This window comes from Drosophila yakuba, unplaced genomic scaffold (assembly GCF_016746365.2).
Source record: "Drosophila yakuba strain Tai18E2 unplaced genomic scaffold, Prin_Dyak_Tai18E2_2.1 Segkk4_quiver_pilon_scaf, whole genome shotgun sequence".
Lineage (NCBI taxonomy): Eukaryota > Metazoa > Arthropoda > Insecta > Diptera > Drosophilidae > Drosophila > Drosophila yakuba.
The window spans coordinates 333,062-405,150 of record NW_025048816.1 but is presented as its reverse complement, the minus strand read 5'-3'; the positions used below and the strand labels follow the sequence as shown (position 1 = coordinate 405,150).

The window sequence follows — 72,089 nt, the reverse complement described above, 5'->3', positions numbered from 1 at the left end:
TAAGCTAGCCGAGGAAGTGAAGGAAATTGAGCAAACGGAAGCACAAATCGGGCAAGCAGGACCACAGGCACTAAGGCTAGAAATATGCATGAGATGCGGAGGAACCGGTCATACGGCCCGCACATGCGGCAACCCACCAAGGCTGTTCTGCTGGGTGTGCGGAAGAAACGAAGTCAGGACAACGGAGTGTTGCCGAGCTAAGGCGGGAAACGGAGGAGGCCTGGGCCAGTAAAGCTGGCAGCTCAGGCAAGAAGAATAGGTCCAGCAACAGGCGATTTGAGATGTGACGGCTACCAAATAGTAGCACAATTCAGGATAGGGTGTAGGAGTGCCAAGGGCATAATAGACACCGGAGCGACGAGAAGCGCGATAAGTAGGAACATGTTCCAGGATCTAAGAGAAGAGGGACAGTGGATCAGGATAAACGCGGAAATATCGCTGGCGGACGGATCACGGCAGAAGGCGATCGGGGGGTTTGCAACGAGAGTGGAGTTCGGGGGTCGGAGATTTGAAATAACATTCATGATCCTACCGAACGTCGAAGGCGGAATCCTACTAGGGATGGACTTTCTGGCAGGAGCAGAAAGTACACTGAGATGTAGCGGACTAGAATTGGAGAGACGAGGGATCAGAGACGAGAGGAGGAAGCAGAGGCGAAACAAGGGAGAGGCGACGACGCTACGGGATACCGTCCAAGGAGGCCGAAGCGGCACAACCGATCATCCCAGGACCGAGGGACCACCAGCCCGGAGGGGGGCGAGTCATCCCGCAAGGGCACCGACGCAGACGGAGATCGTCCAACCGGGCCTGAGCGGGGTGACCAACCACCCAACGGAAACCACTGGCGGAGCCGGCCCGAGGGAGGCGAGCCAGGAAGGAAGGGCCCAGTCGATGACGGAGCACGTCCGAATGGGCCAGACCAGAGTGGCGCACCTCCCGAGGGCTGGAGGGGAACACCCGAGGAGAAGCCGAGAGCCAGGCGAACGGCGGGCGCTGAACCAATCAGCACAGGCCCGTACGACACCGACAACAGGCACGATCAGGGTAGCAGCGGGCACTCCGCCAACCCGGAAGGACAACGAGATGAGAGCCTTGGAATCTGCGTCGCCGGACAGGGATATACTAGAGCTCCACACCGAGACCACCAACAAGTTGGGGTGGACGGTGCCAACCGGAGCCAGGATATCGGACGAAGTGATGGCAAAGATAAGGGCAAACCTGGCGCACAAACAGAAAAGGACCCAACGGCGATGGCTAGAAAAAGACGGAGAAAGGTGGTGGCGCATCATATCAAACCGTGGCAATTATGTGACGGTGAAGCGTCACTTCCCAAAGGAGGGGGGAGTGTGACGCGGGCGCGCACAAGAATAAATAATAAATAATTCATAATAAATATATGATCCTATATGATCATTGTAACCGAGAAAGGGAATGAATAAACTCTGTGTATATATTTAAGCCTAGTTAAGGTTAACCCTACGCGTTATCACTGGGACTCGGGTCGGGGATTCCTCTCTAGCACCACTGTCCTGAAATAAAGAAATTTCCTGGACGACCCTGGCCAGCCCTGACTACCCGAGGCACAGCTGAACGTCACACATTTGCGAGAAAAATTTATCGAAGCAATTCACTACTTCACAGTTCCTAAAATAATTGTCTCCGATAATGAGACAGGTTTCTTTGTTCAACCGCTCCTAATTATCTTCGACCCTTGCAAATACAACTACACAGAAATGCGAGGAGAACGGTCAGATAGACTACCAGGGTTTATCTGATTTCAAACATCAAGTTATGGAAGACGTAAGGGGACAAACACAATAAAGGTAGAAAAGAGTTTGTTGGGTCATGCAGCCGCCAAAACTGTGCAGTAGACTAATCTCATACTCGTAATATTGTAAGCCGAAGTAGTCAGTGGTAGAAGTTGCGATGCCCATAGTGCAAACCGCTGTTCTCCCACGCATTTATCTGTACGGCTCTCATTCCTTGTTCTCTTTGTTATCTACCTACGTTTTTTGGCAAAGACTCAACTTGTGCATTCGATATAGCTCTTTGTCGGCCCTAGCTGCCGTAAACAATTCGCAAAATAAACAGTATCGGAAAATAAACAAACTTTCTTCGGCTATTTATTATTCGCAACAGCCATTGAAAAAGCTCAATAGCTAAACATTGGTGACCCCGACGTGATCGTGTTAATTTGCATGCATTAATTAATGCACTTATCCCGTTTATAAATAAATATAAATACATTAAATCGCAATCGGTTGGACAAGTGAGTGGTGATTTCGGTAATAGTGGCTGTGTTTTAGCGAGCTAGCATTACGTATATACATACATACATTGCTACATATATCGTTACGTGCATTGACTCCGCTTGCATTTTCGGCATTTATTTTGTGCTCACCTACCCGCTGAACAGAATTAAAAGCGATTTGTTGCTATGCCCGCTGAAAGTGATAAAAACAGGGTGACCTTTTTAAAGCGCAAGCCAATGCGCTGTTCAGCAGGTTGCAGAGGCTACAAACGTCGCTGTCTAATGAGACGCTAAGCGGTTACGACGAACCCACTCTTACAATGAGGCTGGAGCAGATTGATGAGCTGCAAAGTGCCTTTAATGTTCTGCATACAGAACTGGAGTAATTGGATTTCGACGAAATTGGCAGTGAAATGAGCGGTAGTTTCGATGAATTCATCGTTGAATTCAAGGCTAGTGTGCGCGCGGAAATAGCCAAACGCAATGTGCATTTCGCGCCCCACTCAACGCTTGCGGAAGATGTTGTGCCCCACCAGTGTAGTGGTCATCAAACGCAACCGCGGCCGAGGCCGATGCCGTTGCCTCCTGTGCAGCTGCCAACGTTTGGCGGAGGCTACGCAAACTGGGCGGATTTTTACTCCGTGTTCACGAGCATAATCGACAGCCATCCGGACCTCTCCAACATTGAGAAATTTCAACATCTGCGGTCATGTTTGAGGGATTCAGCGCTGGAAACTATCCGATCATTGGAGATCTCAAACAGCAATTACTAAGCGGCTTTAGAGTTGCTTCAAAAAAGGTTTGATAATCGGCGTCTCATTTTTCAAGCGCACATCACCGAGATTCTGGGTTTAAAGGTTGTACGGAATGGTTCAGTGGCATCGCTTCGGGAATTGTCGGACAAGTTTAACGCTCACATTCGTGCGTTACGGGGTTTGGGCACCACTGAGCAAATCGCTGGCTGCATCATAGTGCAAGTGCTGCTGCAAAAGCTGGATGCGGCGAGCCAAGCTAAGTGGGAGGAGCGCTTGGAGGATCCGGTCTTTGCCAACCTTATTCCGTCGTGGGAATCGATGGCTGCATTCCTGGAGCAGCGATGTAGGACTTTGGAAGACGTGGATTGCGCCATGGAAACCTATACGCCAGGCGTTCAGGTGGGCAGAAATCTTTCGACGCTAGCTGCTACCACCCAAAATTCTCTTGGTTGCATGCTTTGCCATAGTGCAGAGCATGCCATATATTATTGCCCGCAATTTAGAGACTTAGCGCCAGTAGATCGTCTGCGCGAGGCAAAGAGACTAGCACTTTGCCTAAATTGCCTAAAGGCAGGTCATCAGCTACGGCAATGCAGGTCGAGCCGCTGCCGCACCTGTGGAATCAGGCATCATACGCTGCTCCATCTAGATGGTCCGCCTTCCGCGCAGCCACATGTTCCGGTGTCTTCAAGCTCCCACACTGAGCCTTCTGCCCCGCTTTCGACTTCTTCTACTCTAATTGCCCAGGATCTCGGTAGTGACTTTGTGCTGCTAGCCACTGCAACCGATTCTGGGTCGGGACTGTTCGTTCCCTGCAGGGCCTTGTTAGATTCTGGCTCTCAACTGCACTTGGTCACCTCTCGGTTTGCAAATCAACTGCAACTTAAGAGGTCAAGGTCGTCCGGCTCCGTCACTGGAATCCGGAATTCCAATTTCGCGACTGATGGATTCTCGGTAGGAATTGCGATGCGGTCTGTCACTTCTGTTTTTTTTTTTTTGTTTTTAGAACTTATTGCGTTATTTATTGGATCTGCTCTTATTATGAGACTAACAATAATTATTCAAATCTTATTATATAAATTTTTTTTAAGTACAATATTAAATAGTTGTATTAGTTAGAGACAGCCCTAGGATTTCTTTGCTGGGGTGGAGAATCTTTGCGCTTTAGTCTGCTGTGACTACATACACGCGTGAGCGACTTCGCGAGAGGATTTTCGTGTGCGGCGAGCTTTGCTTGATGTTTACTCTTTCTCATCTGGATTTCCTCGTTGACGAGGCTTATGTTGAGGTCTCTTTGATGCTTTCGCTGCGTAGGTACCATGGTGCCCCAGTGATAGTTCGCAGAATCGCTGACTGAGCTCGCTGTATAATTTCAATGTTGGTTTTGGACGCGTTTCCCCATAATTCACAGCCGTATGTCCAAATAGGTTTCACCACGGTATTGTAGAGAAGTACTTTGTATTCCAGACTAAGCGGAGAGTTGCAATTAATAAGCCAGTGGAGATTGCCTGCTTTAAGCTTCATATGAGTCCTTTTAGATTCTATATGTCGCCGCCAGGTGAGGCGTCTATCTAGGTGAACCCCGAGATATGTTACTACGTGTGATTGTGGGATGAGTGTATTGTTTAGGGTACATGGTGGGCAGGTTTGTCTATTCAGTGTGAATGTTACACGTCTGCTATTGGTCTCGTTTATTTTAATGCGCCAGTCCGCAAACCATCTTTCCACTGTTTTAAGATGACAGTCAAGTTTTTCTGTTGCCTTTGATGGGCATTTGGATCGGCTGAGTATTGCGGTATCATCAGCAAACGTAGAGGTTGTGAGCTGATAGTTTGTAGGCATGTCTGCTGTATATAAAGTGTAAAGAACGGGGCCCAGCACACTTCCTTGGGGAACTCCAGCATTGACGACGCGGTCGTGTGAAGTCGAACTGTTACACCTGATTGAGAACACTCTTTTAAAGAGATAAGATTCGAACACTTTGTGGGTATTCTGCGGAAGCAGTTTTGTTATCTTGTACATTAGTCCTTCCAGCCTTTTTCCACCTTTGGGGATAGTATCCAAGTTTCGTAATAGCGTTAAAGAGATTGCATAAGGTCAAAACCGCACACGGTGGGAGTTCTATGATCATTTTTGGTGTCACCAAGTCGTGTCCAGGTGATTTGGGCTCAAGATCTTTTATTATAGATGCTATCTCACGTTGACTAAATGTTATTGGATTTATTGGTGGCTGGATTTTAATTGCTACAGGTAGGACAAATGAGTTGCTAGCAGTATTTGGTTGGAATACGCTTTGAAGGCGATCGGCGAATGCACTTGCTCTATCTTGTTCGCTGCATGTCCAGCTTCCTGAGGGGCATCGCAGTGGAACGACTGTTTCTGCTGGTGGCTGAATATTTTTGTGTGCTTTCCACAAAGGGTTCTTCTTGCTGGTGGGCGATAGTTGTTCAATATATAGATGCTGGGCGTTTGCTTCCTCAAGCTTAAGTGCCCTGGTGTTGCTATTTTTGGCTGTTCCTTAGCCTCTGGGGATCTGTGATTCTGCCATTCTCTTCTTAGTCTTCGTTTTTCAAGTACTAGCTGTTCGATTTCGCGAGTTGTCTTGGTATGATTTGTCATTTTGTGTCTGTCTGGAGGGGTAGGGGCCTTGGCTGCAGCAACAAGATTTTCCTCCATCGATTTGGTCAGGCGGTCAATATCCTCATGGGTAGACACTGTTTGAGTTGGTACCATGTGACTACAAACATATTTCGTGTACCTTGCCCAGTTGGTCCTGTTGCCTGTCAGCCTGTAGGTGTGCTCAGTTGTATGTGGTCGATGCCTGAGAGCAAGTAAAACTGGTGAGTGATCTGATAATAGTTCTGCAAGTGACTCAGCCGTAATATTATTTCCAGGGATCTTTCTTATTATTGCGAAGTCAATGAGATCCGGGAGCTTATTTGGATCTGCTGGCCAGTATGTAGGCCTACCCGGATTGACATAATCGAGCTTATTTCGAGGCTTAATGAGCTCGTTGTAAAGTTGTTTACCCTTTGGGTTTAAAAGGCGTGAACCCCAGTGCGTGTGCTTGGCATTGTAGTCACCAGCCGCTATAAATCGCTCACCGAGTGAGTTGAAAAATTCCAAGAATTGGTCCTCAGAAACTGCAAAACGAGGTGGGCAGTAGACTGCGGCCAGAGTGACGGGGCCGAAGCTAGATTGCATGCTTATGGAAGTGGATTGTAGGTAGTCCGTTTCAGTTCTATTATGAAGGTGGTGTTTGATGCGACCTCTGATAAGTATGCCAGTGCCGCCATGGGCTTTTCCGTCCGGATGGTTAGTGGCGTAGAATAGGTATCCTGGAACATGGAAGTTGTGCTTGTCTGTTAGGTGTGTCTCGGAGAGGAGAATGACGTCAATATTTTTTTCGGATAGGAACTGGGCAAGTTCGAGTTTATGCCGTGAAACGCCATTCGCGTTCCACATAGATATTTGAAGTGGAGACATTATGTTGATTTTGATGACACGAGAAGCTGTATCAGCATATTTTGGTTTCGCATAAGCTCTTGCATTGTGTTTGCATGAAGGTCATAAATTCTTTTAGGGTTTGCTGGAGTGACATCATCATCGTTTCAATGCCAGTTGATATATGCTGCGTTTGATCGTTCGAAGTAGTTATTTCCAGTTCTTCCCGCGTAGTAGTTGACTTTTGTGTTATTTAATTCGCGATCTTAAGGCAGTAGCGAAGGAAACGCTAGGGGTGCCGTGTAAGAGGGGCCCGATTGTGGCGGAGTGTGACTGATGTGTGTGGCCTGAGCTCGTGTTGATTCTTCGTGTTTGTTAAGACGGTTCTTTAGTTCCTTATATACTACACAGCCACGCCAATTCGCTGTGTGACTTCCACCGCAGTTGCTGCACATTTTAACAGAGCTGTCTTCCTTGTTCTTATGACAGTTCGCTGTTCTGTGGGATTCACTACAGACTACGCAGATAGAGTTCAGTGTACAGTAAGCCTTAGTGTGGCCATATTCTTGGCAGTTAGTGCACTGCACTGAACGGTTGCGCTTGTGTGGCTCTTCTACTGTGATACGCCGATGCAATAGGAGCTGTAACTTGTAGATTGGGTGAACTTCATTTTTTGTTGTACCTGGCTCTCTGGCTCCAACTCGTTTTTCAACATTGGTTGTGATTCCTTATTTTTGTTAAGTATGTTCATGACCATTTTTGCATTAAACTTCTTTTCCTTGAGCGCTTCTACGATTTCAGTGGTCGAAACAGCGCCCTTGCGGTAGCGCCTTAATAGCTTCACGCGTTCCTTCTTCAGCCAGCAAGGAAAACGTCATTGATGTTGAACTTGATTCACTTCTGCAGCGCTTTTGGGAGGTAGAAAATTGTCCCGGCCCAATAGTTCAAGCCACTAAGGAGGAGCTAGACTGCGAGGCCCACTTTGTTAAAAATTACACCCGATTGCCAGCTGCCGATTACTCGGTACGGTTGCCGTTAAAACTCCATTTGGACTCTATAGGAGATTCCTATCCTCAGGCTTTGCGGAGATTCTTGTCGCTGGAAAGGAAGCTTACAAAGAACCATGGTTTGAGGGTTAAATATGCGGCGTTCATGAAGGAATATCGTGATCTGGGACATATGTCGCCTGTGCCTGCCTCCGAGGTCAGCTCGTGCCGATATTTTTTACCACATCACTGCGTCATGAAGGAGGATAGCACTACCACCAAGCTTCGCGTTGTCTTTGACGGATCAGCTGCCACTTCCACTGGTTACTCGCTTAACGATGTGTTAATGGCTGGCCCGGTTATCCAGCCCAAGCTATTTCACATCCTAATTCGATTTTGCTCACACCCAATTGCCGTTACAGGAGACATATGTAAAATGTACCGATGTGTAAGGGTCTCGCAAGAAGATAGCTATTTGCAGTGCATTGTATGGAGGGACTCCCCAATCGATGACCTTCAAGTATACAAACTCGACACAGTTACCAAACCAGCCTCCTTCTTATCCGTAAGGGCTATGCAGCAGTTGTCAATCGATGAGCAGGCATCGTTTCCCATTGGATCAGAAATCCTTCGGCGCGTTTTTTACGTGGATGATCTTATCTCCGGCTCCGGCACGGTAAAGGATGCTATCAGCATAATGCTGCAGACGGCTGGCATTCTTGCAAAGGGCAAGCTCAAGCTGAGGAAATGGTGCTCTAACATTCCGCTTGTGCTGGAGGGTGTGCCCGCCGAGGACAAGGAGTCATTCATGAAGTTTGAAGATGGTAGCGATTTCACCAAAACTTTAGGTCTCGCTTGGGATCCCGCCTCCGACCTGTTGCTTTCGTTCTCTGCCTTTCAGTCGCCATTGAGACCCTGCAGGCGCTCTGTTTTGTCTGCGATTGCTAATTTTACGATCCTCTCGGCCTGGTCGGTCCGGTAATCACAAATCTTTTTGCAGCAGCTCTGCAAGGAAAAGCTGTGCTGGGATGAAAGCCTCCCGGAAACTCATAACACGAAATGGCTTGATATATGTCGCAGTTTTCAAAACTAAGTTGAAACTAAGTCATGTTAGTTTCCCTCGGTTCGTGTTTAGCGCCGAGTCTGGTCTTGAGGTGCATGGTTTTTGTGATGCAAGCATTGATGCCTATGAAGCCTGCGTTTATGTGGTTTCAAAGGGAATCAAAGTTTTAGCCATTTGCTTTGTTCGAAGTCGCGCATAGCTCCGTTGAAGACCATAACAGTACCAAAGCTGGAGCTTTGTGGTGCGGATCTTCTGGCTAAAATCATGAGGGAAATAGTGGGCTTGAAAGTATTTAAAGGACGCTACTATTGTTGGTGCGACTCGACGGTGGCACTCTCCTGGATCCGAGATGAGCCCGCCAGCTTCAACATATTTGTGGCAAATAGGGTTGCTGCCATTCAGGAGCTACATCTGTCAGCTTGGCGTTATGTTCCAACAGCGTTAAGTCCGGCTGACATCTTATCCAGAGGATCCCTACCGTCTGAGCTTAACAAATCGTCACTCTGGGCGCATGGACCCGCCTATCTTACGGAGCCTGAAAGAGATTGGCCAACAGCTGTTTGTCCTGACAAACCGGTGCTTGAGCTTCGTCGAAGTGTGTTCATCGTAAAGTCGCCGTACGTGGATGTAATTGCTAGCTCCAAATTTGCAAATTCTTACCCCTCACTACAACGAGTGTTTGCATACATTTACAAATTTTGTAATGGAATTCGTCATCCTGGGCTCACCGTCGCACACATTCAAGAGGGTACTCAGATGATGCTGCGTTTGGTGCAGCGCGCGCAATTATGGGAGGACGTGCAGTCCCTAAAAACGCTGGGAAGAGTTTCCTCGTCTAGTCCCATATCCTCGCTTTCGCCGTTCCTGGATCAATTTGGACTTCTTAGAGTAGGCGGTCGCCTCCGGAATTCGTCATTGGACTTTGATGGCCGCCACCCAAAAATCCTTCCAAGGTCCCATTCGGTGACTCTGGCAATTATTTCGCATTACCATGAAAGCAATCTTCATGCCGGACCTCGAGCTCTTCTGGGTGCAATTCGATCCCAATATTGGCCTATTGGGGGAGGAAGACGGTTACCAAGGCCGTGAACAGATGCATCAGATGTTTTCGGGTTAAGCCGCGGCTGATAGAGCACATAATGACGGACCTTTCCAAGGAGCGCTTGGAAGGATCTCACGCATTTGAGGTTGCTGGTATAGACTTCTGTGGACCCTGCTTTCACAAGTCGGATACTCGCAACAAGCCCGCAGTTAAATTTATATGCTTTGCAACCAAGGCAGTGCACCTGGAGCTGATCAAGGATCTCTCGACAGTTGCGTTTCTGTACGGACTCAAGAGGTTCATATGCACCCGGCGGAAGCCGAAGCAAATTTGGTCAGACAACGCCACCAACTTTGTCGGCGCCAAAATTGAACTTCTGGAACTTCGAAGGTTATTTCTCAGCAGCTAGCATCAAGGCTCCGTTCAGAATTTTTGCCTTTCGGAGACGATTGACTGGCGGTTCATCCCTCCACGGTCGCTCCATTTCGGTGGACTTTGGGAAGCAGCGGTGAAAACGGCCAAACATCATTTCTACCGCGCTGTGGGTACGGCGGTTCTGACCTTCGACGAGCTGAGGACGCTGGTGTGCCACATCTCTGCATTTATTAACTCCAGACCTTTAGTTCCCATTTCAGAGAACCCTGCCGATCTGGACGTCCTCACTCCTGCGCATTTTCTCAATGGTGGTCTGCCATCGTCGTTTGACCAGCCAGATATAACGGGCCTAAACTATAATCGACTTGACTCTTGGCAGCGCATCTCCTTTCTTCAGCAAATATTTTGGTCGCGATGGAAGGAAGAGTACTTGACGTTGCTCCAGCACCGCTCCAAGTGGCGCACCCCAAAGCCTGGCGTAGCCGTGGACAACGTCGTTCTTGTTAAGGACGAGAATCTACCCCCAATGTCATGCAGTTGATTCCTGGCAGAGACGGCGTCGCTCGAGTTGCAGAATTGAGGACCGCGTCTGGAGTACTAAGGCGGGCAGTGAACAAGCTGTGTCTGCTTCCCCTTGAGGACTCTGTTGGAAGCCAAGCTTCCAACGGGGGGAGGATGTTGGGTCATGCAGCCGCCAAAACTGTGCAGTAGACTAATCTCATACTCGTAATATTGTAAGCCGAAGTAGTCAGTGGTAGCAGTTGCGATGCCCATAGTGCAAACCGCTGTTCTCGCACGCATTTATCTGTACGGCGCTCATTCCTTGTTCTCTTTGTTATCTACCTACGTTAAGCTTGGGCGCTGCATTTCGGCTGTCTGTCCCGCTGTCACTTCTTCTATTTTCGGCAAAGACTCAACTTGTGCATTTGATATAGCTCTTTGTCGGCCCTAGCTGCCGTAAACAATTCGCAAAACAAACAGTATCGGAAAATAAACAAACTTTCTTCGGCTATTTATTATTCGCAACAGCTATTGAAAAAGCTCAATAGCTAAACAGACTTAATTAACCAGTTAATTACAATCGAAACGATAAAATCTTCATAGCCAACAAACAGATTAAAACAAAGGATTAAACAGATTAAAACAGATTAATTAAAAGCTGAAGAGGTACTGTAAACATAAATGTTACTGTTAAAACTATGTCCGGTAAAATGTTTCATAAGTCGGATATAAGAAAATAAAAAAAAAAATACAGAACTAATAAAACAAAAAACAGCCATGCGTTTCACTCACCAAGCTAGTTTAATAAAATTTTTCACAATAAAACAAACAAACACTTTAACAAAAAAACGTACAAAAAAAAACATTAAAACGAAAAACATACAAGAAACACTTAAAAAAATAAATATATAGTATAATAAAACATAACGTAAGAGTAACGGGTATAAAAAACACTAAAACACGAAACAAAAAAACATATAAAACATAAAAAAAACTGAAAAGCAATATACCAAAACAGTATAAGAAATGTTTCCCAACTAATTAAGTAGCTAAGCCCGTTTCTCAACATCCGTTGTGCCACTAAGTATGACAGAACACTGTGTTTTCTCTATATCTATATATATGCAGCAAATTTTATTTTCACACGACTAGCAAATTTATGTATATTTTTTGAATAATGGTAACTGAAGGGAGTCAGGTATAAGCAAGAGAGAACGCTATAGTCAAGTTCCCCGACTATCTGATACGCGTTACTCAGCTTGTGAATGTGCGAAGGAGGCTCTTCTTTGGCGGTTTGCGGTCGTTGGAGTGGGCGTGGCAAAAATTTTTTTCTGCAGATCGATAGGAATGTACAGGATTATTAAAAAGGAATGAAAAATGTCAAAACATTTTACACATACAGACCCAGATACATAGACGCAGCGCAAGTTTGTCGATTCATGTTGCCACTCTAACGCCCACAAACCGCCCAAAACTGCCACGCCCACACTTTTGAAAAATGTTTTGATATTTTTTCATTTTTGTATTGGTCTTGTAAATTTCTATCGATTTGCCAAAAAACTTTTTGCCACGCTCACTCTAACGCCCACAAACCGCCCAATGCTGCCACGCCCACACTTATGAAAATGTTTCGATATTTTTTCATTTTTGTATTAGTCTTGTAAATTTCTATCTATTTGCCAAAACACTTTTGGCCACGCCCACTCTAACACCCACAAACCGCCAAAAACTTTCAGTGTTGATAGTCGGGGAACTCGACTATAGCGTTCTCTCTGGTTTTTGTATTACACATGGCACTAGACAACAACATATTATTCAATAAAGTTATACTATTAATTTAACATAATAGTAATAGTAATAAGGAGTCCGCTAAACGATTCACTCTATTTATTATATATGCACAGTCGCCTTGTGCCTATAAAATGACATTCTGTTTGCATCAGCGGTAATGCTTTCAGAATTTTTAGCACAATCCGGCAGAGCAGGCAGCTGTTTGTTACTTAGCTATGTACTTTAGCGTAATATTGCGTAGTTAACAGGAATTACTTTTAATTTTCACGGCAGTTAACCTATTTTGAATGTTACAAATAAATGTTTATTGCTCAGCCAACGCACTCTAAATCAGCAGGTATTTAATCAAATTTAATGCTATAAACAGCTTTGTATGATTTCCACATATTGTATATACAAAAATCACCTGTTGTTAGCTAATAAGCCTTTTTTTTTAGCTATTTCTATCATTTTTGAGTGAATGTATTTATTTTAGTCGGTAATTGGAATCGATGCGCGTATGGATAGGTTATAAAAGCGAATGAATTGAAAGCATTAATGTGTCTCCAAGTTTGGTATGTTTTAAGAACTTGCGATACCCGACAACCTCTTTTACAAAAAAAAACTTTTTTTTAATTGCTCAAAGTGTTTGATAGAATAGTAAGACTAACCTTTTAAAAGGAAGTAGACTTTAAAAATTAATTTAAAAAAAAAAAATTATAGTTATTAAAATTATAATATTAGACTTTAAGCCGTGTTAAAAAAAATCCACTTTCTCGCTCAAAAACGGAAAATATCAGTTTTGTAGATTACCTTTATATTCCTTAAAATTAAAGAAAATCATATTAAGGATAGTAGCTGTAAAAAGTTGATGCGAAGCCGGCATGAGAATATTTCATATCCCCTAATAGGGGAGAAAGGAAAAGGCAGCACATATCAATCAAAAAAAATTTTAATTAAATTAAGACTTAAAATAATTCTAGCATCCGAAGACGTAGATCAAGCGTACCCCGATTTGAACAATCTTTATTTATCTAACCATGCTTCCGCTTATGGCTTAGGGCTTAGTTGTCACAATAAAATCGTAAAATAACTTTTATCTCCAGAACAAAACGAGACAACGAAATTTATTTAGCCGCAAATGAGCGGAATCTCCTAGCCTTTGTATTAAGAATTCGTGAAATTATTGTACAGGGTAAACAACTTAAATATTTATACTTACCATCAGTCCTTGACACACACAGTATCCAATAAAAACACGAATTATATAAATAAATATAATTAATACATTTCCAAGTAAATGCAAAACACGGTAGAAATTCTGATATATAATCGTAATAATTATCCAAAACTCAATATTGTTCCCAAATACATCTTAGATAATGCTGAGATACAAAAAATCAAAATGTCATTAACAGATCAACGTTAAGATAAAGGCAGACTACGAAGTTTACAACCTACTATCACTCGAAACTAGCACAGAAAAGAAAACAATTGTTTTTGAAATTAAAATACCAATTTTGTCTCCAAATAATTACACACTGTACCAAATTGTAACCATACCGTTCAACGGGACGGAAATTGTAAACCTACCAAATGTGTGTAGAGAAGATCTAAGTTAATATTGATTCTAGTCAAAACAAGAGAGAACGCTATAGTCGAGTTCCCCGACTATCTGATACCCGTTACTCAGCTGGTGTAAGTGCGAAGGACAGTTTTTCGCGGTTTGTGGGCGTTAGAGTGGGCGTGGCCAAAAGTTTAGATAGAATAGAATAGAATAGAAAAGAATAGATAGAAATTTACAAGACTAATACAAAAATGAAAAAATATCAAAACATTTTTCAAAAGTGTGGGCGTGGCAGCTTTGGGCGGTTTGTGGGCGTTAGAGTGGGCGTGGCAAAAAGATTTTTTGCAAATCGATAGAAATTTTCAAGACCAATACAAAAATGAAAAAATATTAAAACATTTTTCAAAAGTGTGGGCGTGGCAGTTTTGGGCGGTTTGTGGGCGTGGCAAAAAGTTTTTTTGCAAATCGATAGAAATTTACAAGACCAATATAAAAATGAAAAAATATTAAAACATTTTTCAAAAGTGTGGGCGTCGCAGTTTTAGGCGGTTTGTGGGCGTTAGAGTGGGCGTGGCAACATGAATCGGCAAACTGCGCTGCGTCTATGTCTCTGGAGTTTGTGTGCTTAGTCTCAACTTTCTAGCTTTTGTAGTTCCTGAGATCTCGACGTTCATACGGACAGACGGACAGACGGACGGACAGACGGACATGGCCAAATCGACTCGGCTATTGATCCTGATCAAGAATATATATACTTTATATGGTCGGAAACGCTTCCTTCTGCCTGTTACATACTTTTCAAGGAATCTAATATACCCTTTTACTCTACGAGTAACGGGTATAAATATATTGAATTCTGCATTTTGGAGTCCTGTATCTATTTCCTTAGATATCCTATTCTGATTAAAATTGATGAAATTATTTATGACCTCCTGCTCTTTGTTTATGTGGTCTGTGATTTCCATGAACCTTATTAATGTTTCGTTCTGAAATTGCGCGGTATTTTCCGCGTTCCTCCCCAATTGTTTTAATTCGGAATTAATTTTTTCCTCGTCAGTGGCATCCATGTTGCCGCTGATCGTTTTGATTATTGTCCCTAGTCCGTGAATGAGCTATCTCCTAGGTCTGCTATTACTTTCGCTAGGTAGTAGTGAAGTTAATTTCTGTTCTATCTGATTAGGTTTCCTAAGTAATAGTGTTCTTATTTCGACGATGTTCGGCAGGTCCGGCAGGTTCGTAATTAATTCGTGTAATTTGTCGGTAGTAACTTCGTATTCTTCCAGGTGGATCAGGTGTTTGATTGTCATAAATGATGTTATTGTCCGGGCCGTTCCTATGTTGAGCTTAATGAGGGTTTGCTCCTCACCTAGTCTATTTATTTCTAGTCGCTAGCTGTTGACTAACGTCAGCCTGTAAAGAGGAGAATTCCGAGGTGGTCAGTTTTTAATTTTATGGGTTTGTAGGTAACGAGATTTTCCTAATTTTCTGTTTATGTATTTTCTGCTTTTTAAGTGTTCGCACGGTGACCCTATTATCTCGAGAAATTATATGTTTGCTAAACCTGGGAGTACTTTTGTTCCTTCTGTTTTCCTTCATTTAGTTTGTTTATCCGTTTACCGGCTGTTTCTTCTAGGTGTGTTTTGACGACTGGATAGAGCTTACTCTGATACTCATGAAGCCTGCTTAAAAGTCATGTTCGTTGTTGAACTTGACTGTTTTTTCGAACACATGGGTGCGGCCACTAAAGAGTTCGAACGGTGTTCGGTTCGTGCTCGAGTGTATAGCGTTATTGTATGTTATTATTGCCTCCGACATAATTTCCTCGTGATCTAGATCTAGGTTCATTTCCCTCCTCTTCGTGAGGATGATTCGATAGATTTTTGTTAAGGTCGAATGGAGCCTTTCAACTATCGAGTTACTACTAGACTGTTGGAAGGAAGTCACATGCACTTCAATGTCATATTGTCCCAGGAAGTCGGTAAAAACGGTACCCGCAAATTCGGCTCCTTGGTCAAAGATTACCTTTTTAGGTACGCCGAATTGGCAGAAGAAATTTTTGAATGCCTTGGTGACAATTATGGAGTTCCTATTAGGTAATGGAAACGCCTGTGCGAATCTGGAAAATTTGTCTATGATTGCCAGGTTGTAGGTCTTGTTGATAGTATAGATGTCTGTATGTAGGATGTCTAGTGGACTGCTTGGGATTTCGGGCAATTGGTAAGGAGGTTTCTGCGGGTGCCTATCATATTTGAGGGTGAGGCAGATCTCGCAATTCCGAATTGCTTGTGTGATGAGGCTTTTCAGATGGGGCGCGTAAATTTCCCTTTTTAGGTTGGTGTACATCTCGTCCACCCCCCGATGGTTATTATTTGTGTGGCCTGTCTTGATAATCGATTCTATTTCGTTGCTTGAGGGTTCCTTAAGAAACGTTAAGCACCTGAGGATTTTATAAAGGTTGGTTCCCGCGAAATATTTGGAATAAGATTCTTGTATTACTCCGAAAATTTCGTCGGTTGCGAACACGGCTACGGTTTTATTGGGTTTTAGCAAAGTTTTTAAGATATCCGTAACAATCTCTAAGTTAAAGAGAGGTTCGGATATCTGTCTCCTAATTTTGTTTCTGCATGGGGCACAGGTTGTGCGTGATGGGTCTGGTGAGATTGTAAAGGTGGCCTGTAATCTAAAGACGTTAAGTGGACTCGGGGATATCGGGATTGCTCCCGGGTTGTTTGGTACCGAGACATTCACATGGGTATTCGGTTCTACCCTGCTCAGTGCATCTGCGACGACGTTTTGGAAACCCTTTTCGTGTTCCAATTCGTAATCGTATTCGCTTAAGCCATCCCTCCAGCGAATGAGTTTTGCTTTCTGGCCATTAAAATTTTTGAGGTTTGTTTGTATTTTTCATTGGGGTATTCGTCTTCATTATACGGTGTAACTTCTATTGGTTGGTCTAAGTAGAGTGTCCGTTCGTCGTGAGAGTTGTTAGTTACCTCAAAGTAACTGTGTCCGTCGATAGCTGTGTAGAGGCCCCCCGTGATGGTAAGGTTGTTACTAATACCCACTGCATTGACGGAAAAATGTCCCTTGTTAATGTCTACAGGCAGTCTGACGCGAGATCTGCTGTGGGGTGGAATGTCCAATTCCTGTGTACCCCTGTTAGTTCGTGTTATTATTGGAATTGAGGCAGATTGTGTCTTGAGGGTTAAATTCTCAATATCAATCTTTGCCTTATTTTGAGTTAGGAAGTCTATACCGAGGAGCCCGTTGAAAAAGGGGTGCAATTTGAAGAGCAGGAGGTTCATGACTCCTTGCTCCTCGAACTCCCTCGGTATAGGTAGTGTCGTTGCTTTTCTTAGTGTATAACTGTCCAAGACAGTGGTTATTTTTACGTCCTGGTCAAGTGTCCGCGTCAATTCTTGGGGAATAATGTCCGGGTCGATAAATGAGTAAGATGACCCGGTGTCAATAAGGAATTTTAGAAGTTTGGGGGGGTCAAAAAGAGTTAGTGTTACATAGGGGAGGGCAGAGCCTGGAGTTTTGTTACTTAAGTAACCTACTTGTCGGTCAAGGCTCCTTGTTGAAAATTTACGCTGTCATCAATGTTATTGAAGTTGGCGGGGGCCCTTTGGGGGGATCTGTTACGCCGACCCGAGTTATTTGTTTGCGGGTCGCGTGATCCATCCCTGGAGTTGTTACGCCCCCTATTACTGTAGTTCCGGGACTCCTCTTGTCGGAAAGGGTTATTACTCCTATAGTCCTGCCTATATTTGTTCGAGGGGTAATTGCGGTTACGCTCAAAGCGTCCGCCTGATCTATTTTGATAAGACCTGTTACGGTCGAAGCTGTTACTATAGTTGTTATCCCTATTTTGTCTTTGGTACATGAAACTTTGTTTCACCTGGCACCATTCGTGGGCTTGCTCAATGGTCGACGGCCCTTTAGCCCGAATGACTGTCCTGAGCGGGTCGCGGAGCCCGACTAAAAAGGCATTTAGGCAAATGCCATCATAGAGGGCTCTTTTTGATTCCGCACTGACCCCCTGTTCTGAATTAGTTGGCAGTGTAAGTAGTTCGCTCCTGAGCCTGGTAATTTCGTAAAAAAGCTTCCCGAAGGAGAGACTGTTTGGTTGGTTCTGTATTTCAGATATTAGTATGGGTTCCGTCTTTTTGCATGCGTACATGCGTTTTAGGTTGTCGCGAATACTATCCCATTCCAGCTTAGTATCCAGCATATTCAAAGTTTCGTCCGCTTTCCCTATTATCTTGTTCCTCAACGTACGCAGCAATAGCTGCCCGTAAGGTGTTTGGTCAGTTCCTCTAATTAACATAATGACCTCCTCCACGCTTACAATGAACTTCTGTAGGGTCCCCGGGGTCCCATCGAAAGTCAGTAGTTGTTTAACAAATGCTAAAATATCTTTCGGATTAAATGTAGTGGTCAGAGTAGTATTAATTGAAGTATTTAGGACAGTGCTCATATTCCCTATACTATTCGAACCGCCGGGGATCGGGCTGGTGGTTCTAGAACCCCCGGTGGCGTGTCCCGAATCCATGGCTATTAATTCTTCCTCCCTAATCTCTTATAGGCTACCGCTACTCCTGAGACCTAGCCTGGACCTCGTTTTGTCCACTATTGTCCTCTTTGACATTTAGGTTACGGAACCCCTTTTATTCGCAAGTGAAAATTCGCGTAAGTATAACGTTAAGATATTCGGCCTATTTCTTTTTTTTATTTTCCCTTTTTCATTTTTCCTATCTATATTTGACGATATTTGGTTATCTGTATATTGATATATTATATTATTAGAGTATAAAAAATGTGTATGTGTAATAGTATGAGAAAAAATATATATATATGTATTTGTGTGCTAATGTAAGATTTTATATATTACGATGTTTTATTTAAGTTTTTCTTTGTTAGTTTGTACTTATCATTCGTAAAAAATTGTTTATTGTGTAGTGTATAGGTTGATCCGTTGGGATCTGCAAGTGGATGTCATTAATAATTGTTTACTCAATCGATAAAAAGTAATCTAATAAAACCGCCGAGCCAAGTGCTTCAAATACAATGTTTTCAAGTGCTTTTTGTTTAGTTTTCATCTCCTTTTGACTTTGAGATTTGATTGTTTGCTTAATTTTTGTGTGGTCCGATGCGCAAAAGAATTCAACTTCAGCATAATTCAAGGGGTCGGCCGTCAATTGTGGTTGTTAAGGCCCAGGAGGGGAATGGGGGGTGCCTCCATCAGTCGCCGTCGGTTTCCGCACTCGGGTTTCAGATTTCTCGGGAGTCAAGAACCGCGGCTGGCTTGAGCGGCACCACTTCCCCCCTCCTTGGCTGGCACAAAACGGAATGATCGGCCGTGATTATAAACACACATACACATTAATTCGGTGGCGGGGCATTTGCATTTGCCTATCCGCAGTATGACAATTTAGATATTTTGTGCACGATGCACCAGCGGTCATCAGCGATTGATGCCCGCTTAAATATGTTTTGCCTGGTATATATTCGTTTCAATTGTAATATTTGGGGTTTATTTCCCTTACTTTTTGTTACACTGTATATAACCTTACGTACATATTTAAATGCGCGATGCATCTAAGCGGCAATCAGCGATTGAAGCCGTTTAATATGTGTCGTTTGGTGATGCACAATTTTAGTTGTAATATTTGCGGTTTATTTCCCTTAATTTCCTGCACCGTATGTGACGTTTACATATTTAAATGCGCGATGCATTCGAGCGGCAATCAGCGATTGAAGCCGTTTAATATGTTTCGCCTGGTGGTGCACACTTTTAGTTGTAATATATGGGTTTATTCCCCTAATTTTTTTGCACTGTATGTGACGTTTACATATTTAAATGCACGATGCATTTAAGCGGCAATCAGCGATTGAAGCCGTTTTAATATGTTTCGTTTGGTGGTGCACAATTTTAGTTGTAGTATATTGGTTTATTCCCCTAATTTTTTGCACTGTATGTGACGTTTACATATTAAAATGCGCGATGCATTTAAGCGGCAATCACCGATTGAAGCCGTTTTAATATGTTTCGTTTGGTGGTGCACAATTTTGGTTGCCATATTTCCCCTAATTTTTGCACTGTGTGTAACGTTTACATATCTAAATGCGCGATGCATTTAAGTGGCAATCAGCGATTGAAGCCGTTTGATATGTGTCATTTTTCATTTTTTTTTTTTTTTTTTTTTTTATGCCTTGGTGTCGGGTTTTCTTATGCGCATGGAATTGTTAATTTTGATAGTTGCACTGTTACATCTCATTTTAGATTTCTTTAAATATTTCGCACTCATTTATTCGGGTCACTTGGCCACGGTCGCTTACCTGCATTACACTAATATGGTTAGTATTCCTATGATCTCCATTCCTTGTTTCCTTGTTTTCCGCTATGCTTCCTTGTGGTTCTTCTTTTTGATGTAAAGAATAATAACAACCTTCTGGTTCTGCTTCTCGATCAAGAGTGATTTTGTATTTCATTTCAGTTTTATATGTTGGCTACAATTCGAGTGCTGTTTTGTTTACGCTGCATTCTTGGGCGGATGCCCCGACTCCAGTCCGCGGGTTCGGCGGAATCCTCTGTTGGCGATCTGCTGCTGCCCCGGTGCTGACGCTGCTGGTTCTGTTCCGGGTTGAGTGCCTTTAGTTTAGGCTTTTACCCGTGGGGGTTTCGGGGGAGGTGAGGGCAAGCTTATGCCGTCACCGATAACTCGCGCGAGAAGCTATGAGCAAAGCGAGAAGATAACAGAGAGCGAGGCGAGAAGCGAGCTACAATGCTCTCTTTTAGTTATAAATGTGAACGCGATGGATTCGGACGAAGAATTTTTCGCATTAAGCGGCAACTATAAACTTTCTAATAAAAAAAAAAAACCGTCGTCCACCCCCTTAACACCAACAGAAATGAAAAAGCGTATGTCTATTATGTCTAATTAGTAGTCGTTTGATGAAGAATTGGCCAAATTTTGTTATACACCCTATACTGCCTTGTCAAAAATTAATAATAACATTGAGGTAAGTTTTTAATATATTTATTGTGTATTATAGTTTGCCGGTATCGGAAATACAGTCAAAAGAAAAATTAAAAATTGTTTTTTGAATTTCCATTCGGCATAATAATTTTTTTTTCGGATCCATTTTCCGCATGTAGTAGGCTGTCAAAAAATGCCTCGTCGTCGTCTTTATCTTTTTTGTCATTTGTTTTTTTTTTTCGAGCAACAGCAACAACAATCGTACGCTCTGAGCGAGTTGAAGCGATAAAGCAGGTTGCAAACTGCTCTCTCGCTTTGCTCTCGCTTTATCACTTGAGCTCGCAACTCGCCTCGCTCTCACTCTGACATCTTTCGAGCGATTTCACTTAAAAATGTTTGCAGAGCTTTATCGCTCGTTCTCGCCCAATATTATCGCATCGCTTTGCTTCTCGCGCGCACTCTGCCGTCAGCCTAACCCGCTATACCGCACCAAGCCAAGAAGTCCGATCTTGTGTGGATAGGATATGTGGATGCATTTTTTTCTATAAAAACTACAATATGTACCCTGCAGTTCTACAATTCATAGCTACTAAAAAACAACTCAAAACCATCGGCTTCGCCACCAGAGCCAACTGCTTCGACTTAACCTCACATACTAATTAAATTCTACATATCGCAGTCTTGCCGCCAAGATTCTCTGACCACTCCACAGTGGTTGCACTTGTAGGGGACCGCGGCCATAAATAGTTCCCGTTGAGATATCGTTATGAAAATTTTCCCAAAAATCTAAAAAAAATATTTGAACATGTATTAAAAAAATTAGCCAAATCGGACGACGTTATCTTATAGCTCCCATAGTATTGCTAATATGCCGATGGTGTGCAAAAACACTTCCAGTAGAGTTGCAGGTCCCGTAAATATAAACAAATTAAAAATCTCCAGTTCTTTCAGTTAATAATAAAAGTAAAATTGAAACGAATTTTAATTTGAATTCAAAAACTTAACAAATACCATCTAACAAATCAAATGTCGACGAAAAGAATTGAGATTTATCTTTTTTTGGTAGTTTTCTTTGACCTGTTATAAAGGGGTCAGAACGCAAAAGAAGGTTGTTCATCAAATCGGTATTTGTTAATATGCGAGACATTTTTCGAGTATGCTGAAGCCGGTACTTCTTTATTTCCTTATTGTTGGACTCCGCAGCTTCTTCTGAAAGCTCTCCAATCGACAGCAACGCATGATCTATCACCTTCGCACCGTGAATTAAAATTTTATGTACTGTTCAGCAGTATTCAAAGCATAGCTTTCGAATTTTTGAATATTAATAGAATATCCTGATGCTAAAGCTTGCAATATTGTTGCGCATCGGGTTATGACTTCTTCATCAATGCCTGTAATCTTAGATGCCAAGCTGGGGTTTCCAAAAAATTTTCTAGCTGTATTTCCATCGTTGGAAGATCCTTTGCCTCCGTCTCTTGGTTTATCAACAATGATTCCCATTTTGTCACGAAATTCCTTTTTGAGGACTCAGCAAAGTCAATTTTGGGACGTCCACGTTCCGCACTTGAAACCTTTGCTTGAAGAGGCTCAATTAACATGGTTTCACAAGTGTTCAGCCATTCGTATTGAAATTTAACAATTAAACCTTTATTGCGTTTGTATTTAGCCCAATAAGCAATAATTTTTTTGCAAATGTAATTCAAACAGTTTTCAAGAATCGTTAACTCAACTACATAGCCCTTGTTTTTAATGGTTTCTGATACCAAACGTATCACACTACGTGTTCTTTCCGCATTCGCACCCTGTTCTGCGCACCAAAGCTCTAGGATGTGCATACGCAAAAAAGTGCAATTACAAGAATCGTCTGTAGAAAACGGTAAGAAAAATATGGGGAAAAAAATAATAAGCAAAATTGTTCACACAAACATAATTGACAAACACAAATGATGATTACAAAAGAAACATCAAAAAAGCATAGGACAAGCAGCAAAATACGGCGAAAACTTGACCTTGAAGACTGCAAGACAGCTTCAGTTTATTATTGTTTACTCGTATGTTTGCAAATATTTGCAGCTAGACTTTTTATTTTTATTTTCTTAAAACATTGACAAATCCAGTGATAGCACTCATTAAGGGGGGATCGGGGGGCAATATATCTAAAAGTTTACCTAAACTAGGAAAATGACGTTCACATAATACACAAAAAAGGTATAATCCATCAAAAATTCACCAAAAATGATAAATTAATTCAATGAATTTTACAATTAGAATTTATTAAAGTAAATACCTGAAACTTTAAAATTCATTTTAAATAATTAAAATTGGACCTATCATTCGCACGTTTGACCACTTTGAAATTCACTTTTGTTGTGACGAAAAGCAATCAAAACTCCTCTGGGCTGCAAAAATGAACAGCTGTTCTCTCTTTACACTATATTTTTAGAATGTCTCGTTAGAGTTAAGACAAAAAGGTTTTACCATACACATATTTGGACATTTTAGAGACAATCTGGTTACTTTTCGTAAATATTTGGAAAATTTTTTTTTTTGATTTTTGGCCTATGAGCGCAACCACTGTGCACTCCCATCGAAATAACTTCAGAGCAGGCGGTAAACATACAATATTTATCGATACAAATCAATATCAAAGCAAAAATATGCTTCTATTAACTTATACTTAATATACTAAGATTAATTTATTAGTGAAAAATAGTTTTATATTTATTTTTAAAAAAGTATATAGTAGGTTTCTAATAAAATCACATAGATCTGAAACTTTTGATAAAACTACGTGATACTACGTTTTTTTCAACTAGTATATAACAAAATTATTCGCCTTCTTTTACTGATTAAGTATAACGTAATGGTTTTTGTACTCATTTTTTATTTGAAAACCTGCAATAAACTAAGAAGTCGGAGGTAAAATACTGATCCACGGGAAATGGTTATTAATTATTATTAATTAGTACCTTAATTAGTACAGAACAGCTATCAGCCAACAGAAGTAACCACCAAACATTTAAAGAATATACCTTATTAAAAATTTGTAATAACAATTTATTAAAATCACTCTCATTCAATATACTTTAAACCAATTAATATATATACTTGAAATTCATACGAAATAAATATTGAATATTGACCTGCGCAACATCATATACTATATACTCGTTATATAACAACGAAGACTTCAAATGTTCGTTGGTAATGGTTTCTCCATACGGAATTTCAACCCCATCACTTCTTATATAGCTCTTAGTAGGATCTGGCATTGTGCGACCACGACCAAAACAACTATGTTTATTATTTGATAGTTTATTAATATATTTAGCTGAGGTGCATTCCATCATATCTCCCAAAGCAACTTCAGATAGAAGCATTAATCCAGTAGAGTTTTGTTGACTTGTGCAACAATAATTTGCCGATTTTGAAACCATATCAGCAAAATAGAGGCCTTTTCCGAACATATAACCTGTTGGTGGCGCTTCTGGGGGAGCAATTTTTAAGCCATGCGATAATATACCAACAAAATTAGTTAAACGGGATCCGTGCCATAATAATTTTCTGTTATGTAGCTTTTTGAATGGTTTAAAACGCCTTGCTTCTCCTTGGCGAGATACTTTGAATACATCAATAATTTCTAGATCATATGATTTGTGGGTAGATGCGTGAGTGTTTTTTACGTACTGGCTTAGAATCGAAAATTCCTCACTATCTTTGTCTAGTGGCACCAACTGAGTCTTTATCTGTGCGTAATGTTTATCTAAATGATGACAAGAATCTGATCCATCTTCGCTTTTGATTAAACTGTACGCAACCTCTATCTCACTTAATGAATCAAGCATTTGCCGTAAATCTTCAATTTGTTGAAAAGTTTCAATTAATTTGGGCGATTGTACCCCAAAATTATGAGGAATTAACGTATAAAACCTATTTGTTGCATCAATAAGTCTAGCCGTATTGGAACCGGATTCTAGTATTTTAAAAATTTCGGTCACTACTCTGTAAGCAGATTGAATTTGATGTGCACTAAGCTTCCCCAGCGGCATTTTATCCATGTCAATATGGAATTCTACCAATGTTTTTTTCATTGAGTCAACATCAAAAATTAGCTTAATTAAATTTTGAACAGAAATCTCTAATTTGGAGGTAATAAAATTACTATTATGATATACAAACTTTTGGTCATCCCCATACTGAATTTCTATTGGGTACATTCGACCAGTTATTTTAACAAAGTTGTCTCGTTGCTCGTATTCATTTCCAGTTTTATCTGTATATACTTCTTTGAATTTCTTTTTCGCAGATTGGCATGTGTCGAATTCTTCAAGTTTTGAGCTTCCAATATTTGTTCCGATACGACCCCATGAACGAAATATCCAATATCTGTAATAAAAAGCATGTTCAAATTTATGATATATACTAAAAATGTATTAGTGAAAATTTTACAAAAAATACTTAGTTTATTTCAAATAGTAAAGAACCAAACAAAGTTCCTCGCTTTCTTTTCCCTATGTTTTGTTTGTTGTTTTATTTCCTTATTTTTTATTTTAAAACCTCTATTGCACTAATAAGCCAAATCGGGATCGGATCCTTGGTACACTTGTGGTTAGAAAAACTACACCGATTGATGCTAAATGGTTTTGTGGTCTGTAATCTGTAGAGCAAATGAGCATTTTTATGATGACATGCCGTCGCGCATAATTGTGTTTTTAAAGTTGGCATGTTTATATTAAATAAATTGAAGATCTGCTGCAAAACCCGACACAAGCCAACAGAATTTTAGTGCAAGTTTAAAGGGATTTCAATATTTCACAATCAAATTTTCTGTTTCGCTTACAATACCATCGAATATGTGTAAAAATGTTTACTTCGAAGTTAAATAGACAACGTGGACAGGTTTTCCAATTAACATAAATAATTTGACCTTATCCAAAGGTGCAGAAACTTGCTATTCTTATACGGTTTTATGAAATATTGAACTTTTTCTTCGCTAATTGTTGTGCCATACACTTCTGAATCAGCCCCTTCTTAAAATCTGCCTTCGGAACTCGTAGGCTTTTCTACCTGAAAACACCACTTATAATACTTAACTGCACGTTTCATATTATTAATACATTGCATTTAACGTTATAAATTGTTTATTATTCCCCTACATTAAAAGAGAAGTAGATTTGATATAAGTAACTATAGAAATATAGCCAAGCTCAGTGCAACTAAAGAGTTTATCTTTTAATTACCTGTCAGTTATAGCATTGCATCTGCACAGCATGGAATTATGAAACGGTCAACATCGTAAAGGAATTCATCTTTGTAATCCAAAATGGATTTTGGAAGTCACATTATAGCAAGACAATATTTTCAGTAAATGATGATTTTCTTCTTAAAAAAAATGCTCCTATTGGGATTCCCAACCGAGCTGATTATGTGGATTATTAAAAAAATCATAGTTAAGAGGTATTATTTAAAAATAAAACTTCTAATCCAGTTCAGGTCACTTCCGTTTCCCAAGGTAGACATCTTGGTCAATCTTTCGTAAGAGACGTAAGAATATTATTTACTCACAAACCAAACATTTACCAGGAAATATACCTGACATTTAAACTAATAATATTTAACGCCTAACGGGACGCTTTTGCGAACAACTGTAGGCCACACGACCAAGAAGCCAAAAGATAAAATCTGACATATATATATGGTAACACTGTGAATTGGTAAATTACAACATCCAGCAAGCGGGAAACCTTTGATCAAGGACGTATTTATAACCTTGCATGCGCATAGCCGACATTCAACTTAAAGTAATAAATGTACACTTGACAAATCTCGAACCATAAAAATCCCAGAGCGAAGCTGCAAAGCCAGCCCCTTCAACAACTTTCTTTTCTTATTCAACCCAATGTGAATACTTCTACACCTAGTACCTATATTTATTGCTTGTAAGATTTGATTTAACAATAAGCCTTGAGGCCTGCGGACTTTCATTGTTCGTCCTTACATTTAATGCCATTGATAATCCAAACTAAAACAACGTTTCAATAGGATTTGATAAATATGGACAACATGTACATTAAATTAATCTAACAATAAGCCTTGAGGCCTGCGGACTTTTATTGTTCGTCCTTACATTTAATGCCATTGATAATCCAAACTGAAACAACGTTTCAATATATCGAACCTGAATTGTCATTAACTGTTAACGGTTAATTTTTGAAATCCTCGTCGTTTTTGTAAATTTTATTTGAAATATTTTTTTGCTGTTACGTCGAAGATATAATGAAGTTCGCATATCCTTAAATTTTAGTTTATTTAAGTTTAACGTCCTGGAAGAGGCTTATAATGAAGTAAATCCAATAATGGGCACATAAGCTAAGCTGGTTCAATGTAAATGTGGGTAAGGGCAACGAATATATATTGTCTTTACAAGTAAAAGGGGGCAAGCCGAAGAGAAATAAAACCTTAATTCTTTAAGGAAGATTAATAAGAGTTCAGCAAGTTGCACAGATTTATGGTTGCAGTCGGGAACGAACAGTACCGACCGATTCTGCACTAGAACGGTTGCAGTGGCTACCAGCACAAGGTACCTACCGAGATCCTGGGCAATTAGAGTAGAAGAAGTCGAAAGCGGGCGTAGGGTTCAGTGTGGGAACTTGGAGACACCGGAACATATAGCTGCGGGGAAGGCGGACCATCTAGATGGAGCAGCGTATGATGCCTAATTCCACAGGTTCGGCAGCGGCTCGAGCTGCATTGCCGTAGCTGATGACCTGCCTTTAGGCAAAGTGCTAGTCTCTTTGCCTCGCGCAGAGGCGCTAAGTCTCTAGATTGCGGGCAATAATATATGGCATGCTCTGCACTATGGCAAAGCATGCAACCAAGAGAATTTTGGGTGGTAGCAGCTAGCGTCGAACGATTTCTGCCCACCTGAACGCCTGGCGCATAGGTTTCCATGGCGCAATCCACGGCTTCCAAAGTCCTACATCGCTGCTCCAGGAATGCAGCCATCGATTCCCACGACGGAATAAGGTTGGCAAAGACCGGATCCTCCAAGCGCTCCTCCCACATAGCTTGGCTCGCCGCATCCAGCTTTTGCAAACCAAACCCTTTACCGCACGGATGTGAGCGTTAAACTTGTCCGACAATTCCCGAAGCGATGCCAATGAACCACTCCGTACTACTTTTAGTCCCAGAATCTCGGTGATGTGGGCCTGAAAAACGAGGCGCCGATTATCTTTTTTGAAGCAAATCTAAAGCCGCTTCGTAGTCGCCGTTTGAGATCTCCAATGATCGGATAGTTTCCAACGCCGAAACCCTTAAACATGACCGCAGGTGCTGAAATTTCTCAGTGTTGGAGAGGTCCGGATGGCTGTGGATAATGCTCGTTTGCGTAGCCTCCGCCAAACGTTGGCAGCTCCACAGGAGGCAACGGTATCGGCCTCGGCCGCGGCTGCGTCTGATGACCACTACACGGGTGGCGCACAATACCTTCCGCAAACGTCGGGATATATGTAACAATGTATGTACGTATGTATGTAATATGTAAATGTATGTACATGCAAGCGCTCGAACAGTTACAATGCTAGCTCGCTTAAACACAGACACTATCGCCACTCGCTTGTCCAACCGATTGCTTTTTAATATATTTATGTAAACGGGATATGTGCATTAATTAATGCATGCAAATTTACACTATCACGTCGGGGTCACCATATGTTTAGCTATTGAGCTTTTTCAATAGCTGTTGCGAGTAATATATAGCCGAAGAAAGTTTTGTCTTTTTTCCAATACTGTTTATTTTGTTAATTATACTGGCAGCTTGGGTCGACCAAGAGCTATAACGAATTCACAAGTTAAGTCTTTGCCGAAAAACGAAGAAGTGACAATTGGCGGGACTGACAGCCGAATGCTGCGCCCAAGCTTAATGTAGGTAGATAACAAAGAAAAGAAGGAATGAGCGACGTACAGATAAATTCGTGCGAGAACAGCGGTTTGCACTATGGGCATCGCAACTGCTACTACTCAGAATATGATAAGTCTGGCGGCTGCATGACCCAACAGACCGGATCCCTTAAATGTTCCTCCCATTTCGCCGGACTTGGCGGATCCAGCTTCTGTACAAGAACTTGGGCGAAAATGCATCCAGCGATTTGTTCCGTTGAACCCATTCCATTAAGCGTACGAATGTGAGCGTTAAATTTATTCGATAGCTCTGGAATTAATAAAACGGAACCACTCTACACTGCGTCGTCTAAGAATCTCCATAATGTGAGAATGAAAGAGTGTGCCTACAGAGTATTATGATTCTGTCCTATTATCTGTAATTCAGACTCTCTGCCATTCTTAAAGCGATCAATACTAACGTTTTTAAAAAAATTTTAGATCTTACTATTATATATACAATATTTCCTCGTCCGGCAAAATACCGTAGCAAAAGTTGAGTAGGAATGCATTTCCAACCTTTCTTAATAAACGTGAAATAGTTTTTAGATGTTGCAGACAAGTGTTTGTTGCTAAGCAGCTCTGCAGCAACAGGGAATTAATAAAAGAAATTATTTGGACGGGTATTGTCTATACACAATTCATCGAGGTCACCAAATGAAGAGCAATGTTTAAGAACAAGAAGACCATTTACAAAGTAACAATAAATAGAAACCGATAAGGTGGACAATTTAGGAAGCGGCTTGAACAAGACATCCGAAAACACCCTAATGAATAGACAGGATAAGGTTTTTTAGAAAAAGGTATATGATAATATGCTCTGAGAAATCTTAAAACTAGCCACAAATCTACGTGCAGGGCAGAGCAAGGGCAAATGGGTCGAACGGAAAATGGACGAGCACAACGAGGACGTCATCTTCTGTCGTGTAAAAGAAAGGTAAGTAGTGACGAAGCGCACTAGGAGAGTGTGCGAATGCTACCACTATATATAAGTTAACGCCGTTGCGACTAGCGCACTATGGGGCCAACGACAACCTTATGTGAAAACCCCATTTTTTAAAAGTCGTTTGAAAAAATATTTTTTTAAATTGAAATGTATTCAAAAAACATCAATCTATCATGTTACGTACTTGAAATTAACAGAGGGCGCCACTGTTCAGTAAAGAGCTGTTTAGTCAGCTGTTTCGTTTGCGCTACCACCCCGATAACCGAATTTTTGTTAATCGCTAAAAAATCTTGCAAGTTTAAAGTGACAAAAAGTGTATAAACAATTATTAAAAGTGTTACTTTAAACATGCAGTGCAATCATTGTTGTTTGTAATATGAGTTTGTGATCGTAGATTGTTGAAATTATCTGTGGTGTACCTATAATAATTAGTATACCAATAATATTAGTATAAATGCACACTTTCTCCGAAATTGAACTTTTAAGGGTCTAACCTCAGCAAATTGTTCGAAAAATGGAAAAACAGAGTCGAGGAGTAATCCAAACAATAACGCCATTTTTAATTGTTTTAAAGCTTTAATTCGTGGAATATTTATTACAATAAAATTCGAGTTCCTTAAATTTTAGGTTTTTTGGGAAACAATAGTTTTACAAACATATTTATGCTATTTTCTAAGAAAAATAGGTTTGTAGCAAGAAGTAAAACTTCGATCATTCTTAAAAACACGATAAGCAACCACCATTTTTACACTGTTGGTTTATTTTAAGGTTATATTTTTTATTTTTTAAGTCAAACGATTTTTTTTGTACACTGAAAAAAATTTGTGTTGTTTTTTTTTTTGTTTGAAGGCAGGACCACGCCTATTTTCCTCAAATATATTACTACTTTTATCATGAACATAAATCAAAAAACAGAAATTAAATATGTGGCTTTGTTCCCGAGTTATTAATTATTTCCACAAAAAGTGGTCGTTGGCCCCATAGTGGAGCGTGTGAAATACGACAACAACGGCATTCTGCAATATAAGTATTATGCCGGATGTCGTTAGGTAGCCGGCAGATACTGCTTATTAGCGTGGCCTCTACGAATATGAAACCGCACCAATGTGTTTCGTTTTCATTTTACCTCTTAATTTGAATTCTTGTATTTGTGTATTCAGTTCTTTCCCACCCTCAATAAAGAGACATTTAAAAGTTACTCTGTCGAATCTTTATTGTGAAGCCACCGGCTTGCAGAAATTGACGTAAAATACTACAGACACAGCGCATTAGTCATTACCCACGAACTAAAAAATCACACTTAACTACAAGTAAATCAAACTCAGCCACGTTAACAGGGCTGTAAAGACAAACACCAAGTGCTAACAACAAAAACAAGTGCTTGTGACCACTTTTGCTTACAACAGAACAACAAAACAAGTTGCTGCTGCTGACCTACGTCAACACACCATAACAGTGACATCGTCATAAGCCTCGTCTCTTAAATACAGTTGGCTGGGGCGCTATAGCGCAAATTTTATTTCACCTTACACAGAAGCCACTGAAGCTCTTCGGGCAGCCACTCGTCGCCAGATCAGCGCGCAAGCTATCTGGACAGCGAAAACGGCAGCGCGGGAGGCAGAGACAACGGAGCGCACAACAGCGGACGCCAACTGCAGATTAGAACACCACACAGCACCAAAAAATGTAAGTGGGCACTTTTCTTTAAACTGTTCTTACACCTGCGAATTAAAATAAGTATAAAACAAGAGAGAACGCTATAGTCGAGATCCCCGACCATCTGATACCCGTTACCCGTTAGTGGAAGGGAGAAGGAGGGTCTTAAACACAGTTTTTGGCGGTTTGTAGGCGATATAGTGCGCGTGGCAGAAAGTTTTTTGGCAAATCGATAGAAATTTAAAAAACCAATACAAAAATAAAAAAATATCAAAACATTTTTCAAAAGTGTGGGCGTAGCAGCTTTGGACGGTTTGTGGGCGTTAGAGTGGGCGTGGCAAAAAGTTTTTTGGCAAATCGATAGAAATTTACAAGACCATTACAAAAATAAAAAAATATCAAAACATTTTTCAAAAGTGTGGGCGTAGCAGTTTTGGGCGGTTTGTGGGCGTTAGAGTGGGCGTGCCAACATTTATCGACAAACTTGCGCTTCGTCTATGTCTCTGGAGTCTGTATGCTTAATCTCAACTTTTAAGCTGTTGTAAGTTCTGAGATCACAGCGTTCATACGGACGGACAGACAGACGGACATGGTCATATCGACTCGGCTATTGATCCTGATCAAGAATATATATACTTTATATGGTCGGAAACAATTCCTTCTGCCTGTTACATACTTTTCAACGAATCTAGTAAACCCTTTTACTCTACGAGTAACGAGTATAACAATGGAGAACGCTATAGTCGTGTTCCCCGACTATCTGATACCCGTTACTCAGTTATTGGAAGTGCGAAGGAGAGTCTTCAACACTGACAGTTTTTGGCGGTTTGTGGGCGTTAGTGGGCATGGCAAAACGCTTTTTGGCAAATGAATAGAAATTTACAAGACTAATTCAAAATTAAAAAAATAACAAAACATTTTTCAAAAGTGTGGGCGTTAGAGTGGGCGTGGCAAAAGTTTTTGCAAATCGATAGAAATTTTCAAGACTAATACACAAATGAAAAAATATCAAAACCATTTTTCAAAAGTGTGGGTGTGGCAGCTTTGGGCGGTTTGTGGGCCCTAGAGTGGGCGTGGCAACATGAATCGACAAACTTGCGCTGCGTCTATGTCTCTAAATTCTATATGCTAAATCTGAACTTTCTAGCTTTTGAAGCTCCTGAGATCTCGACGTTCGTACGGACAGACAGACGGACATGGCCAGATCGACTCGGCTATTGATCCTGATCAAGATTATATGTACTTTATTGGGTCGGAAACGCTTTCTTCTGCCTGTTACATACTTTTCAACGAATCTAGTATACCCTTTTACTCTACGAGTAACGGATGCTTTCTCAGCATACCGTATCTTTAGGCCGTACGACGGCAGCTCACTCCATTATCAGGCGGTTATAATTATAAGAAATAAAATCAGGGGCCCGCGGATAATGTTCTGGCCTCTTTTGGCACAGTACTTAACATTGACGCGATTATAAGTCGTCTCGACTTCACATACAGCGACAAGCGTCCAGTTCACGTAATTAAGCAAGAGTTGGCCACGCTAAGACAAGGCAGCATGTCTCTACTGCTATATAACGATATAACGAAGTCGGCAAAAAACTTACATTGTTGACTAATAAAGTCAACATGTCATACGAGCCGGACCTAGCAAAGGGCCTCCGTGAAAAGTTCCCGAGGATGGACTATGTTGGTTTGTTTCGGGACTCAAGCGTAGTCTCACAGATGTGCTATTCTCAGCAAAGCCAAGGGACTTGCCGTCAGCCTTGGCGCTCGCGCAGAGGTAGAATTGAAACATGAAAGATATGCGTTCGCTGCCAGCTTCGCGAGGAGCGTGGAGGAAAAAGAACACAAGGCAAGTGCCCAGTGGGTCAAGCCACCCCAACAAGCAGAAGAGCAGACAAGCGGTTCAAAGACATTTTAGTAGGTAGCACAAGCAGCGAGGCCAATACGGCCACTGTTTAGCATCCAGTCAGCTCAAATGGAGTACGGGAGTCGAGAAAATCTCCTTCCACATATGCTCTGATGTCAACTTCACCGATGCGGCTTGCTCGAATTGCTCCCGCTTCGGTGCGCGAGGCTTTTTTTAAAGACCAGAAAAAAGGCCTTTGCAGACCCAAACGAGGCCCTGCCATACGATACTACGGTGGTTGCCACTATCAGAACAGAGAGCGAAGAGCCCATCTATGCCAAGCCCATCTATGCCAAGCATATCCCATGGGCGTAGCCGACTTCGTCATTCCCGAACCATTCCCGTCAAATACCCCATGCCAAATATATCAATGATACTAAGCAATATGGACAAAGCCCACTATTTTTCGACCCTGGATCTCGAATGCGAATATCATCAGGTCGTGCTAGCAGAACGTGACCGCGAAAAAACTTCTTTCTCGGTAAACGGGAGAAAATACGAGTTCAAGAGACTCAGGAACGCCGCCAGCATCTTTCAGTGAACGATCGATGATATCTTACGGGAACAAATAGGCAAATTTTGCTATGTTTATGTTGATGAGGTGATATTCTTCTCGCAAGACGAGGAGGCTCACATCAAACATGTAGAGTCGGTGTTAAAGAGCCTACAAGAAACGAACATGAGAGTATCGGCCGAGAAATCGTATTTTTTTAAGAAAAGCGTGAGCTTTCTTGGGTTCATAGTCACCAGTAACGGTGCAACAACGGACCCAGAAAAAGTCAATGCCATACGAGAGTTCGCAGAGCCCAGGACGGTATTCGAAGTCAAGTCGTTTCTGGGCCTAATATTTCTGGGCTAATATAGATGTTTCATCAAAGACTTCGCTGCGACAGCAAGGGACATTTCAAGCATTTTAAAGGGCGATAATGAAACAGTTTGTAGGCATAGATCGAGGAACATTCAGGTGAGTTTTTTTTGTCCCAGCGAGAGGCGTTCCAAAAGTTGCGCAATATATTGGCATCAAAAGACGTCATGCTTAGCTACCCTGACTATAAGTAGCCATTTGATCTAACGACAGATTTTTTGGCCTACGGTATAGGTTCGGTGTTGTCCCAAGAGGGCCGCCCTATAACAATGATTTCAGGGACGCTTAAAAACAGTGAAGCCAACTACGCGACTAACGAGCGGGAGTTATTGGCCATCATTTGGGCCCTGGCTAAACTGCGTCATTATTTGTAAGGAAGCACATTTTTCGCCTAAAAATACGTGCATTCTATTCGGGAATAAAAGGCGCCAACAGTTAACTTCTCCTGCTGGGAGTCTTTATTAGACGAACTGGTAGTCATAATCGTCCCAAGGGGCGTAAACGCTTTCCATTGCAGTCCGGAAGTTCCTAGCCACAAAGCTTTGGCATTGCAGGAACCGCGTCGTGGACGTACTCAGATTTAAAGAAAGAAGGGAAATCTTAACTGCTGATCACAATAGGGCACACAGAGCAGCCCAAGAAAAAGTGAAGCAGGTATTGTCGAATACTATTTTCCCAAAATGGCCAAACTGGCCAACGAGATCGTGCAGAATTGTAGGACTTGTGCGAGGGCCAAGTATGACAGGCACCCAAAGAAGCAAGAACTCGGTGAAACGCCAATACCGTCACACACAGGGTTTCCCTTGCACATAGACATTTTCTCTACTGACAACAAGTTTTTCCTCACTTGCGTCCACAAGTTTTCTAAATTTGCCATCTTACAACCTATTGCCTCGAGAACTATTGAAGACCTGAAGCCAGCGCTGCTTCAGCTCATGAACTTTTTCCCAAGGGGGGACTCATTGCGACAACGAACCATCGTTGAAATCGCTCACAATCGTGTCCATGCTTTGTAACAACTTTTGTGTAAGCATTACAAACGCACCACCACTGCACAGTACCTCCAACGGGCAGGTGGAGCGTTTCCACAGCACGTTGCTGGAGCTAGCCTTGTGCATAAAAAAAGACAAGGGCTTAAGCGATACAGTCGAAATAGTAATGTTAGCCACTATGCAATATAATAAGTCGATTCACTCGGTTATCAACACCCTGATGAGCCACAGGTAGATTTCCACAATAGGATTCAGAAAGCTCAAACCGCGCTTAGGGACAGAGAAAACGCCTCGTGGCAGAATAGGGTATTCGATGTTGACAAAAAGGTGTTGGTAAAATCCAACCAAAGACTCGGCAACAAGCTCACGCCGTTGTGCGAGGAAAGAGCTGTAGAAACCGACATGGGGACCACGGTCCTTATTGAGGGGTGGGTGGTCCACAAGGACAATTTAAAATGACGCGATCAGTAGCGAGGTCCGTGTACCGCTTAATTATAAATGTTTTAGCCACTTTCCACAACCACACATGAGAAATCTGCTGAGTGTAGATTCAGCACACCTTCGGGACTTGCGGAATGCGCTGGTCGCACACCATCGAGTGGCCAGAAGCTTGGACTTCCTGGGCTCCATACTAAAGGTTGCCAGTGATTTGGAAAAGAGTAGGGTCTTAGAGGCGCGGTTGGTCGACGCGAACAATAGGCAAATAGATATCAATACCAGGATCCAGAGTCAAATCAATAAACTAACTTCCACCGTCAACTTAATTCTCAAGCCAGCAAAAGAGTAGCAAATTGACACCGGTCACTTGTATGAAACATTGCTCGCGAGAAACAGAATGCTCATGATGGAGCTTCTAAATTTAATGTTGGCCGTGACACTTGCAAAAATGAACATTGTTAGCCCAAATATTCTTGATTACGCAGATTTAAGATCAGTTTGGATGGAAGAGCCCACCAACACCCCCATAGGGGATCTCATGTCCGTAAAGGTTCTGCAATCCAATAACGCATTACACTTTATTATTAAGTTTCCGGTAATTAAGCTCACCTGTAAGAAAATTACTATTTTCCCCGTCAGTCATGAAGGAGCTAGAGCTATGCTACGTTTAGATGATGACGTTATTGCAGAGTGCAACAACAAGAACTGCACCCTCAAAGCTTGCAGCGCATCAACAAGCGCCACCTTCTGCCAGCTTTTATAAAGCAGCAAATGCGCGAGAGAACTTCATGCAGGCGGCGCGGCGCACTGCGAAATGCAACCCAGCAGCCTGGATTCCATCACCTATGTAAACAGGGCCGCCAAGGTGCAAGTGGACAACGGCTCTAAAATCCGGGTGCATGGTACGCACCTTGTTACCTTCGCCCAATATGCTGCCATTAACGGAACCCTGTACGTCAACCAGAACGGGATCCAGAACAGAGTACCGGGGGCAGCAAAATTCCCTCTGCTGAACGTCACCTCCCGCCAAAGCATGATCAGTCTTCCGTACCTTCTTCGCCTGAATGAATGAAACTTAGAAACAATCCGGAGATTCAGAGAAGAGGTCAACGACGAACGCCCCCAGCGAGTGGCACTAATCGTGGCAGCATCATGTTGCCTCTTGTTGTGTGTTGCCATATAGGCTGGCGTGAAGGCCCAGAAGGCCAGGAGATCCCCCAGACAATTGGTTGCGGAGTTAAGGTCGGCCTCCATCCTGGGGCGTAATTAACGCCGCTGCGACCAGCGTGGAAAATACGACATCAACGGCTTTCTGCAATGTAAGCATTATGCCGGATGTCAAAGCGCAACAATGTGTTTCGTTTTCATTGAAGCTCTTAATTTGAATTCTTGTATTTTTGTATTCAGTTCTTTTCTACCCTCGTAAGCAGCAGCCCCCGCTCTGTTCAATAAAGAGACATTTAATAGTTTCAACGTCGAATGTTTATTTTGAAGCCACCGGCTTGAAGAAATTGACGTAGAATTCTACAGACATAACTGTTAAACATAACATACTAGGCAATTGGTTAGTTTATACACGAACTAACATCTGCTGTAGTTGTTTGATCATACACCAATCGAAAAGTAAGCCAAAAACTACCCGTCCATAATAACCTTTTTAAGTGTTATTATACCTGTCACTCGTTACTGTTACTGTAAAAGGCTATACTAGATTCGTTAAAAAGTAAGTAACAAGTAAATGGAAGCTTTTCCGACCATATAAAGTGGCAATGGCCATGTCCGCCTGTCCGTTCGTCCGAATGAACATTGATATCTCAGAAACTATAAAAACGAGTGACCGCCTCTGCGAAGGTTTGTTGCCACGCCCACAAACCGCACAAAACTGACACGACTACACTTTTGAAATTTATTGATTGTTTTGATATTTATTTTAATTTCTTTATTAGTCTTGTAGATTTTTGCCATTTGGCAAAAAAACTTTTGTCAAGATGATGTATTATCTTAGTTGAGAATAAAAAATTTTTCGTAAATTATATGAATATGTTCGTGTGTTAATGGTGCGATTGTCACTTGTTTTACCCGGTTAAATGGCTTTTTTTTCTTTAATAGTAAAACCTTGTACCAAATGCTCCCCAACAGAAAGCTTGTTTTAATCGGTTTGGATAGCGAACAAATTATTAAAATACTATTTAGAATCAAAAAATTGTGGAATGAATGAGCAAGAGACATATAACTATCGGGAATCGACATCTTTACGCATTTAAATGCTTGTAATTGAATAATAATCTAATACAGACTCGACCTCCTTTTCCTCTTTGTTTTGCCAATTTTTAACGGCAAATAGCCAAAAATATTCGATTTTTTTTTTAAATTTTTCAATTTTCAACCACATTTTCAAACATTTTGTCTGCACTCCCGCTAGGGAACGATTTTTATACCCGTTACTAGTAGAGTAAAAGGGTATACTAGATTTGTTGAAAAGTATGTAACAGGCAGAAGGAAGCGTTTCCGACCATATAAAGTATATATATTCTTGATCAGGATCAATAGCCGAGTCGATTTGGCCATGTCCGTCTGTCCGTCCGTCTGTCCGTCTGTCCGTATGAACGTCGAGATCTCAGGAACTACAAAAGCTAGAAAGTTGAGATTAAGCATACAGACTCCAGGGACATAGACGCAGAGCAAGTTTGTCGAATCATGCTGTCACGCCCACTCTAACGCCCACAAACCGCACAAAACTGCCACGCCCACACTTTTGAAAAATGTTTTGATATTTTTTAATTTTTGTATCAGTCAAACCGCCAAAAACTGTCAGTGTTGAAGACTCTCCTTCGCACTTCCACTAGCTGAGTAACGGGTATCAGATAGTCGACTATAGCGTTCTCTCTTGTTCAGTCCATCTAGAGTCCATATATCTATACGCAGCGATAATTATATTACATTTTAGAATTCGAACTGTAATACATAGTACATAGACATTGCATCAAATGTACAAACAGTACACATCATCAAATTCGTACATAGACTATAGTTGTTTATCGCAAAAAAATGAATTTTACAGTGACAAAGAGAACAGCATTCAAATTCTGGCATGCTCCGGAAATCGTAATTTTTTTTCAAATTCGATTTGAGCGAAAGCGTATGATTTCGTTTTTAGGTGCTCTGGTAAAATAGTTGAATTCGTCCTGTGCTTGCCCGCGTCATCTGCATCTGTTGAGCGAGTTTTTTCTAAAATGACCAACACGTGGACACTTTGAAAGCAAATCTCATAATGAAATGTAATTTCACTTTGTCGTGTGAGCTATTGCGCTAATGATAAGTACAACGTCAACCCAAAAGCGGATGAAACCGGCAATAGCAATAACGATTATTCGGATAGTGATATGGACACAGATTAAATATTAAATGTTTATAATCCATCATATGCACTTAAATATTTGTTTTAATTCAAAATAAATAAAAAAACATACATCCCACATTCGATACCACAGTTTCATTTCCAAATCCAACAAAATTTTAATTTTCAGTGGAAATTGACACTGACAGTTTTTGGCGGTTTGACTGATACAAAAATTAAAAAATATCAAAACATTTCAGTCGACAAAATCTACGACGCTTAGGTATACTAGATTCGTGGAAAAGTATGTAACAGGCAGAAGAAAGCGTTTTCGACCATTTGAAGTATATATATTCTTGATCAGGATCAATAGCCGAGCCGATCTGGCCATGTCCGTATGAACGTCGAGATCTCAGGAACTACAAAAACTAGAAAGTTGATATTAGGCATGTAAACTCCAAAGAGTCTATGTCTTTGTGCAGTGCAAGATTGTCGATTAATGTTGCCACGCCCACTCGAACGCCCAACTCTGCCACGCCCACACTTTTGAAAAATGTTTCGATTTTTTTTTATTAGTCTTGTAAATCTCTCTCGATTTGCAAAAAATTTGTTAGCTACTCCCACTCTAACGCTCACAAATCGCCCAAAGCTCCCACGCCCACACTTTTGAAAAATGTTTTGATATTTTTTTATTTTTGTATTAGTCTTGTACATTTCTATCGATTTGCCAAAAAACTTTTTGCCACGCCCACTCTAAGGCCCACAAACCGCCCAAAGCTGCCACGCCCAGAAAAACTTTTTGGCACGCCCAGTCTAAAGCCCACAAACCGCCAAAAATACTAACGATCCAAAATTTCGAATTGTTCAATAATTGATCAATACCCGACACAAAAAATTGTTAGGAACATATACAGAAAATCCACTACTGATTTTGTATGCGTAGGCAAGTTATAATACTTACTTTTCCATTTTATCCGCTTTTAAAAGTTGCAATTTGTAGTAGGAGTTTTTATTTCGCTGAATGTCAGTCAAGCCCAGCACAATATTGTATTTATTTTTACCGTCCACGTAGACATGTGCGATGTCCTCAAGCCCAGTATCCGGATCAACAGCTAGGCCATCTTTTACTTTATATGTCCGTGATATTGGCATGGATTTTGTATATATACTGTTTGACTTCAAACTTTTTGTTTCCTTTGGAATTCTAGATGTTGGATCTGTTCCCCAACTACAAATACTTGTGCTATTTATATAATTAATAGCTCCGTCTTTATCAGTTTCGACAAAATCTAAAAATTCAATGGGTACAATATGTATTCCAAGCTCCTGTGCTGACTTCATACGGATAGATTTTTTTTGTACTTCTAATTCTGTTGATATTATTGCTATTGTGTTTTCCGATATTTTAACTTCAAACTTTCCGCCCAATTTTTCTATTCGACTTCTAAGATTTTTATGCTGGTCCTTTAAGCCTATAATTGAAAACTTTAAATTGTATAATGGGGGATTTATACGAGGTATTTTTGGCCTGAAATAAAAAGATAGAAAAAAAAAATATTATATAAAATTACAAAAGACACTTTAAATAAAAGGTTGCATGTCATAACGCTCAAGAGTGTTATGTCACAAGTTTTTATGTAACAAAGTTATTTCACTTTAGGTATAAATAACGCCCAAAAATATAAATTTAAATATAAAATAATACAAGAAAGTCGAGTTCCCTTGTCACGCAGCGGAAGTGGCAGTGCGAAGGAGAAATTTTAACACTGACAGTCTTTGGCGCTTTAACGCGTTAGAGGATTTTTGGCAAAGCGAAATAATACAATACTAATACAAAACAAAAGAGAACGCTATAGTCGAGTTTCCCGACTATCTGATACCCGTTACTCAGCTGGTGGAAGTGCGAAGGAGAGTCTTCAACACTGACAGTTTTTAGCGGTTTGTGGGCGTTAGAGTGGGCAGAGTTTTTTGGCAAATCGATAGAAATTTACATGACTAATACAAAAATAAAAAAATAACTAAACATTTTCCAAAAGTGTGGCCGTGCCAGCTTCGGGCGGTTTGTGGGCGTTAGAGTGGGCGTGGCAACATGGGTCAACAAACCTGTTGCGTCTATGTCTCTGGTGTCTGCATGCCTGATCTCAACTTTTTAGCTATTATAGTTCCTGAGATCCCGACGTTCATACGGACAGACGGACCGACAAACGAACATGGCCATAGCGACTCGGCTATTGATGCTGATCAAGAATGTATATACTTTATATGGTCGGAAACGCTTCCTTCTGCCTGATACATACTTTTCAACGATTCTAGTATACCCTTTTACTCTACGAGTAACGGGTATAAACATACATCCCATATTCGATACCACATTTTCATTTCCAAATCCCACAAAATTTTCCTTTTCAGTGGAAATTTTTTCCACAATTCAGTCGACAGAATTATCGACGTTAATTACTCTAACGAGTAACGGGTATAATGAAAAAATATCAAAACATAGATAATCAATCAGGGCGAAATTTACACCGAAGTATAACATAAAAAAAGTGGAAGCAAGCAAAAATACCACCATTAAAACACAAGAGGAAAAACCCTACTGTACTGCACAAACTCAGATATTATCTGATGATGATGATACACAACAAATCATCTAGTACTAATGGTAGTGCGAAAGGAAGAGTTTGAAGAAAGACAGTTTCGAAGAGAGTTTAAAGAAAAAGACACCAGAAGATCGGAGAGCGTTTGCGTGACGATTCCAGGGAAGCAATGATATAAAGCTAGAATTTCCACCAGACACCATGAAAACATCGAGGAAGGAGGTCTGTATAAGCAGGTCGAGCGCTGGAAGATGGTGACTGAAGAACCAGAATAAAAGTCAACAACGTGAGGCAAGTAAGCAGCAAGGAAGATACGGCCGTCAAAGTCAGCAAGTAAGAATATTGTTACGTCTAGACGTGTAGGAAAAAGTAAGTCACAAGAGACACCGGCTGCTGAGGAAGTAGAGGGTAGAGCACGGTTAGATTGGGGTCATGTCTGGTGTGACGTTTCGCGTCGGTTGAAAACCTACTGGCAAATCCCAACCGACGTCACTATCTTAATTGCGTTTACTACAGGAGTAGAACGAGTTTTGTTTTAGACTGGGGACTCAGGCGGCGGACCAATTCCATATAAGTCTTCCTAACAAATCAAGGAGCAGGAAAAACACATCATAACTAAACTGGAATGCTTGCAGCTATTCTCAACAAAAGCAAATTCAGAGGGGATGCCCTTTAAAATAATCAGTGGCCACTCTAATCTAAAATGGGTAAAGGAAGATTAGCACGGGGGAGTCTCAAATTCCAAGCATTCGACTTTACTTATGACTTTATTCATGATGTCGTTTTTATATTCTTTATAAAAATACAACAACTAAAGAATCACACATAGAATAGCAAGTGTCTTGAGTTAGAGGAGCTCGCTGACAAATAGCAACAATAAAAATGCAATTAATTAACAAGAGTTCAGAGACCAAAGGCCAAAATTAAAGTTCTTCGAAACTAGGGCACCCAATATAAAATACCTGTTTTTTTTTTTTTAAATGTTTGATTTTTTTTAATAAGTCCTACACAAGTTTATACATATGTATAAATCCATTTTGATATCTTCCACAGCCCAGGATCCAATAATTGGAGATTTCTTCTCATAGGATTTAAAAGGGTACGTTTAAATAAAAACAGTTTTGTATTTTTACATTTATATAAGACAAATATTTTAAATTGAATTAAAAAAAATTGAAAAGGGCAAAAAAAAAATGTAATTTTATCTTTCTGGCATGTATTTTCTGTTAACTGTAAATGTAGGTAATATATTTATAAATAATCCTGGTGGGGCAGTGATTATTATTATTTTTATTTTTCTGGCACTCGTAATATTTATTCTCTATGGGAAGAAGAAAGCGAGAGGCTTACCCAGATACCAAGTCTCAAATGACTCAGCTTAAGTTAGCAAATAAGTGTTGCTTAGGATAAGTGCATAAATAAGTCTAACATATATAAATAATTGCAATAACGAATTATACATTTACTTAAAAAAAAAAATTATTAAAATAAGTGTTGCTCAGAATAAGTGCGTAAATTAGTCTAACATATCATATAAATAATTTTAATAACGATTTATACATTTACTTTCGAAGAAAAAAAAATAAATTTTTCTAAATAATAAAAGCATTTTTAACAAGAGGGAGAGGGAGAGTTGAGCTCCTCGACTGTGGTTGTGGGATTGTGGACGTGGGAGCGTCTACTTCTTTTATAAATTTTTGTTACTTTTCTTTTTTCACACACGTATATTATTTTTAGTTTAGTTTTCTTTATTCACACACGTATATTATTTTTAAAAGCATATTGTCTATACATACCTATCCAAATCATCACTGTCTTTTTTAGTTTTTAAAAGGTTTCTTGAAAAAGTAGGTTTACTGGGAGAAAAGTTATGAAAAATCCTTGTAGAAGGAATTTTTGACACCGCATTCAAAAAATGGTATGCTGCTTTAAGTTCTTTTGGCACTTTGCAAGCCGATCTTGTTGGCTCTGCTAAAAGCTTGTTACATTTGGTCCACTCAGAAAGATTTCCATTACATATATAACTCGATTTATTTAAAGTGAACTGTGAGCTGTTGCATTCAGAACATGATTTAATAGCACCAAATGTCAGTAAATCTGCAGTTTGGTCCAATAACTTTTCTGTGTCACCAGTTACAGGTTCCTGATTATTAGACTTTAAAAGTATATCAATGTCTTTTTTCTTCATTATATTTTTAACGTCATCGCGAAACTTAAAGTAGGCATCACTTTGATCTTTTAATTGTTGTTTCCTTTCCAATTCTTCATTTGTATCTGATAATTCCATTTTAGCTCTTTTGGTTTCTGGTAATTCCTCCGATTTTATTGCTCTGTAAAACAAGTAAATATATATTATTTAAAATAAGTTAATTAATTAAGAGGGCCACCCAGTTTAGCAGGTTCAAAAAATCGTGGCAAAAAGAATTTGGCAAATCGAGAGAAATTTACAAGATTAACGAAAATGTGAAAAAATATCAAAACAGTTTTGGGCGGTCCCATAACGCCTGTTGTTGTGCCACTAATTTATGTCTCACTTGCGCTATTTGAAAGTGTCAAAAGACCCGCTTGCTAAACATAACAATTACTAATTATACCCAATATTCGTAGAGTCAAAGGGTATACGAGATTCCTTGAAATGTATGTAACAGGTAGAAGGAAGCGTTTCCCACCATATAAAGTACACATATTCTTGATCAGGATAAAAGGCCGTCCGTCTGTCCATATGAACGCCTCGATCTCAGGATAAATGTTTTGAAATTTGTTTAATTTCGTATTAGCCTTGTAAATTTTAATCGATATGCAAAAAAAACTTTATGTCCACAAACCGGATGGAACTCGACTATAGCATTCCCTCTAGTTTTATTTTAAGCCTTTAACCAAGATTTAAAGTGAGTACAATTATTATTTTTATACTCGTTACTCGTAGAGTAAATGGGTATACTAGATTCGTTGAAAAGTATGTAACAGGCAGAAGGAAGCGTTTCCGACCATATAAAGTATATATAATATATTCTTGATCAGGATCAATAGCCGAATTGATCTGGCCACGTCCGTCTGTCCGTCCGTCTGTCTGTCCGTATGAACGTCGAGATCTCAGGAACTACAAAAGCTAGAAAGTTGAGATAAGGCATACAGACTCCCAAGACATAGACGCAACAGGTTTGTTGACCCATGTTGCTACGCCCACTCTAACGCCCACAAAACTGCCACGCCCACACTTTTGAAAAATATCCTTCGCACTTACACTAGCTGAGTAACGGGTATCAGATAGTGTTTTGTGTTATACTTCGGTGTAAGTTTCGCCCTGATTGATTATCTATATTTTGATATTTTTTCATTATACCCGTTACTCGTTAGAGTAATTAACGTCGATAATTCTGTCGACTGAATTGTGGAAAAAATTTCCACTGAAAAAGAAAATTTTGTGGGATTTGGAAATGAAAATGTGGTATCGAATATGGGATGTATGTTTATACCCGTTACTCGTAGAGTAAAAGGGTATACTAGAATCGTTGAAAAGTATGTATCAGGCAGAAGGAAGCGTTTCCGACCATATAAAGTATATACATTCTTGATCAGGATCAATAGCCGAGTCGCTATGGCCATGTCCGTTTGTCGGTCCGTCTATCCGTATGAACGTCGGGATCTCAGGAACTATAATAGCTAAAAAGTTGAGATCAGGCATGCAGACACCAGAGACATAGACGCAACAGGTTTGTTGACCCATGTTGCCACGCCCACTCTAACGCCCACAAACCGCCCGAAGCTGCCACGCCCACACTTTTGGAAAATGTTTAGATATTTTTTTATTTTTGTATTAGTCATGTAAATTTCTATCGATTTGCTAAAAAACTCTGCCCACTCTAACGTCCACAAACCGCCAAAAACAGTCAGTGTTGAAAACTCTTTCCCGCACTTCCACTAGCTGAGTAACGGGTATCAGATAGTCGGGGAACTCGACTATAGCGTTCTCTCTTGTTTTTTATAAAAAAGATTCAAGTGCGATTCATTGCGTTACTTATTTCAAATATATTTCAAACTTTTGATAAAATTTTTTTATGCGCTTTGTAATTTAGTAAATTAATTAATTAGTAATTTAATATATACCGTATTGATACATTTTTTATAAATTCCCAAATAATTGTCTAACATAAATTATCAAAACAATAGTCTGCATTATTTTTACAGAAATTGTGACTTTATTAAAAAAGTGTTAAGTTAAGTTATAATGCAAAATCGTCAAAAAAAAGTTCAGAAATAAAAAACATAGATATTTCTTGTCGCATAATTTTGTCAAGTAATTGTTAGAAGGGTTACCATACAAGGCTTTGCATTAAAACATTGGGCGTTGTTTTGAGTATTCTGGAATATTGGAGTTTTTTGAAGAAACGGAAGAATTGTACTGCGTAATTTCTACAAATTAATGGACATTATTGATTTTGCCTTATGAAACTTTGCATTCATTTCCTTTTTGTGAGAGTCACAACATTTTTTAGCAGCCATATAAATACAAAAGCGTTTCCACTTAATGTCTTTCGCCGAAAAAGAAATTAGAAAGACAAACCATAAAATTAAAATATTTAAAACATCTTTCAAAAGTTTAGAGAACTCGTTTATAGCGTTATGCCCTTTACTCTTGGACTAAAACGGTATACTGGAAAAGTATGTATGTAAGAGGTACCCAATAAATTAAATGTTCGTATGTAAATATGACCCTATTGTCTGTCGTCTGTAAGAACGCATTGATTTCAGGAACTTTAAAAGATAGAAAGTTAAGATTAGGCGTGAGAGACATAGACATAGACGCAGCGCAAATCTGTTAACTGATTTTGCCTCAACCACCAGCCGCCCAGAACTGTTACACTCACGCATTTGGAAAGTGTTTTGATATTTTTTAATATTTTTGTTAGTCTTGTAAATTTTCTCCGGGTTTGCCCATATTTTTGCCACGCCCACTCTGATGCCCACAAACCGCCAAAAACGCGACAGACCGCCATATCAGTTTACTAATGGATAAGGTTATTCCGCAAGCGATACGGGACAATGTATTCGCTTACCTTGATGACCTGTTGGTATGTTCCCCTACTTTTAAGGAACATTTAGAAATTTTGACTCTATATAGTGCTTGCACCCCTTGTTCTTAAGAGGTTTCTATTCTCGATCTCTCTTGAACTTCCTTTTGATGCAACCTTTGAGGCACGCACTGGCAACAGAGATCGTCGAATTCCTCCAAACGAACTATGTATTTTCAATGAACGATGTACCAGAAGTCGAACACTTTGATAATAAAAACCAGTTTATTCTTTTTCTCAGCTGTCCAATGCGGCTCAAAGGGCACAGCGATCGGTGCTCCAATTATAGGAGCCTCGATCGCAACGAATCAGCGATATTGGGATTCCCTTCAAAGTGATCTACCTGAGTCGAGTAGCGGAAAGCATACTGAAATGTTTGGAATAAAAATGATAACCCACGGAACTACAAATCAGATTTAACTTAAATTAGAAGGCGTGCAATGAGCAGACCCATAACGAAAAGTTCGCAAATTCAAATTCATTTAAATCGTATTTTGCCCACCAATTGGTTTCTTTGCACACGTTCTGTTTCAAAGATATGGCATTTACAAAATTTTCGAAAATCAAAGAATTGACATTTAAAATTTTTTTTTTATCGCAATAACATCGTTTGCTCTCGATTTCTTACCCTTTAAATTAAAAAAAAGTTTTAGTTTGGAAAATATAACACATTAAGGGCGGAACTACCTTTAGGGGACAAAAACAAAGGTCCTTTTATGCAGTTCCTTTGTAGGGATATGAAGACAATTCTTTTTATACGTATATTTATTTATTTTATTTATCTAAAGCTAATTTAATTTATAAAACTATAACGTAACTAAGAACTAGGAACTAGCTAAGGCCTTCCGCTCGTCTAGGCTGGCAATGGTTTATACAGAGTAAGAGAGAAACATAGTTTTATATTTTATGAATTAGGTTGGAGTTTAGCAAAAAGGTTATAATTTTGTTTATGTTATCTTTCGTTGGATTAGCAAGTGCGGTTATTGGATTAATTGATTGGAAGGCAACTGTTCTATGAGGGGAAAGGGAAGGACAGCTAACTAGGATGTGATTAAATTGATGATGGTTGCAAAGAGGGCATATGTTGTAATTGGGTGTGTAGAGGACGGGGTATCTGTGGGCATCTTTAGCTGTTTTGTCGGCGTATTCGTTGCCTAATAAAACCAGCCAATGTGACAGTGGATCCATAAAAGCTTAATTTTTGGGAAGTGGATATAGACAAGGTTTTTTATGGTTAATGGTTAATGGTTATTTCGCTTAAAAGGATTGTGGAGTACGGGGTAGGTGGCCAAATTTGATTTTGTTGGTTTCGTTTGTTACGCTATAGCTTACTATACCATTGGCCATCGAACTATCTGTGTAAAGAAATTTGTGGTTGGGAATAGAATTGAAAGAGTAGTTTAAAAGTTGTGGCAGGTGTGCTGGATTTATTGTATTTTGATAGAGATGTGTATTTGTGAAACGGGGACATTGAGCATATGGCATATTGTGCGTATGACATATGTGTATTATTCGGTCAATAGTGCTGGGGTATTTAAATTTCTTTAGGGGTGTGTCGTAGAAGTGTATTAGCTTGCTGGAAGGTGTGCCAGGAGCTCTCTCCAGTGTTTCCAAGCGTCTACTTTCGATTCAATTATTAGGTTCTTACTTGGGATTGTTCTAAAAACTCCTAGTGCTGCTCTTATTGCCAAGTTTTTAGAGATCAATATCGAATTAATTATTTGGATAAGGAAGGAAGTGTTGGTGTTGTACTATATTTTGGAGGAGAGGTGTTTTATGATGTTAGGGGGTTCACAGAGGCTGTCTTTTAGATTGCCTAAGGGTCTGCCCAGTTGAATGCTGTTGATTGCAGGAATATTTATAGTACCGGTTTTTATTTTTGCATTTTTGTTTTCGACAAACTTAATTTGTTTTGGAGAGGAGATAATAGCATTAAGAAAATTGTAGGCGATTAGAAATAGAATGACTGAGATTGGGGAACCTTGCGGGGAGGGGAACCTTGAGGGGAAAGCTGTTAGATAAATTGGTTACGATATTAACTATAACCTTTCTGTTTGTCATAAAATTTAAAACATATTTAATGATACGGGGACCTAATTTCCATTCTTGGAGTTGGTGGCTAAGGAAGTGGATACCTATTTCGTCAAAGGCTTTCAAAAAGTCCATTGAAATTGTAGAGAGTTGGCGCTTAGGAGAGAGGAATCTTGTTGCTATATGGTCCACGTATAATAGACTGTCTAGAACAGATTTACCCCTTTTTAAACCGAACTGGTAGTTGTTTGGGTAAGGTGGTTGTGTATGTGCATGTATATGCTTGCTGGGATAGAGGCCGCATAAACGTTTAATATTTGCCCACATTTCGATGGGTTCGATTTGTATGTGTATTTGGGAGGTGAAATTTTGGATAGCCGTTGTCTTTGCTTCTTTAATTGCTCTTTGATTCTTCGCATTGGCCTTTTTAAATTCTAATATATTTGTTGTGTTTATGTTTCTTTTAAGGATTATCCATTTATTGTTTTTTAATTTTTTTTAGTAAAGAATGTTTAGTAAAGAACGGCCTGGGATAGGTGGAAAGTTGTGTTTTGTAGAATAGGAGTGTGTGCGCCTTTTTGTTGACGTTACTGTTGCAGAGTTGGGTTTTTGAGTTGAAGCGTGAGATTTTCAGGCATTTCATATTAAATCAGATCTTATTTACTAAGGGAAAAAAAAGTTTACTCAGTGATATATTATTGTTTATCCCACATTACCACAAGATCATTCTGCCACTAAGTTATTTTATAAAAAATTTATTTCTGACCCCACCTCAGATTTGACAACTCTTTGTTGCCGTCGGCAACAGCAATTTTCGATTTGGCAAGGGGCCGATAAGTACGACGCCAAAAGCTATCGCGAAGGTTGCCATACTGTTGGTGAACCGAAAAAGGCAGGTAAAAATACTTATAAATATAAATAAAATATAAAAGAATTTATTCATTAATTTAAAGGTGGGCCAAAAGTAATGTTTGTAAATAATGATATTTAATTTAAGTACTTTAATGGTCAAAGTGTAGTAAAAAAGTAATTGCGAACAGAGCACCTAAAAACGTTTATTGCTAAAGGGTTTCCAGTTTGCTTTTTTAAGGTTGGCATTGAAATAAGGATTGGAAAGTGGTCGCTACTATTAGGGTCGTTGTCCCATTTAGTTTCGGGGGCTAGTTCGGCAGAGACAAGCGAAAGGTCTATATGTGTGAACGTGTTGTGAGTTGAGTAGTGGGTAGGGGATTTGTCCTTTAGAAGAATATAATCTGAAAGGTCTAAAAATTTGGCGATAGTGTTCACTTTAGTGTTTGCTCTGGGGAATGCCAGCTCTAAAAGTCGCCAAGAACGTTTTGTAGTTTGTTAAGGCGGAATTGATGATTGGGTAAGATGTTGGAAGAAATTGTGGTGGAGTTAATTTTTAAATTGATCGAAATACCGATCGTTTCGAGGACAGAGTTTTGTTGGTGCTGTGTGTGGGAGATAGATTTGTGCACTAAGATGCCTGTACCACCGATTGCATTCGATCAGAAGGTGCAGTAAATTTTAAAGTTTATGGGGATAGGGAGGGATAAGGTGTGGGATATGTGGGTTTCCTGAAGGGCAATGATGTGGGGTCTAAACTTTTTAAGTAGTATTCCAAGAATTTTAAGGGCAGTTTTGTTGTCGCAGTGGTTTGTAATTTTGTTTGCTATCAATTCTTGTTGTGCTTTGAATAATAGGCAACTCCTGTTTATGGAGTTGTGGAGGTATGTGGTTTGATCTTTGCTTATACACATTTCGGTGGTGTAAGTCGAGGTGGTAGTCGTCTCCGCAGTTGTAGCACGTTTTTTATTTTTACAAGTTTTGTACAAATTGCCGAATCCGAAGCAGTTATTGCATCTAGTTGGCAAATGAATATACTCGCGTACTGAGGTTCTTTGCTAGCCAATGATTACATATCTGAATATGTACTTGAGAGTTGAATATACGAGGGTCGTTTGATAAGTCCGTGACTTTTTGAATAAAATATATTTTTTTCGTCAAAGAAGCGTTTTATTTCTCAACATAATCTCCTTTTAGCTCTATACATTTAGTCCAGCGTTTTTCCAATTTTTTTATTCCTTCCAAATAATAGGTTTTCTCAAGGCCCTCAAAATAGTCGTTTGTTTCTGTGATGACCTCTTCATTTGACCCGAATCTCTTACCGCCGAGCCATTTCTTCATGTTTGGAAACAAAAAATAGTCACAGGGGGCTAAATCTGGAGAATATGCTGGATGGGGTAGCAGTTCGTAGCCCAATTTATGAAATTTTGCCATGCTGACTACACACGTGTGCACCCGTGCATTGTCCTGATGGAACAGCACTTTTTTTTCGCCAAATGCGGTCGTTTCTGCTTCAAATCAATATCGAATCTGTCCAAAAGCTCTGAATAATATTCGCCGGTGATCGTTTTACCCTTTTCAAGGTAATCGATGTGAATGATACCTTGTGCATCCCAAAAAACTGTGGCCATGACCTTGTTGGCCGACAGACCCACCTTGGCCTTCTTTGGTGCACGTTCACCCGGAGAAACCCACTGTCTTGATTGTTCTTTGGTCTCTGGTGTGGTGTGGTGGATCCATGTTTCGTCTACGGTAACGAAACGGCGCAAAAATTCGTTTGGATTGCGGTTGAACATCGCCAAACACTCCTTTGAAATGGTCACACGGTTGCGCTTATGGTCGTGTGTGAGCAATCGCGGCACCCATCGCGCGGAAAGCTTTTTCATGTCCAAATATTCATGTAAAATGTGGTGTACCCGTTCAGTTGAGATGCCTACAGCCTCAGCTACCTCACGCACTTTCATTCTCCGATCATCCAATATCATTCCATGGATTTTGTCGACGATTTCTGGCATGACGACCTCTTTTGGGCGACCTGAACGTTCGGCATCACTTGTACTGGTACGACCACAACGGAACTCAGTAAACCATTTCTTAACCATTGAAATTGATGGTGCAGAGTCCCCATAATATTTATCAAGTCTTTCCTTGGTTTCGGTGATGGATTTTTTACGCAAAAAATAATGCTTAATTAGCACACGAAATTCACTTTTTTCCATTTTCGTTAAAATTCACGAGATCGTCTGCTTTCAATGCCTATAAAACGCAAACCAAAAAACGCAGCTTTCTCAAAATTTTACAGTCAGCTGTTAATCGATAACTGCTGACAGGAGCAGTGTTGTATTTAGAGCAGGTGCGCGGCAAATACAAAAAGTCACGGACTTATCAAACGACCCTCGTAACAAGGCTGGTTTCGTTGAGACTGTCGTTTTCTTTTTTCAAAATCTTTTTTAAATCGGTTACTTCTTGATGTGCAAGTTCTCTTAGGATTATATTTTCCCCTATTTCTTGCAGATCATTTGAGTAGATTAACCCTTTTGTTGAGTTAAGAGAGCTGTGAAGACTTACGGAAACGTTGATGATGGGAGCAAAAGCTGCAGAAGTCTTTTAGCTTCAAGGCTGTTTTTGGTTTTGATTAGATTTTTGCATTTTTCGACTTCTTCTCCGCAGGCAAAATCAATTTTTTTTTGATTAGAAATGCAGAAACGTTAGAAAGGTCGAGAATTAGGTCGGATCTGGATATAATCATGTATTTGGGTCCGGGGAAATTTAGAAGAACGGTGTTATTGGTGGTGGGTTTTTGTGGGCCTCGATCGGGCAGATAACCCATCTTGCTTTTTATATGTCTCGTAGGTTATTTCTTGGTTGTTACAATTCACTGGTTCTGGTTGTAACGGTATATATTGAGAATTGTTGTTAGTTTGGGTAGGTTGCTTACTAAACTAACTAAACTAATTACTACTAAACTAAGACGACTTAGAATTGAGTAGGATTGAGAATGTTTTAAATATATAAAATATATATTTAGAATGGTGCCTAAGGTAAAAAATTTTTGTTTGTTTCAAAAGTGAAAATATCGCCGCTGACATCATAATTTGTGCTGGCCACAATTTTAGTCTTAAGTCAACAAACCATAAATTTTCTTTCTCGAGAGGATTTCGTCTTCGATAAACTAAAATCTTTTTGACCAAAATCAAATTGCGCTACGTAGAGTCAGGGGTGCCTGACTCTAGTCCTGCCTCAATTCGTCCCGCGCCAACAACACCCTTGCGTCGTTCTGTCGGCCCATTGTTCTCGTCGCATCCCCCAGACATCCGCACCTTTTTTTCTACGCTAAACATTGGGCCAGCAAGCCGATTTTTCGACAAAAATTCAAATTTTTCATAGAAAGTAAACCTGTTTTAATAATACAATTTGAATAGTATATACTTCGACTAAAATTAATCAAAAAATTTTAGTTGTTTTGATGCATTCCTGAAATTTTGGCAGCCCTTCTAAGTCACCTGTTTGATTGCATGCGTGCCAAACTAAAAAGCGCAGGAAAAATTTTGTTGAATTGCGAGCGCGCCAAAATTTTTGTGGTTTAACCAATTTTTACAAAAATTATGGAAAAGAGGGACCAAGGTATGTAGAATATTTGTATTAAAAAAATGTCGTTCATGTTTGTTTATGTGTATTTTGTGTGCGTTTATTCGTGTTGTCCAAAGGAAAAAAAAAGCTAGCCTGCTAACCCGTCTTTTGTGGAGTATAACTCATTTTGTGCCAATTTGTGCAAAAAAGTAATTATGTGTCATTATAGTGCAAAGTGTATATAAACTAATTTTAAAAATCTTGTTTGCTCCTTTTTGCTCCGTTGGGTATAATCCTTAATATTACAGCTGTGGTTGAGTTCGCCTATGAGCAAGACGACTTAGACGCCCACCTAAGCTACTAGCTGAAATTTTAGTTCTTGATGAATCCCACATTGCATATTTTAGCAATATTTTAATTGCTATTTCTTGTGACCTACCAATTGATCCAACACAATTTAAAAAATATTGCCAGAAAACCATAATTCGATATATGTCCGTGTATCAATGGTTTCCATGTCGGCAACGGTCCATGCACGGCTACCAAATAATAGAAGCATCAATCCTTCCATTAGGTGTTCTTGACGAAAACGCCTCAAAGGCTCGCAATAAATACTATAAGAGTGATAGGAGGATACATGTTCGAAAGAGTACACGGCAGAACAACATGTCAGACGTTTTCCACAGAGCAATGGATTCCTCAGATCCTCTTGTGTCGAGCATCTATCTAACAAAAAAAAAGAAAAATAAACTACCCTTACCAGTAGACGTAATCAAACTTTTGAAATCATCAAACTTGCCAAATTTTATTAACATGAACAATAATAACAATGTTCCCGATTTTGATGCTAACAATAGTGATAGCGATTCAGATTCTGACTCTGAAATACGTTTTCAATAGATCTTGATGTAGAACACGACTTTTATAAACATTTTTAAATGTAAAATACTTATTTATATTCATTTGCATGCATTGTTATTTTTTAGTTATTAATATTAAGGTTATGTGTTAAAAAAAATTAATTTAAAACATTTGCTGAATTTAATGAGTGCTAGCATTATTAATTACCGTACAATAAAGAAGAAGAGGAAACCTATCTCATATGGGCGGCTAGGGAAGGCGTGGTCAGATCGGTCTGAAACTTGGATATGTTTTTATATGCAACGACACTATCATTTGTAAGAAATTTCAAGAATCTAGCTTTAAATCTTTAATTTTCGTCGAAAAATCGGCTCGCTGGCCCAATGTGCGCTGTGACGAATTCTCACAAATACGACCGAAGAAGCCCACATGAAGACCACCCAGCTAAGAGGCTCTTTTGTACATATTAATTAAAAGTAATTATTTCATTAGAAAGATAAACATTTCATGTGGAGTTCATTTGGTTAACTTTAACTAGGATTTCGGGAGATTATAAGTAAGAAAAAAAGTTTTGTAATTTATTTTATAAAAATTTGAAAGGATAAAAATAGTCCGAATGGGACACCTAAAGGAATTTTGAGAGTACTTAGTAAAATAGTTAATACACACATATAAGCGTATATTTGTAGGATAGAAATAACACTGCAACTGTGCGAGCCGTTTTACCCTCGTCTTCTTCTGTGATTCCGCCAGCTGCTGGAAGATCGGAGATGGTGGAGAATCGAACCGGATCCGTCCACTCCCATTTTGCCTGCTCTTTGAGAAAGGGTTTCAGATTGACGTGAGTTTTATTAAAGAGTTACTTGATATGAACTTCGAAGGTCCTCACAGTCTGCTGAGCAGCGTTGTTCTCGCCACGTCCTTCCCTCGTCGTCCTTCCGTTTCAGCTCGAATAAGATCTAGGATTTTATGGTGACAGGGCTGCAACGTGTCGTCCTTTTGGTCTAACCGAATCTCGGAACTACCGTTATGACCGCTCCTGTCCCAGGACACCAAAAAATTACTTTACAATCCTTTTTTTACCACGTCTGGTCCTTGCCGTCTTCTCCTACAGTATCTTTACTGTGTGAATCTAAACGTTGCACTTTTACTCCTGATGCGGTTTTTTACTTGATTGGATGCGTGGCCTAACTTCTCGTTGATTGGTCCGCGTTCTCACTTACTGGTTTCTCGTTGAGAGAAAAGTGGCGCATTCTCACTGAGTGGGTCCTGAGCTGCGCTTGCGCGGTACCTTTATAGGCCGCGGCGATCCCTTAATTTGCTGTACCTCGGTCAAGTCAAGCTTTTGCAGGGTTGGCTTCTAATTCAAAAGACTTGTTTAGAGTGGGTTGTTTCTGGAGAATGCATACAATCCACGAATTTAGTATTGCCTGACGTATCTGTTCCACTTAATAGGAATTCTCATAACTAATTGGCCCCCCACTGGTCTTGCCTGTAAAATTTTCGTACACTAATGGAATATTACAGCCATCTCACTTACTGCACTCGCTTACACCCTTTACTGACCAAGGTGAACTTCGAGTAAACGGTCGGCTGAAGAACTATCTGTTGGCTTTCAATGATCGAAACCCAATCATCATTCTGAAGGATCACTCGGTTACTATAACCATTTTAAATCACACTCGTCTCAGCATAGATCGGTCCAAATTTTGGTCTATTGGGAGGAACAAAACAGTAAACAAGGCAGTATAAACAAGTGCGTCAGATGATTTTGAACAAAACGTCGCTTAGTTGAGCACATAATGTATATCTACCAAAGAATGCGAGTTGATCAATCAAGTGAAAGCCCTTCTATGTTAAATATCTGGGGTAGCTAATTATTGATCAACGAATTTGGCCTATATTGATGTAAAACTTATTATATACGAATTTTAGTATCCTTGTTGCGCTTGCGCTGCGACGTAAGTATCTTTATCTTTTAACGCCAGAGGCAGTCACAGTTAAAAACAGTTAATACAGTTTACACGCCAAAAATAAAAAACCTTAAATAAAGCATTTTTAAGAGTTCCATGAACTTTATTCATATTTTTTATTTTATTCTTAAAATTGGTTTTGTTTTTGTTAAAGCTTAAAGTTCTTCTTGCAAAACTAATTGGTTTATTATCTTGTGTAAATACTACTACTACTAATACGACTACTATGGCAAAATTGCTATCATGAGTAAAAACTTGATATGTTTTTGTACAGTCAACCGAAATAAGAATTGTGTCATTCATGATATAGGTTTTTAGTTTTTTGAAAGATTTATTATTTTAGATTTTTTTTTTTTTTTAGAAATATTGAACTTAGAAATATTGATACCAGCATAATCATAAAAATGATTTAATATCTTTATATGCTTTCGATTTCTATGTTTTCGATTATTGCCAGCATTGGTGACACAGCTTTCGTTATCTATGCAGAGCAGCTGCGTGAGCATCTAAGCTCTCCTCTCTCGCGAGTTCTTTCTTTCACTTTCGCCCATTAGTTTTGCTGTTCGCTTTGCACTTAAGTCAAAACTCGCTTTTGTAACACTGCGCGCATCGATGCCAAATTTCGCTGAAGTAAATAAAACATAATACTTAGAAATCTCTACAAGGAAAACGCCTTTTTTCTCAAAAATAGCTAATAAAAAAAGCTTATTAGCTCAACAACATGTCGTTTTTATTTTTTTTATTGGGTTGTATATTATCTGAAATTATGTTGACTAAAAAAGATTTTATTTTTTAAATTGGCATTGTCTAACTTCCTTTAGGGAGTCCAAATCTTCAGCTAGAGATGTTGAGTAGAAAAAAATCATCTAAATATACAAGGCAATGTTTGTTAATGCGGTCTTTTACGACGATGTATATGCAACGTTGGAAAGTGGCTGGGGCAATTTCAAACCAAATGGCATGCGAGTAAACTCGTAGTGACCGTGATTAGTCAAAAATGCAGATGGACTTTGGGTCCATTTTGGTTTGGTGAAAATCTTTCGCTTACTCGATTCTTGTAAAGTATTGGCATAATCCGACTTAATCTAAATCTCATTCATGTTCGAAATTGGGAAATTATTGTTTATGGTTATTTCGATCAAGTTTTTGAATTTTGTTTTGCCAGAGGCATCAATCTTTTAGGAAACAATGCAATAGGGGTATTCGCTTTCACGTATAATGCCTTGTTGTAGCATTTTTTTAAATTAGATTGTTAACATCTGCTTCATTAGCAAAGGGATATGAATAGGATCTTTAATAATTGTGTCAGCTTATACTTTTCATCATTGTTTAATTGATCTAGTCGGTATATGTGGTCTGAGTAAAAGTCATTGTTTCATGCGCAATTTATTTCAGCTGTAAAATGGTTTTGCTTTGAAATTTCTTGATGGATTTCATATAACTCAAGTTTTTAATAAGGAAATGTTTTTTTTTATTGATAACTGTTTTTTCGTAAAAAGGTCTATACAACTGATATTTTCCATTAATACTTTTCTTCCTAACAAAATGTAATAAAATGGTGAAAACGAATGAATATAGGTCTTCTGTTATTGATGGAATAGTCCATTGGCTGAAAGATTTACAAAATTATTTAATTTTGAATAGCTCGTCTACTTCGGAACACTATTTGCTTATCGTGAACTTGATTATTGAAAATGTTTGAGATCATCATGTTTATTGCTGAATAATACCGACTATGTATAGATAGGTATTTGTGATTGTTCAACATGATCTCTATGAATTGGTGGGTTCCCAGGCTGGTATTGGCTGATTTGTTAAGTTAAATAGGACTTCTTCCAGCGTTGATCCAGAATCCAAATGGATGATTTAAATAAGACTTATTCCGGTGATGATACAAAATCCGTTGGAGCCCTTGACTTCGCCCCCTAAGGTTTAGCAAGCTAGCAGTGAATTATTTCAAATAATGAGAACATTTTGACTTAAAGCCGGAGCAATGCAGCGATTATTTCAAGAACTTGGCAAAGACTAACCAACTCACAATCTTCAAATTTAAGTTTACCCTTCGCAACAATGCATCGCGCCACCAAGATATGAGCGGCAAGACGACTCAGCATTTAAATAAGAGGTGTCCGCTTTCTGCAATCGGACGTTCTTAGCGCAGAGCGCTGAACTTGATTCTTGCAAGTCAGCCTTGTTTCTACAGAGCTACTTAGTTACTAGGGTATATGAAATTACTTAGATGTTAACTTATACGTCTCATTTTGTATATACTTTATTGGATCTTCGTGGAACTGTTCATCGTTGTTATTATCTTGTTCAGCTATGTTATGTAATCTAATTCGTATTGATGATGATATTCATCTGTTTGCATACATGTTTGTCCGCTGCCTTCTTTAAAACGCTTGTTTAGTACTCTTGGTTGTTAAAATTTTCGGATGTCATTCTGAATATTTAATATATATTTAATATAAATTTAATATGTTCTGATTGAATTGTTGGAAAGCTTGTTTATGAGGGGTCTCATTGTTTACATTTGGTCTTTGGATCTGCGTGGGATTTATGAATGGTTTAAAGGGGATAACAAATTGTTGATTGGGGAGGGAGTTTTGGTTTTTAATTAGTATTTATTAATGTTTTAGTATTGGTATTCAACACCCTATCTTCTTGTTGGGCAATTTGTCGTAGTTTTTGAAATGTCATGCCATGCTAGGGTCATGAACAAACTATCAGGGAGTGAGCGTTGAATAGTATTTTCATTGTGGTAGCCATTGCTTGTGAATAAACTAATAAATTATTGTATTATATGTAGGAAAAGTTAAAACTTCGCAAAAAGGCAAATATCTATTGCTGAAGGAGGGCCTGCCTGTTGCCAGTTACGCAACAAGTTAACGCGTAGTAACGGAACCGTTAGAAAGAGAGTTTGGAGAAAGGTCGGTTGAAGGAGAGAACATGAAGAGCGAGAGTGAGCCGGCACGAAATGGAGAAGGACAGCAAGATAACAGTAAGCGTCAACGTTCCAAGGTAAGGAGTATAACGGTATCAGCCGGACATTGGACCAGGCCGAGCTGGAGCTTGTACGACCTTGCTACGTACGTGATCGGAAGAGTGGACACATCACCGGAGAATCAAATCACAGTGTAAGCCTAAACAAGTATAAAGACAAAGGAAACGAGAACTGCTAAGTGCTGATACTGGTAACCGGGTGATCACGTTTTATATAAATTTGGTGGGTCAAACACAAGAAACCTTCTGAGCTAGCCGTACGTATCTCGTAGCGAACATATCAATAAAATCAGTTCGTTACAGTTCTCTCTTGTCTTTTTCTTGTAGGGACTTATAAGAAAGCCGAAACCGAAAATTTGTTTCTCAAGTGGAACCAGTGGGGTTTTGGTACTGCAGAAAAAAATCGTAATCTTTAACGATCCCAGAGTGGACATCCTCCACAGCCTCCACAGCGCAGCAGCATGAAGTGACGGCGCAGGCACAGCTCGGACCCAATAAAATAAAAGCCGTTGTGACGATAGATTCTAAGAATAGCGTTTCTAACACTAGGGCAGCCCAATCGATAGCAAATCGATACCTCTGATCGATATCAGAGAACTCACCCTAGTTTCTGGAAAGGTATGAATCTAGCTTTCTTTCTGATTTGGTACGAGTGGTGAGCGGACTAAAAGTAAGAGAGTTGTAACACGATAAGATCATACCCTAATCATAAACCATACCCTGTAGTTCACAGGAAATTAAAGTGCTTGCCTAGAGTTGCTCGCACTAATAAAGATTATTGGAAACGACGTGAGGTTGAGTATTTTTGGCAGCGCTGCTAGTTTTCGAACTCGCACAGAGCGGAAGAAGAAGATAACATTTTACAACTGTTTAGCTATTGAGCTTTTTCAATAGCTGTTGCGAATAATAATAAATCGAAGAAAGTTTGTTTATTTTCCGATACTGTTTATTTTGCGAATTGTTTACGGCAGCTAGGGCCGACAAAGAGCTATATCGAATGCACAAAGTTGAGTCTTTGCCGAAAAACGAAGAAGTGACAATTGGCGGGACAGACAGCCGAAATGCAGCGCCCAACCTTAACGTAGGTAGATAACAAAGAGAACAAGGAATGAGCGCCGTACAAATAAATGCGTGCGAGAACAGCGGTTTGCACTATGGGCATCGCAACTGCTACCACTGACTACTTCGGCTTACAATATTACGAGTATGAGATTAGTCTACTGCACAGTTTTGGCGGCTGCATGACCCAACAACAACTGAGACAGGAAGTGCTTCAGTTGGGAAGAGTGGCCACTAGCGACTGGTAAAAGAGGAAGCACCGCGCAAAGTCTTTTCTGTGTTCCCAGTGGGGAGCGTAATTCTACTGCCAGGTCAGGATGACCAGCAGAAAGAATATCAGCGAAGCAGCTGGCAGCGCGGAAACCCAATGTGGCTGATCTAATAACATTTTCCTCGAAAACTGAGGACTGGCCATGTTCTTGGCCACAAACGATCAGTAACCGAGCTGTGTGGCTTTTCCGATGAATCTATGCAATAGATACAATAGAATCTACGCCACGCGCTGGAGGGACCAGCGAAGTTAGCGGTTAGGAGCCTTATGCTGCATGCAGACTGCGTTCAGCAAATATTGTTTACTTTGGAAATGCGTTTTGGAAGGCCTGAAATAATCATTGACTTGCTGTAGAAGCAAATGAAACAATTTCCTCAGATCAGGGAAAATAAGTTGGAGAGCTTAGTCGACTTTGCAATGGACGTGCAAAATATGTGCGCCATCATGAAGGCGTCTAAACTAGAACAATATCTAAATAACCCGGCTATTACTTAAGAGATGGTATCAAAGTTACCCTGCATATTACAGACCTTCTGGGGAATGCACATGAAGACTCTGAGTGCATGTACCCTAGCAGATTTTAGCACCTGGCTTTCTCAAGCAAGATTCCCAGTTCTCAAGCAAGAACTTAGAGGCGAGGTGTGGTGAATGGGCATGCGGTTCGTAAAGTATGCCCGTAGTATGTAAGTAGGTGTGTTTAAAAGGCTGCAGGTCTGCACAGGAGTGCAAGGAGTTTACTGAGATGACACTCCGTGATCGTTGGAAGACAGTTAGGAGACTTAGACTATGCTGGAGGTGCCTCTCAAATCATATGGTCCAGACGCGCGAGGTAGCACGTGCGACATTGCTACATCGGAGTCGTGATCTTATGCAAGCAAGTTGTAATGCTCACCGCCAAGATGCCGCCGCAGCGGTGTTGTTTCGGGTGGTGCCCGTGATGCTTCATGCAAACGAGAAGGAAATCTGCACGTATGCCTTTATAGACAACGGATCTTCTCTAACGCTAATTGACGATCCACTGGTGGAGGCTCTAGGAGTGAAAGGTTAACCACTGCCGCTCTTCATTCAGTGTACAGCAGGCATGCACCGCTACGAAGAAGAAGGTTAATTTTTGAATTTCAGGTAACGGTATGACTAAGTCGTATGATCTACGACGTTCACTTGGTTTAAGCTCTTAGCCTTCCGGAACAGACCCTTAATGCGGAACACTTACAGAGCAAGTTCATCCACCTAAAGCATTTACCGCTGGTAAATGGCCCAGGCCCAGGCCCAGCCCGGGCTTTTAATAGGCCTTAAGGCAATTTAGAGGACCGGATCGCCGAAAAGACTCGACTAGGTGGACCGTCAAAGGTGGCGGTACGGACACAGATGCCCCAAGATATCACGGGGAAAATAATATGGAGATTCTGCGACTTCTCAGACAGTGTATTTGTTGAGAACATGATACTGTTTATGGAGTGTTAGAGGCGCATACGAAGCGAATAGAAGGGCGATTCGAGACAAGCTTGCTATGCAACTATAAGGATAGTGACCTACCCGACAGCTTTCCCATAGCCCTTAAGCGCGCACACTGCCTTAATCAGAAGCTGTTGCGTCAGGCGGATCTGCCCAATGAAATGCGACAACTGGACGAGTACGTTCGGGAAGGATACCCAGATTCAGCGAAAACGTATAGCAATTTTAGGAGATATTGCAGAAATATTTTACCAGGTCAGAATAAGCGTTGAGGACCATAATATCAACGATTTGTATTCATAGATCCTGACAGCTGCGCGCAATTTGTGAAAAACAAAAATGCCTAAGGATTCCAGAAACAATACCCAAGAGCCGTAAAATGCATACTGAATATCCACTATGTAGACGGCATGTTGGATAGCGTTGACACAAAAGAAAAAGCATGACCGTCTACCACATACACATGAAAATGGGATTCCAGATACGCAACTGGGTTTCTAACTCCCGTACGGTCCTGAAGGCACTGGGAGAGGAAAATTGTACAACGATACCACTGGATGATGGAGATGTTAGGCGCACAGAGAAAATGCTCGGAATGTAGTGGGATACGAATGACGACATGATTAGATACCGTGTATCCTCTCGATATAAAAAAGGGGAAATATTCCAAGGAAAGCGTCGTCCTACTAAACGAGAGTTCCTTAGCATAATGGTGTCAATCTATGATCCGCTAGGACTCCTTTCATTCTACGTGATGTACGGTAAAATAGTGTTCCAGGAAATTTGGCGATCGGGATGCCAGTGGGACGATCCCATTTGTGAGGAAGAATGGATTAAATGAACACGCTGGCTTCAACACATCCCTGGCGTTGAGAAAATGTCTATCCCCAGATGCTATATGCCCAAGACGATGTCGTTGATCGGGTCGAAATGCGCACCTTCGTAGATGCCGGTAAAAACAGGTTTTCAGCTGTGTGCCTACGTACCTACGTTTCAGCTGTGGCCGCGAAATACAATGATGCTTACTGGGAAGCCAAACAAAGGTAGCACCACTGAAGCAGATATCTATTCCACGCCTGGAATTGATGGGAGCAACTATGGGAGCCAAGCGGACATTCTGGACCGACTCGAGAACGGTGTTTAGCTGGATTCGGACCAGAGAAAATACAAACAATTTATTGCGTTTCGGGTAGCCGAAATCCTTGAAGTCACTAGTCTAAAAGACTGGCGCTGGGTTCCGACGTAAGACGGGGACGAAGCAACTAAGTGGACACGCGTACCCGACCTCACCGACAGAAGCCGCTGGTTGCGTGGACCGAAGTTCCTGCGGCAGGAACCCAAATGCTGGCCGACGGAAACAGTCGCCAAAGACAAGGCTGATTCTGAGTTAAAAGCGCAATTCGTTGAAGTCTGCGCTAGCGATGCAATCTTGAGTCGTACCCAGCTCATTGACCCAACTCGCTTTTCCACCTGGATGAGGGTCCTGCGGAGTATGGCTAGAGTGATCTGGAGCCTACGACGCTGGAAGAGAAAGGACATACAAGGAAAGGCGGAATATACAAGGCTTGCTCCATTTCATTGTCCCTTTCGCTACACACGAGTGAATTACTTTGGACCTCTTCTGGTAGCAGTCAGACGAAGCTCGGAGAAAAGATACGACGTATTGTTTACGTGTCTTTCTACAAGAGCAATACACTTGGAGGTAGCGTATTCCTTAACCATAGCCCGGCGCGGCAGTCCAGTTGAGCTTTGGAGCTAATTTCCAAGGGGCTAATATCGAGCTACGAAGACATCTTGAAGCGCTAGACAAGGACCAACTGAATAAGAAATTCACCACTACTGAAATCAAATGGAAGTTCATCCGTTCTGCATCCCCTCACATGGAGGCAGATATGATTGTCAACTCGCCCCGCTGACCGACATTTATCTGGAAAACGAGAACGAGAAGCTCCTTACTTCGAACAACTTCCTGCTTGGTAGCTCCAGTGCTAGTACGCCGGCCGTGGGACCTACTAATGAAGGAATGCTGCTTTAACGAAGCTGGATGACATCGCAGCAGCTCGCAGACATGTTCTGGAGGCGGTGGCTCTTGGAATACATGCCGGTCACTAAACGTGGATAATGGTACCACAGTATGGAGTATACGTGAGGCCCGCCACAAAGCTTGCAGTTCTATCTATCGAGGCAATGAGGGTAAAATCCAGCCGAAATATACCAGTGGGGAGTGTTACGATAGATTCTAAGAACTAGTTCGGGTAGCTTAATCGATAGTAAATTGATACCTCTGATCGACATTAAAGAACCCAACCTAGTTTCTGGAAAGGTAGGCACGCGATGAATCTAGTTTTTTTTCTGATTTGGCACGAGTAGTGAGCGGACTAAAAGTAAGAGTTGTAACACGATAAGATCATATCCTAATCATAAATCATACCCTGTAGCCCACAGGAAATTAAAGTGCTTGCCTAGAATTGCTCGCACTCATAAAGATTATTGGAAATGACGTGAGCTTGAGTATTTTTGACAGCACTGCAAGTTTTCAAAGCCCCGCAACAGCCGTCAACGACTTGATTTTAACGTGGCCCGACTTCACTAAAAAGTTTGTGCTGCAGACGGATGCTATTCTCACACAGCGATCAAAGCGAATGATGGTTAATATCCTACTGTAGTAGATCGCTGAATGGAGCGCAAATTATTACTTTGTAACGCGGATAACGGTATATATGGCCGTGGTATGATGGTTGAATACCATTAAAAGATTACCGGAAGAATCGGGAAGAGGCCGCTAGAGATCCAGCACTATAATTTTATAATCTCCCATATGAAGGGATTACTGAGTAGCAGCCCGTGTCGTGAGGCAAATCTGTTCGTTATAGGTTAAGTATATATATATTTGCATTGTGCACAAATCAAAACAGATTCACACGCAAAAGAATAAAAGGTTGTATAGATTATGAATTTACAAACCGAATTTCTACGCCCGCTATATAACTCGTAGTTGTGGTGGACGACCGGCATATCGTATTTGAAGATATAAAGAGCGATTGTGACGTAAATAAACGACAGTATAATGACAGTTTATAATAATCTTAACAGTTAAAGATCCGCTGATAGCAACAAAGAAAATACAGTTCAGCAATTAAGGAGCGTCAAATAGATAGTACAACTATCAACAAAAAATGAGACATAGCGAAGTATTCCTAGGTCTCCTAAGTCTCCCAACCCAACAAATCACTGGAATATACTACAAGCTCTAGTCCGGTATAAAATACCTTGGCTCGCTTTAAATGGGAAGTCTAGTGTCGATCATGGGGGAGGATAAGAGAGGAGAGGATCACTAGAGACTAACGTCGACCCGACCAGAAAATAGATCCAACAAGAGAGAACGCTATAGTCGGGTTCCCCGAACAAAATCAAAACATTTTTCAAAAGTGTGGGCGTGGCAGCTTTGGATGGTTTGTGGGCGTTAGAGTGGGCGAGGAAGAAAGTTTTTTGGCAAATCGATAGAAATTTACAAGACCAATGCAAAAATAAAAAAAAATATCAAATTATTTTTCAAAAGTGTGAGCGTGACAGTTTTGGGCGTTAGAGTGGGCGTGGCAACATGAATCGACAAACTTGCGCTGCTTCTATGTCTCTGGAGTCTGTATGCTCAATCTCAACTTTCTAGCTTTTGTAGTTCCTGAGATCTCGACGTTCATACGGACGGACATACGGAAATGGTCAGATCGACTCGGCTATTAATCCTGATCAAGAATATATATACTTTATATGGGCGGAAACGTTTTCTTCTGCCTGTTACTTACTTTTCAACGAATCTAGTATACCCTTTTACTCTACGAGTAACGGGAATAAAAAGCTATAAACAGCCTTAAAAGATGAAGTATAAATAAATTCAGTGACATATATTTGTTTAAGCGAATTATATTTAAATAATTGGAAGAATAAATAGCTAACAGAAAAATACATACATTCCGACACACATATAAGTACAATATGTAATATAAAACGTTCATTACACCCGTTACTAGTAGAGTAAAAAGGTATACTAGATTCGTTGAAAAGTATGGCAGAAGGAAGCGCTTCCGACCATAAAAAGTATATATATTCCTGATCAGGATCAATAGCCGAGTCGCTATGGCCATGTCCGTCTGTCCGTCCGTATGAACGCTGAGATCTCAGGAACTACATAAGCTAGAAAGTTAAGATTAAGCATTGTGAGGAGTTGAAACTCCGCACAAATGCGGATGGTGATCGCATAAGGAGGGCCTGCCGTTACCAGTTACGCAACAAGGCAAAGCGTAGTAACGGCAGTGCGAAGCCCACAGAAAGAGAGTTTTGAGACTCTGGGCTGGAAAAAGAGAGTTTGGAGACTCGGAATATGAAGAGAGAGAGGGGATCACAGCCGTAAGCTGCCGTGAGTCTGCGTTAGACAACAACTCTCAGCCCAAGTGACGAGCGCCCAACAACGAAGGTCCGCGCCACTCAGGACGACAGGAGCGGCGAGACAGCGGAACGAGGCCGGCGGACAATCCATCCAGCACTATGGCCGGATAATCAGATTTCTTTGTAAGTCCAAGCACGAATAAAGATTAAAGAACGAAATTGCAAGTGTTATTACTGGTAACCGGGTGATCACGTTATTCTATAAATTTGGTGGGACGAAAGCACAAAATCTACTGAGCTAGCCGCACGTATTCCGTAGCGAGCAGACCAAGAAAATCAGTTCGTTAAAGCATACATACTCCAGAAACATAGACGCAGCGCAAGTTTGGTGATACATGTTGCCACGCCCACTCTAACGCCCACAAACCGCCCAAAACTGCCAAGCCCACACATTTAAAAATTTTTCGATATTTTTCATTTTTGCCAAAACATTTTTTGCCACGCCCACAAGCCACCAAAACTGTGCTGAAGACTCTCCTTCGCACTTCCACTAGCTGAGTAACGGGTATCAGATAGTCGGGGAACTCGACTATAGAGTTCTCTCTTGTTTTTATTTTGCTTAATGTTAATGTAAAGCAAATGTATTTTAATGTAAACACAAAGAAATAATACATAAATAAATAAAATATATATTATGTTTTCATATTTTATATTATTTACTTACAAGGAAATTAAATATTCAGCGGCAAGTACTGGGCTTGTTTTTGGTATTAGCCCTCAGAGCGAAGTCGTGAATACTTAGTCACAACGTGTGTGCAAACTCTATGCTCTATCTGGAGCAGTGTTATCAGCGAAAAATCCTTCCTGGATAGAGGGCGTGCAGTATCACGGACAATGGCTCTCAGACTTTTCAAAAGATTTAAAACTATATCGGATGCACAACGCATGCTCTTTTCAGGCATTACGCCCATTGACATGGAAAGGGCCAATGCATACCATAAATATATCCGATGTACCTATGTATGTAGCACGACGTGCATACAGTCCACTGCCTATATTGCACAGACACAGTGGAAACAGCAGAACCTATTTTTCTGCACTGCTCCAGGTTTGTCGTGAAAGAAAATTCAGCTACAGTCGCTCACTGGGGAACCTTTCAACCCGAGAATCTTTATTGCGTTTAGGAGGGCGCACAAGAGATTATTATTAACATGATGAAGCGTGTCCTTACGGACGAGATGACCAAAAGAAATAACGGATGAGAAGTACTCCCGAGCGGTGACGGGGCAATAGTGCGCTCGGCTTGTCGTCACGCTTGTCACGCTTCAGTAAACGTATAAGGAGAGTAAGTGCACTTTGGCATCGCATCCTTCTCACAGAGGCCTTGACTGGCAGACCCGGTGAGCTTGACAAGGACAGGAGGGAGAGCGAAGGTTTTTGTTTAGTACGTTGGCATGATTTTACTTGGAGGGTTATGAATCGTGCATACCATCTACGGACGGTAAAAGGTATCTTTAGATTTAGAATAGAATAGAAACTTTAGAATAGTTTTCCCGCCGTATATATAATACCAACAAAAATACGATACTCTCCGCCACCAAAACTAACAGCAATTAAACGTATTTTAATGTATCAGAGTTTACATGCGTATTGCTCGTGACCCTTGACGATCGGTTGGTGCAGTTATGCATGTGTGAAGGAAGGAATGTTGCCGAAATACGTAATTTCACGATCAATCGACAGCTACTCTTGTGGGACAGTAAGAATTGATGACTGATCGTGCAAAAATTTGTTATTTTATTCAGGCACGCTTCTAAACCAGTTTCATAGTAAAATCAACATTCAGAGTCGGAGCTATAAAATAAAAGGAAGATTATTGAACATGGGCAATTCAAGAACTGAAGACGATAAGATGTCCGCATCGATAATTTTACGTCGTCTTAGGACGATGTTAGAACAGAACAGATGTTCAACAGAAATTAACAAGAAAAATAATAAAAAGGATAAAAGAATCAAAATATGTTTTCATGGGGGCGGCAAGTTTCTGAAAAAAAAATTGCGCTGTGTCCGCTTCCCTAGAATCTGCATGCTTAATTGCAACTTCCCAACTTCTATAACTCCTAAAATCACAGCGTTCATAAGGACATGGTCAGATTAAATATATATTATCTATTTAGCGCTTACATATACCTATTACATACTTTTTAACGAATTATACTATTTTCTATTATACGCATGAATAATATAGTAACAGGCCACCCATATTACAATACTTAGTAGATCGAATTAAATGATCAAATTATACATATATGTATACATATATTATTTCCGAACACTTAATAAAGATACAATAAGATATTAACTTACGGTAGGGCGTTTTTAACTTCCGCTTGATCATCATCGGCTAAGCTCTTAATACCTGGCATATTGTCACCTGAATCAAACCAGCCAAGCTCAGAACGCAATTGGGCAAAGCAGTCCAAATGATACCACAAAGGCTGGCCTCCGTACTTCATACCAACTTCAGTATCATAAACTGTTTTACGTAAGCGAACTAGATCCTTAATTATTTTTTGTTCACATCCACGACACGTCGATCTACTAGATTTTGCATATTCAATCCCAAAGTCTTTTAGTGCTAAGTTAAAAGCCTTCGATCGCTTCTTTCCTAATTGTGAGCCTATAACTCCTTGTAAATTTTCTAAGTAAAATTCAAAATGTTTTTAAATTTATATAGAAATGTTTTAAATACTAACCCACAAGATCCGTTAATTCCTTTTGGTCAGCAAATCGAAGATTTCCAAAATTATATATGTCTCCTACTGAGCAGGGACGCTGGTTCTTAAAAAAGCAGGTTTTATGAAACCAATTCGGAACTTTGGCGTCATGAAATGCAGACTAAAGAATAGAAAATATAATAGAATAGTTTAATTTTTTTTATTAATAAAGAGAGGAATTAAATATTAATTTATTTTTTATGTAGTTAAGCATCGCTATTTACATACTATTCCCATTTGTTTTAGTATTAAGTTAATGTATCTACGTAAGTATATTATATTAACAATGATGCCCATTTTTATTGGTCGGTGCCCTGTAACCCTGGATATGCCGGCCTTGTTGTCCGTATGAACGACGAAATATGAGGAACTAAAGCCGCGAAAGAAATGGTCTTAATAAATTCTATTCGGTTCTTGTTAAATTTGGTGCATTCAGTTTTGTGGTGATGGGAACTTTTTACAATAAGCTTCACAAAATAGAAGTTGCCATTAAAATATGGTCTGGAGTAGTGTTAGGTCTTTGTAGGCATTTATGTCGGCTCATCTAGGCTCTCCGCTCATATCTATAATTATAATTATAGCTATTTAAACCTGAAATGAGTTCCATTAAGATATAAAACGACAACGTGATCCTGTGCTTTAATTTCGTAGGAGCGTAGCCTCAGACGTTTATGTTTTCTTAGATTGCTTTGTCAATTTTGAATCGTCAAGATCGTCAGTGTTTTCAAAAAAATCTAGCTACGGCTTCTAGATTTGGGTTTGTATGCAAGTAAGAAGCACAAAAGTATTGTAATATAAATATTCTGGAAATACTTGTTTCAGAAAACATACAGAAGTGATTCATATAATGCTTACAAAAGCATTTGAGGTAATGCTAGCAAAAGCATTTCCCCGGTGATGAACGTGTTCAGGAATAATTCCACTTCCGACTGGAACGCTACCGCTTATACTTACGACATAGCATATATCGCTTTAGCGAATACCCATTGTACCAATGGCAACATTTAGTTACAGTGTATTTATGTAAACATAGTCTGTCCATGATTCACGAGTGGCGCGATCTTCCGTCCACGCCCCACGGCTTAGCGACAAATACAGAAACTTCACGGAGTCAACAGAAAGAGGAGACTTTATTTCAATTCAGTAAGCTTAGATTTGAGTACAGACATTCAAACCGATCTTGGAATATGAAATAAAGCATTTAAAAAACCAACAACTAAAATTGTTTAAATAAAAATAGGGAATGACTAAACAAGCACAGGTTGTATCTCTCGGACACAACCGATGCATGCATTCACAACATCTACTTATAAGAATATACATACATATATAAAATAAAGAACGCCGCTGGCGTCACCGGCAGCGCCGGTCCGCTCTGCAGATTGTATTTATAGAAGCTTACTTGAACCATAACAGCAATCCGAAGGTTATCCATAGGAATAGAACTTTTACATCCTTTACAAGTGGCTCGTCCAGTTCTAGCATATTCGGCAATATAAGGTAATTCAATATCCATATTACACTTTGAACGTATTATATAGGGAATTTCCGGAAAACTTGTTCAATATTTATCAAATTATGTATTATGTATCGATGTAATACTACAAAAATATTGTTATACACGATTTCCAATGATTATAATTATGTGTTGATTATAAATGTCCTATTTTAAAAAGGAAGTGTAGTCATTTCAGAGATTAAGATTAAGATTTGTGTCTATTTTCTTACAAAGCCCCCGTAAATTAAACTTTCCCAAAACTGCTGGCTGGTGGGAAACATGAATAGGCCTCCTCACAATTTTGAAAACTGTATTTTAATTATACCCGTTACTCGTAGAGTAAAAGGGAATACTAGATTCGTTGAAAAGTATGTAACAGGCAGAAAAAAGCGTTACCGACCATATAAAGTATATATATTCTTGATCAGGATCATTAGCCAAGTTGATCTGGCCATGTAAATTTCTATCGATTTGCCAAAAAACTTTTTGTTACGCCCACTCCAACGCCCACAAATCGCCAAAAACTGTTAGTGTTGAAGACTCTCCTTCGCACTTCTACTAGCTGAGTAACGGGTATCAGATAGTCGGGGAACACGAATATCGCGTTCTCTCTTGTTTTTTTAATCTTTTCGGTCAAATTTCTATCGGCATGCAAACAAATTTTGGCCAAGCCTACCAACCAGACCATAACCGCCCATTACATTTTTGATTTTTTTATTTCTATTGCCAGTATCTATCGGCGTTCCAAACATTTTTTTCCAAGCCAACTCAAACGGCCACAAATTATTATTTTATTATTTGTCTTTCAAATTTCCATCGATAAGCAAAAAAAAAATTTTGAACTGTCTTGATCACACTTCCACCCGCTGAGTTAGGTTGTGTGTTCAAAAGTTAGGTTGTGACAGTGTTGAGCGGCTTGTAGGCATTAGAGGTAGGCATGGCTAAATTGTATTTGGTATACCTGTAGTTTCGCAAAACTAAAAAAAAAGGAAAATAATAAAATATTTTTCAATAGTGTGGGCGTGGTTGTCTAGGGTGGTATGTTGAGGTAAGTGGGCGGTAAGAAAAAGTGCTATGAACAAACTTTCAGCTTTCTAGATTTTATAGTTCTTAAGATCTCGCCGTTTTTACGGACGGACAGACGACCAGACAAACAACAAATAGCTCTAAATTAATCGAATAAAACATTTCTGCTCCTTAGGCGACATAAATCTTTCTATCGTTTTGATCGACGGCACCTTAGTTTTAAACAATTTACATACTCTTACAACAGCAGACATACACATTTTTTAAACTTTTAAACAAAGGGTTTAGCCTGTGAACCCATATGCATTTTCCTTGTATGAATATACCATTTCAGGGTCACCGAACTCGTAAAAAAAACTTTCTTCACCAGAACATCTAGTTCGGACCTCGGATACTTGCCTAGGATGGCATGGCCTTTCCGTTTTTCCCTTTTGTATCCCCACAATTGTATCTTGAAGTTAAGCGCTTTGGTCTCCCTAAACCAATCACATCTGAGGACGTTTTTATGCCCCTGAATGGTAATTCTTGGCCAATAGAAGTGTCGTCCCAGGATTTCCAAAGTCTTCGCCATTTCACCAGCCGAATGCCGTTCATGTGATGTTCCGTGAAGATTCGTGTATGGACCTCTAAATAGCGGGGCACGGTAAGAATCTTAGATTAGACTTACAACTTTCAGGATTACTATTACTACTATTATACCTATACTATTATACTATTTATACATTGCGGGATTCTTGACTGGGCAAATTCTTAGCGCTCTCACATGGCCCAGTCGGCCGTTTTCCGCACATTCGGGGTATTTCAAAGACACCGTATTAGGTCGTCCGCAGCGATAGGTCCCCAGCA

General features: G+C 40.1%; 1 protein-coding gene across 11 annotated transcripts; it reads right to left on the bottom strand.

Annotated features, from left to right (window-relative positions):
* Positions 1 to 20,213: 20,213 nt before the first annotated feature.
* On the bottom strand, positions 20,214 to 70,358 carry LOC6529130 (poly [ADP-ribose] polymerase). 11 transcript variants are annotated; one of them, XM_002090105.4, is made up of 6 exons: positions 70,122 to 70,354; positions 68,699 to 68,840; positions 68,310 to 68,643; positions 43,212 to 43,745; positions 39,780 to 40,346; positions 20,214 to 25,123 (listed from the first exon to the last, which is right to left on the bottom strand). In XM_002090105.4, exons 1-6 carry the CDS (start codon positions 70,233 to 70,235, stop codon positions 23,833 to 23,835), a joined length of 2,982 nt encoding a protein of 993 aa, XP_002090141.2. In that variant the 5' UTR covers positions 70,236 to 70,354; the 3' UTR covers positions 20,214 to 23,832. The 11 variants fall into 11 exon arrangements, 10 of the variants coding, with proteins under 10 accessions (XP_002090141.2, XP_039233258.1, XP_039233257.1 ...); XM_039377326.2 differs by lacking the exon at positions 20,214 to 25,123 and adding an exon at positions 30,817 to 31,342 and having other exon boundaries at positions 70,122 to 70,350; XM_039377324.2 differs by lacking the exon at positions 43,212 to 43,745 and having other exon boundaries at positions 70,122 to 70,358.
* Positions 70,359 to 72,089: the final 1,731 nt, after the last annotated feature.

What these genes read in the sequence shown, in the direction of transcription:
- LOC6529130 (XM_002090105.4), bottom strand. Translation starts at nt 70,235, where the DNA reads ATGGATATTGAATTACCTTATATTGCCGAATATGCTAGAACTGGACGA. An exon ending in GGATTGCTGTTATGGTTCAA is followed by an intron (nt 68,841 to 70,121) that starts GTAAGCTTCTAT and finishes TCTATTCTTTAG; the next exon opens with TCTGCATTTCATGACGCCAA. An exon ending in GAAGTTAAAAACGCCCTACC is followed by an intron (nt 43,746 to 68,309) that starts GTAAGTTAATAT and finishes CTTGTTTTACAG; the next exon opens with AGCAATAAAATCGGAGGAAT.